Raw genomic sequence first — 72,089 nt, forward strand, 5'->3', positions numbered from 1 at the left:
ATATGCTACCAACAGTTAAAGCCTCTTCTACAATAATTTATTTCAAAAGTGTACTTATCCCATTCAAGAATGATCTTTGCAGTACCTCTTTTTGTTTTTTTTTTTTTTAATTTATTGATTTGGCTGTGCCTGGTCTTAGTTGCAACATTTAATATCTTTAGTTGCAGCATGTGGAATCTAGTTCCTTGACCAGGGATTGAACCTCGGCCCCCTGTATTGGGAGTGTAGAGTCTTATCCACTGGATCATCAGGGAAGTCCCTGCAGGGTCTGTTAATAAATGCTTTACAATAGGTCCACAGCACATTATTAGAACCTGGTTCAAACATGGAGATGGGAAACAAGAAAAATTACGGCACCTATGAATCTTAGAATCTGTGTTCTCATTATTCAAGTTTCTTAAATCATTCATACATGTTACCTCAATTTAAAACACATCTTCCATGTCTCATTCAGATTTGCCCTCAAGTAGGACTATAACAAATGTGCAACACTTAACCCAGAGTGAGCAGCAGGCATAGAACTGTTAGGTGCAGTGGTAACAAAAGTCCTAGAGCATTACATATCACTAAAGCCTAGAATGATCTGGTATTAATTATAGACAGATTTTAAGTATGAGATATATTGTGACCAAGTTTCTGACAGGTATTTTTCTGCTCCATCTTTCAAATTAATGTAGTGATACTAAAACTTGCTTGGAAATGAATGTCACTTGTCATCAGAGATGTAGAAAATTCCAACCACATGTGGCATTTTCCTCCTCTCTAGATGAAAATTTCATCTAAATTCTGCCACTGCAGATCCTTAAACCATAAGGACCACTTCCAGAAACTGTGATGAGGAGAGACATGACCCCTGATCTCTCCTGGGGGTAAGGAGTCATGCAGTTCATGCTAACTTGGGTGCTGTGCGGGGATTTGTTAGAGGTTTGTTCCATCATAGCCACTGGTCACAAATTAGTCCACTGGGTTGCAAAGAGTCCCACACAATTGAAGCAACTTAGGACATGTGAGCATGCACTAAGATTTTTATATATATCATTTCACCAGGCACAGGTACCCAAATACACTAGGGGCTCAGATGACCCACCACACCCTTTTACCTAGTTTGTTTATGAGGGGAAGATGGATTTTGTGTTTTCCAGGCTCCCAAGGATTACCTTCTCTATCCCTCTGTGGAGATCCTGAGCTGTATGTGGATGGTGCCTGGGTACCTGGAGAGATTCCTGGATCCCTGTTTTAAAACTTAAAAGGTGAGAGATTTGCATACATGAATCAGAGACCTTTATTGATGCATCAATTAATAACTTTAATGTCAATACAGGTGAAGCTTTACCTGCTCACTCACTCTCTGCTGTGCTGATCCATTCCTAACAGGCCACAGAACCTCTCTCACCCCAAGTCTCAGAGATTCTCTCCTGCATTTTCTTGGGAACTTTCATAGTTTATTTGCTTTATATATACTCAGTTAATTTTTCTGTCCTAAAAGAAATGAGGTAAGTTTTTCATTTTTATTTTTTACAGATGTATTAATATGTTGATTGTTCCAACAAAATTTGTTGAAAAGAATATCTTTCCTTATTGAATGGCCTTTCATCTGTCAGAGTTTAATTGGCCATAGAGATATGGGCTCATTTCAGTTCTACTCATCTATGTTTCAGGTACATTCATTTATGTGAAACTTTTTTCATTACCATACAGTTGTGAATACACTGATTTTATAGTAAGGTTCAAATTTGATGGTGTGAGTTTTCAAAGTGTTTTAAAGATTTTTGTTCAGATATTTACTTTCCTTGCCATTGTATATTAGGTTAAACATTAACTTGTCTAGTGTTTGGATTTTTATTCAAATTGTGCTGAATATACAGATTAGCTTTATGGAAAGCTGATACAACAACACTGACTATGAACATAGTATACCACTCCATCTATAACAGAAAACTCCATCACATTAAGAAACACTCTAGATGAGAATAAAAGAAACTGCAGCTGTGAGACGGAAGAGCTACTCTGGGAACAGCACACATGTCACCCTCCCCTGCCGAGCCTCTCCTACCTATACTGGGCATAAGGCTCCATGCCATTTGACCACCTTTCATCTCCCCAAATGTACACTCCAAAGACAGTGAATGAGGTAAAGAAAATTGCAGACCTGTACAGAAGGGAAACATCAGGACACAGCTACCTCCAAGGGGAAAACATCTGCCTTCCTATGTCTGAAATGACATCTTTATCTTGGCAACAGTGAGGGCCCTTAGCCTACCTGAATTCTCCATGCCGTGTATTCCCCAAAGGAGAAGGTCACTGAATAATTGACACACTCTGCTCTTCTACACACAGGAAACTATGTCTCTTCTCCCTCCTACCTTTCATCTGCATTTTTTAGGGACAGTGGCTAAATTCATTCATGTGTATCATATTCGGATGAAACAGGGAAATACATTTTATGCACAGATCTTCCTCAATTTGTCATGGGGTTCCATCCTGATAAATCCTTCATGAATTGAAAATACCCTAAATAAAAAATGTATGTTAACTACCTGAGTATCAAAACGAGCATCATAGCTTAGTGTAGGCTTCCTTAAATACAATCAGAACACCCACGTAGCCTACAGTTGGGGAAAATATTCTAACACAAGGCCTGTTTATACAAAAGTGTTAAATATCTCATGGTATTTACTGAACACTAAACTGAAAGTGAAAAGCAGAATGCTTGTGCAGGGACAGCGTGCTTGAAGCGCATTGGTTGTTTACCTGCATGATCCTGTTGTAGGAAGGGGGGCCCCCTCCAGGGCCCGAAGAGTGGGCTCGTGTCTAACACTCAGAAAAGAATTGTCTGAGGAGACATGTGCTGACAAAGCAAGAGACGTTATTGGAAGAGGGCACCTGGGCAGAGAGCAGCAGGGTAAGGGAACCCAGGAGAACCACGCTGCCACATGGCTCACAGTCTCAGGCTTTATGTTGATGGGATTAGCTTCCGGGTTGTCTTTGGCCAATCGTTCTAACTCAGAGTCCTTCCTAGTGGCACACGCATCACTCAGCCAAGATGGACGCTAGCGAGAGGGATTCTCGGAGGTAGATGGACACGTGGTGTCTTCTTTTGACCTTTCCCGAACTCCTTTGGTTGGCTATGGCATATTAGTTCCATGTTCTTTATCAGGACCTCCTGTCATAAAACAACTCATGCAAATGGTTACTAGAGACCCTGGCCAGGGTGGGCAGTTTTGGTCAATGTGCTTCCCCTAACAATCCTGTGGTTGCCTGGAAGCCATGGGCCAGCATCACAATAGAGGACACAGGGCATATTGCTAGACTAGGACAAGATCCAAATTCAGAATTTCAAGTACAGTTTCTATAAAGACGAAGGGTTAATTTTGATTTCATGCTGAATCTGTTTCTATGACTTTAACGCTTGTTTTGGCCATTTGAGTAACTTTTCTCTGTATGTGCAGCAGTGTGATGGAAACTTTGGCCATCCTTTACTCTTGATTTCCCTTGCAGAAGACTGACGAACACAGTCACTGGAAAGCCATTTTCATCATCAAGACACAGCTGCATTTTCCTCTTGACTAGCAGCCTTGGTAGAAGTTTTTCAGCAGAAATAGATCATCCAGAAGCATGCAGACAAACATTATCTCTCCTGTGTTAGTTTATTAGAACAGAGAACACAGGTCACAGATCATCCATGTTGTGCTGGACAAACTTTCTGACATCCCAGGTGGACAAATGACCTGTGAAGCCATCCAATCCATTCTTTGTCTTCACCACTTACTCTCTGCTGTTTCCAATATAGAGCAAATCTAGCCATCCTGTTTCATTATTTACCATGCTACTTTTCCAAATCTGCCCAACCAAAGGCCCCTGGACAAGCAAGCAAGGAGCTGGGCAGGGGAGTAGCAGTGAATACCATTTTGTTAACTTCCCACTCCGCACCCCTCCTTCCTCTGTTGAATGTTAATCAAATTCAGAGGGAAATTGCTTTGTTTTCTCCTAGTTAGGATATTAGGGAAGAAGATTCTTTGGCCTAAGTTAATTCTGCTTATTTGTAAAACAAATAAGAGCTCAGGTTGGTTGGAAGGGAATATAACTTCCTGAGAATTCCCATGACAATTCAAGTTTAAATGGCTCCTTAGAAGTTTTGCAAGAGAACAGACCATATATGCAGACAGACACCAATATACTAGAGGAACAGACCAACCTACACTAAAATTAAACTCACACACTCCCAGCTGTTAGGTGAAGGGGAACAGAATATGCCACCCCAAGGTCTGCCTCTTGGGCATAAGGCTTATCTTGAGCTGAGCATATTTAAGGAACAGCAGACACAGGAGAATATCTGAAAACATTTGGTAAGACATGTACATTTACATTCATAAAGAAAATATCCATTTGCTATGTCTCCCTCTCTATAACAGGAATGGGAGGATGACTAAATTTCTGTAAACTCTTATGTATGGAGAAGGTACCAACTTAAAATATGCATGACAACCTTAGCTTTGTTTACTGTGCTTTTCCTGATCACCTCCCCTAAGTGTCTCCCCCACCTTCAACATCTTTTGTCTTCAGATGGCATTTAAGGTGGTGACATTAGCTATTTCAGGAAGTTACTTAGTTTTCCTGAGTATAAGAGGTTATACTCTTATATAAGAGTATATATATACCTGTATATAAGAGGTTACCACCCCAGAATATGTCTCTTTGGCATATTCATTACTTTAAGCTGTTCTTTATTTTCAGAAACGGCAAACAGGGGAGAAACTCTGAAAAACAAGAAGGATCTACCCTTATGTAGGAATACCAGACCACCTGACACACCTCTTGAGAAACCTATATGCAGGTCAGGAAGCAACAGTTAGAACTGGACATGGAACAACAGACTGGTTCCAAACAGGAAAAGGAGTACATCAAGGCTTTATATTGTCACCCTGCTTATTTAACTTATATGCAGAGTACATCATGAGAAACGCTGGGCTGGAAGAAGCACAAGCTAGAATCAAGATTCCCAGGAGAAATATCAAAAACCTCAGATATGCAGATGACACCACCCTTATGGCAGAAAGTGAAGAGGAACTAAAAAGCCTCTTGATGAAAGCGAAAGAGGAGAGTGAAAAAGTTGGCTTAAAGCTCAACATTCAGAAAACTAAGATCATGGCATCTGTTCCCATCACTTCATGGAAAATAGACGGGGAAACAGTGGAAGCAGTGTCAGACTTTATTTTTGGGGGCTCCAAAATCACTGCAGATGGTGACTGCAGCCATGAAATTAAAAGATGCTTACTCATTGGAAGGAAAGTTATGACCAACCTGGATAGCATATTAAAAAGCAGAGACATTACTTTGCCAACAAAGGTTCGTCTAGTCAAGGCTATGGTTTTTCCAGTGGTCATGTATGGATGTGAGAGCTGGACTGTGAGAAAGCTGAGTGCCAAAAAATTGATGCTTTTGAACTGTGGTGTTGGAGAAGATCTTGAAGTCCCTTGGACTGCAAGGGATCCAACCAGTAGCATCTCAAGGAGCTAGTCCTGGGTGTAATTGGAAGGATGATGCTGAAGCTTCAAACTCCAATATTTTGGCCACCTCATGTGAGAGTTGACTCATTGGAAAAGACCGTGATGCTGGGAGGGATTGGGGGCAGGAGGAGAAGGGGACGACAGAGGATGAGATGGCTGGATGGCATCACCAACTCGATGGACATGAGTTTGAGTAAACTCCAGGAGCTGGTGATGGACAGGGAAGCTTGGCGTGCTGCGATTTATGGGGTCGCAAAGAGTCGGACACGACTGAGCGACTGAACTGATTTGAACTGATGAAACATTGGACTTCCCTTATAGCTCAGTCGGTAAAAAAAATCTGCCTGCAATGCAGGAGACCTGCGTTTGATTCCTGGGTCAGGAAGATCCTCTGGAGAAAGAAATGGCAACCCACTCCAGGAATCTTGCCTAGAGAATCCCATGGACAGAGGTGCCTGGCGGGCTACAGTCTATAGGATCACAAGAGTCGGACAGGACTTAGTGACTAAACCATGAAACCATGAAACGTTTACATTAACAAAGGAAACCTCCATTTGTAAGGGTGTCTCCCTTGCTATATCAGGAAGAAGTTGACAGAATCTCTAGAAACTCTTATCAGTGGAAAAGCCAAGTGTTTAAATCTATACAACAACCTTAGCCTATTTACTGTGCTTTTCCTGGTCACCTCCCATAACTGACACTTGCTACTCTCAATGTCCTCTTTTGTCTTCAGGTGAGGATGGTATTGAGGTGAGGACTTGGGCCATTTGGGCAAGTGGGTCTCTCTCATGTCTACATGCTATTAAACTTAAATTTTTTTTTTCCTGTTAACCTGCTGCATGTCACTTTAATTCTTAGATCAATCAGAAGAAACTAGAAGGGGAGAAGGAAGTTTTATTACTTAATACTCTTTCTTTAAAAACAAATACACACACAATTCTTTGAGCTATGACAAGTATGAGTAACTTTATCTTAACGCTGCTCAGGATTTCTAATTTCCTGCAATGTAGTTATGTATCTCTCATAAATTTAAGAGTGCAAAAAATACATTTGGGAAATATTGAGAAAAATTTAGAGGGCTCCCCCGGTGGCTCAGTGGTAAAGAACACACCTGCCAATGTAGGAGACATGGGTTCGATCCCTGGTCTGGAAAGATCCCACAAGCCACAGAGCAACTAAGCCTATGTGCCACAATTGCTGAAGCCGGGGCACCCTGGAGCCCATGCTCTGCAACAAGAAAAGCCACTGCAATGAGAAGCCTACACACCAGAGCTAGAGAGCAGCCCCTGCTCGCTACAACTAGAGAAAAGCCTGCACAGCAATGAAGACCCAGCACAGCCAAAAATAAAAATAAATTAATTAAATTAAAAGAATTTTTAAAAAAGAAAAAAATGAGAGCATTAAATAAATGGATTTTACCCTAAATGACTAAATAACCTAACTTTTTTTCTATTGCCTTCACATGTAAAATATTAAATTCAGAATGAGATGATAATGTTCCCATCAAAATATTGCCTTTCTCATTATATCTACTATTTTATCAAAAATATATATATTTATCATATATATATATATATATATATATACACACTCACATATATATATATATATATCCCTACAACATACACTGGACAAAGCTTTCGTGAAACATACAAAATTATAAAACAATAAGAAGTTAAAATGACTTCTTAGAGATTTTTTTGTACATGTAGTTTCAGGAGAACATTTGAATATCTTGGGGTCAGAAATACCAGTGTTATAAATCTTAGACAATAACCCTGATATAATGCCTGAAGATCATTTCTAAGCAATTATACTTGAAATCTTGAGTCAAATTTTTGATTCTCTTAAGTTTAGCATCCCAAAGCCCATTGACATAGGCAGTAAAAGTGATTTCTTTCAGAATTAAGATTGGCTTCAACCCTCTGTAGGAAGATCAATATTCCACCAAGTATTTCTGCAAATTCCTGGTACGGAGGGCATTTCTTTTTTTTTTTTCAAAATTGAAAACATAATTTCTATATTTCGTGTTTCATGTATTATTGTAGGCACATATTTCCTTTACTTTTAGCTGGAAGCTACATGCCCCCAAGTGACTGAGTATGAAGTAGTCAACCATAGTTTCAAGTGTGATACAATTTTGAGGAAACCAAATCTCTGTTACATAATTCAACAGCCACCCCAAAGGGAAGTCAAATCACAGAATGGACCATAACACAACAAAATGTAATTAAGTACCTGAGATTTTGCTGCAAGAATCTTAAAATACCAGACTGTCCTCTTTAGGGCAAAATGCGCTTATATTAACATAATCCTTTCATGCCCTGTTCTTTATTTGCTGGGGCATACTTATTAGATGACTAAGATGTTCCAAAATGGCTAAATAATACAATTTTACTTTTTAAAAATCTACTATAGGTAGATATTTTATCACACTTGATTTAATTTAAATTGCTGACCTTTCAATTATTCAGTAGCTTTTAACCAAGGAAAAATTTTAAATGAAGTATCAAGTAATATTTGCAATTAAAGTTTTTCACTGTATGGAAAATTTAAGATAGTTATTATCTGTCATCTGAATAATCATATTCTAACGATTAGCATAATATATTTAACAGAAGAACCCAGATAATTTACCAAGCTCCTGGATAGCCATTTCATAGCTTAATAACTCAGTAGTCTATTTGTAGCATATCTGTATAATTCATAAAAGTGACTCATAAAATAATTTTAAATCATTTAAAAATCTGATCTGCTATCCAAAGATTCATTTTATAAATCCACATCTAAAAATAACCTATATTTCTCCTTTCTACGACATCAACTTATCTCACCCAGCAGATATCTAACATTTATCCACAATTAAGTGAAATGTGAAATAACTATTATTTGAAAATACTTAAATTCTAACAGTACTGATGTTTCTTGACTTTGCAGTGTTTCTCACTGACTGTATTTGAGGTTACTGGGATGATTATGCATTTAAATAGAGAAAATAAAAATTAAATGACATCAATGTTTACAATGCATGACACAATTAATTTTTAAAAACCCCATGGCAAAAGGAAAAGTTTTACACTTCTGGATGCCAAATCAATGGCTACTGCTGACGGGGGACCTTTTTCACAGGGAGAACCCACAGGATAATGTGTCTCAGCTGTACACAGTATGGTCTAAGTCAAATGTTAATGACTGATTTGTTTTAAATCTATTTTGGAGTTCCAATGGATAAAATTTTTTAAAGTTACATTCATTAAAACTTTTATAAATTACATTCAGTAAAATTTTCTCAAAGAGAGAAACATTGCATATTTTAGATGTGATTTGGACATACTTGTGCATTATAAGCCTATTGCTGAACTTAAGTAGCTTTAAATAGGACTCTGCATCTATTCTAGTTATCAAACTTTTAAAAACAGACACCTTTACTCACTAATACCACATTATTCTTGGCTTTTGTTGCACAAGTAACAAAAGAAAAGAAAGAAATGAAAAAAAGGGAAAGGAAAATAGAAAATGAAGGAAGGCAACAGGAAGGAAGGAAACAAAAATGGCGCACTTTCAATTTTTGTGTTGTGGGGTCGCCAAGAGTCAGACACGACTTAGCGACTGAACAACAATACCAGAAAAGAATATAAATGGGAAAAAAAGCATTTAGAGTTGTGCTTAAACATAGATTCACTTTGTTGTGCAGCTCTTGCTTTATAGTATTGTAGTATTTCAAGTTGCTAGGTAAGAATCCAGTGAACAAACAATATAGTCAGCCAACAGCAATGACTTCCATTTCTGGAGAAGTCAGACATCCATTACTATTTCAGTAACAAGGCCACAGCTTTGAAAACACAGCAGCATGAAACAATTAAAAGGTAGACACCTTGTTTTCATTTGTTCACCTTAAAAAAACAAAAAGAAATGCTTGAACAAGAAGGCACTTAAGACCGAAATTCTTTCTCGAGTTCGTGCAGAGACGGTCGGCTCACTCTGCCTCTCATCCTGCACAGAGGCGCCGTGCGGTCCCGGCTCTGGCCTTCCACGTCGGTGTCCAGTAAGGAGGGCACGTGGGGCTGAGTCCTCTTCTTGGGGCCGCGAGGACAGCTGTGGGCTGGTCCTGGACCACCCACTGCAGGGCCAGCCTGTGAGGGCTGAGGCTCTGTGCTCGGCAGGAAGGCCTGCAGGGCACCTCCTCGGCTTCTTAGAGGGGGAGGGCGAGGCAGTGGCACCATATGGACAGCTCTTTGCTTCTCAGGTGGGACCTCACTTGGCAGGTCACTGTGAGGTCCAGACAGGGAGGGGGGCATCCCCCAAACCCACTCAGGAGGCAGTTCAGAGGCTCCGGGGGCTGAGATGAGGGCTGCACCAGCTGGGGGCCGGGGAGCGCTTCCGTCAGACGTGGTCCTGCGGTGACGAGCCGCTCTCTCTCTGGAAGCAGCAGCGTGAGACGCTGCCGTCCCCCCACGTGTCAGCTCCGCGAAGGAGGCGGCAGGTTTCCCCACCCGTCACGGCTGGTCTCCAGTCCGGGCACAGGGGTGGACTTCCGACTCCTCCCTCCAGAGGCAGCGCAGGGGTCTGGGGTGGGCGCCCGAGGGGCACAAGAGATGTGCGTGCTGCTCTCGAAGGAGTCTTCGCCGGCGGCCTGCAGCAGGCACTTGGTGGAGAGGGAAGGCGCCGACAGGAGGTTTGCAGTGGTGAACGGTGGGAGTGAGGGGGTGCTGCCGGCTCCCTCGCCCGCGGCCAGCAGCCTTGCGGCAGGGCTGGCACTGCGGCGGGACTTCGGTGCCCGCTGGAAGATGCCTTCACGTTTCTTCCTGTCTTCCTTAGGCAACGGGTCTTCAGGAGCCTGTGCTTTCGTGAGCTCCCTTATGTCCAGGCCCAGGGCCACCGATGCCAGCAGCATGGTGCAGCCGTACAGAGAGGACTCCGTTTTCTTTCTCTGTGGGGATCTGCTCAGACTGTTTGGAGGGCTCCCCTGAGGAGTGTCGACAGCAGGGCTCACTGGGGTTCCCTCCTCCCAGCTTTCGGGTTCCACTGGGTTCTCTCTCTGGCCATCTTTCCAAAGAGGTAGATCGATGTAGGCCTGAGTTGGCGATTTTATCTGGTTTGGTTTTCTGTGTTCCAACCCGTCAGGGGCAAGTTTTGGCTCTTCACAAGCACCTGGCTGGTCCACAAATAATGAAGCCAATGGCATGGTTTTCTGATTTTTTATTAATATGGTTGACCAAGGACTGTTGCCATCTGAGAGAGGTCTTATTCTTTCTTTGCAATCAGTTCTTTCTTTCATTTGAATCAAATTTGGACCCCAGGTGCAACCCTTTTTCTTGAAATTCCTTTTTATATCTTCAAATTCTTCTTGTCGACAGACGGTGTTTCTGCCCCAAGTTTTATTGCTTTCATCTGAGGTCAGCTGTATCGCTCGGAGGCGGGGATCACCGTGGCTGCTGGGCGGGCTGGAGCTGCTGCTATGCAGACTTCTTCGTTTGTCCAAGTTGGGGGACGCCTGCACCATTATTTTGTGCTGGAAGTCTGAAGGTAAACTGATGCGGTGGCCGTCTCTGAGCTTCAGGCGGCTCCTCTTAAATTTGCCCTTCCTCTTCTTGACGTTGGGCTTCTCCTGATTCAGCTGGAAGACGAGGATGTTGAGCTCTCGCTCCAGCACGTCGATCTCCCACGCGGCGAGCTGCTGCTCCCGCCGCCGGAGCAGCTCCTCCTGCGACTTCTGCTGCAGGGCGGCCCGCGTCAGCTCCTCCTCCCGGGAGCGCAGCTCCTTTTCCTTTGTTCTCAACTCATCAAACATTTGTTGAATTTCCAGTTTCCAGTCATCTTGCATGGAATGAAAGGACTCTTGAGGCATTTCAGTCATAACTGCCTTTTCCGGAGGGCATTTCTAATGGCCAGTGATGCTTCTGATTTCCTCTCTCCACTGTATTCTTACCTTCTGGCCCGTGTCTCAAAATTGCTCCCTCATCTCCAACTTACTTGTGTACTTAAAATGGTACACAGTGCTCTTCTCTTTGGCCCAAAGCAAGCGCAAATACAGACATTAGGAATACTTCTGCTGAAAAACCTATCTAACTACGAAAATTAGATATATTTGTCTCTTATCACCTTGTCATGAGAGATTTTTCCCAAAGGGCTTCTTGACATTTTCCTGAGTCATGTCACTGTATTACACTGAATACAATGATGCTTCCCCATACCTATTTCCCCAAAATCTACTTACAGAGATATTCACCTCAACTGCAATAGCAACAACAAAATGCTATCGATACCTTTTCAGTGCCAAGAACTATGAAGACAAGTGCCAAGAACTATGAGGTCCTAGAAATAGGAGAAAGTTGTTCTTTGCAGATAAAGTAAAGGAATTTTTTGAGGCCATCTAAAGGTGAAATGGAAAGTTCTTACCTGAGGTAAGAACTCTGGGTGGTTGAGGGAATGAAAGGCCAGGAGTGAGAAGCAGAGAGAGGACATTAGCAGGATGATGCAGGGCAAGGAGTTTGTAGAGGAAGACAGAGGTCAGCTCCTGAAGGATGAGAGACAGTATTTTTAGTATAATGGGAAATCCATGAAGAGTTCTGGGGAGAAGGTGACATGATCCAGTTGACATTTTAAGGAGATCACTCGGTAGTTTAGGAAGAATAGATTGAAGAACAGCAATGAATGACAGTTATTTTCATAAATCTAGAAAAGGTTATGAAATTGGGGACATATTACACATATTAGATATAAGAAAATGGACCTGTTGCAGAAAGAGGTGTCAGAAAATAGATACAATTGTTCTAATGAGATAAGTGTCTATTAGGAGCATGAGAAATCTAGAATAAAATTCCTAGAAGATAATGCATACATGAACTTTTTCGTGTAAGCACAGGTATCACCTACCTGAAATACCTTTTTCCATGTCATCATCAAATGGAACATCTAATTCTAATAATCCCATGTATCACAGCCATGTAAGGTCACTCAGAGGCAAGTTCATGGGGGCAAAGCCCAAAACTGCAGGTCTAATCTACACCACCATTGCCTTCACACATCTCCACACAGCTGCTTGTGTGACTACCACGGTGAAGAATACGGTTTCTAAATTTGAAAATATTAATATATGACCCAGAACACTTATTACTAACATGTGTACTAGTCACTGTATAAATTACATAAATCTTCTGTGCAAGGACCACTGAGATAGTAGACAGACAATATGTGCTGCACTGGTGGCATATAAAACACTGTCACTACCAACCACTTGGTGAATATGATTAAATATATTATAGATTCAGGAGGTGCTTTTTAATCAAATTAACACATTTTAAGAAATAAGTGAATAGGTTATATAGCTTATAATAAGGAGGAAGTAATAGAGAAGTGCTGTTTAGTAAAATTCTTTTTATTCATGATAGCAAGTGAAAGTGAGTCACTCAGTTGTTTCCGACTCTTTGCGACCCCATGGACTGTACAGTCCATGGAATTCTCCAGGCCAGAATACTGGAGTGGGTAGCCATTTCCTTCTCCAGGGGATCTTCGCAACCCAAAGATCGCACCCAGGTCTCCTACATTGCAGGCGGATTCTTTACCAACTGAGTTATCCCCACTAATCTTTGATCACAAACATATATATGAATTTTCTTCTAAAGTTACTCAAGCTTAACCAAAGGAACAAGCGAAATTTTAGCTGAAGATTACAGTCTCCCTGAGTTGTGGGATGGATTAATATGGCTAACAGCAGACTATGATAATTTAAGGCCTCTTTATGTTGGGGACAATTAAACCATACTAAGAATAATCAGCCTAATTACACTAGGAAAGTGGGATGGGTGCTTTATGAATAAGGCCAATGTAAAATTTCCTTTAAAGGTAAGAGTTGGTACAGAAGAGACTAAATCAGATGACCTTAGCATACAGTGGGCCAAAGCTAATGGAAATTCTTGACTTAAATTGTTATGTATGATCTTACAACTCACTATATTACTTGTATTCTGTTTTTCAAGATCGTTGTTTCTTGTCTTACCAAATCGGTGACCAAACCAGTGATAAAAATTATAACTAGGTGACTTGAAGAGGTTGATCAGGTATATAGTCCTATTTGAGATCAATGATTGTAATAGTTTAACTCTGGATATGGGAAGAAGAAATAATTTTCTAGACCATGAGAGACAAGCCCAGAGACTTTTCGTTACTGTTAAGGTGACTCAGACTATAAAGAATCTGCTTGCAATGCAGAAGACCTGCATTGATCCCTGGGTTGGGATGATCCCCTGAAGAAGGGAATGGCTACCCACTCCAGTCTTCTTGCATGGAGAATTCCATGGACAGAGGAGCCTGGTGGGTCACAAAGAGTCAGACACCACTGAGTGACTAACACTTTCACTTTTTTCCCCAGTACAGGAATAGCCCATTGAATGGTCTATCAACAAAATCATCACTTCACCTGGGAATAAGCATTCCTAGAATCATGGGACAAAATGGTCATGAAATGCCTGCCAAACCATGGTCAAATTTATGATCATGAGAGTGACCTTCCAACCAAAAATCGTCACTTGCCATGTGGTTCTGTAAGGATTAGGTCATTCACTACTGTACTTGAGGACCTTCAACACGCCCTGAAAGGAGTTCAGGGCAGAGATCAGGAATGAGGCATTCTGTGCTCTGGGAAGAACTGGCAGAACAGGCCTCCAGAAAGTTAAGATATTTTCAGGAGAAAATTTTATAAGCCTAATATTTGGCATCTTCTCAAACCTGTGTGTGCCATTCCCACAGTGTCTCACACCTAGAAAAGCACTAAAATCTTTCATGAAGACATATGCCCCTATGATGAACAGCAATCTTCTGCCAAAATATGTGCCTGACTGCATGTCTTAATATTTCTCTTCACCAAAATAACAGTGATATGCACCCACCACCCCACACTCTCGCCAATCTCTTCAGAGCAGTTCCTCAGATCTCTGTGAGAGGCTGTCTTCTGGGCTATAGTCCTTATTTTGTCCCAAATAAAACTCAACTCACAATGTGTATGTTGTGCATTTTTCCAGTCAACACTCTGTATTGGAAATAGTAAGTGGTAAAGACAGAGAATAGATTAGACTGTATCTCAGGAAAGAAAATATATGGGCAGGAGGAGACAAGGTTAGGGAGTCTTAGAGCATTTGGGTAGAGGGAGGGGAAAGAATTTAATTCTGCCACCAAGCACGTGATACTGTGACTGAGAGAAAAGGACAAAGAGGGTTTTCAGTTGTGCTGACTGTTAAAAAGTATAAACAGCCACAGCTATTTCTTTAGAGACTCAACTTCAGAAAATTAAATTGCTCTGCAATTGGTTTTCAGAGATTACTTTTTTTTTTTTAATCTAATACTGCTCTAAGACTGGGCCACTTAGTGTTTCAGTTTTCCATAGGCTAATCATGTTGGAGCCAAATATTTAAATGAGCATTCCTGACTTTCTTCATCTCTGGGTAAAGGCAGGAAAGTACAGGTTCCAATGTAAGTTTCTACGTTACTATATCTAAGCACCTACTTATGTATCTATGTATGTATTCAGATAAAGGAATAAATAGATAGGAAGGCAGATATGTACATATAGATGTAATTAATAAAACAGCTTTCACTTACTGAGAACTTACTATGAGTTGGGCATTCTATATACAATATCTCTAATCCTGACAAAGGCTAATGTGGGTGTTCTGTGTGTATTTAAGGAAACATACACTAAGCTAGATGCTCATTTTGATAGTCAGGTGTATTATATACATTTTTTTGCTTAGCATATTTTCAACTCATGAAGGGTTTATTGGGATGGAATCCCATGATAAATCGAGGAAGATCTCTGTATAAATGTGTTTCCTAGTTTATCTGAATACGGTGCATGTTTATGAATTTAGCATCTGACCCTAAAAAAATTCAAATGAAAGGCAGGAGGGAGAAGTGGATCTACACTAAAAATACATTCTTCAAAATCCTTAAATCTAATTTGTGACTGGTGACTAAGAAGGAACCAACCTCTAAGGCATCCCCCTCCAATACACCATGCCCATCAACCCACGTGTGCCAGGACTGCATGACTCCTTACCCCTAGGAGTGATCAGGGATCACATCTCTCCTCATCACAGTTTCTGTGGTCGTTATGGTTTAAGGATCTGAAATGGCAGAATTTAGATGAAATTTCCATCTAGAGAGGAGAATAGTGCCACATGTGGTTGGAATTTTCTATGTCTCTGATGACAAGTGACATTCATTTCCAAGCAAGTTTTAGTATCAGCAAATTAATGTGAAAGGTGGACCAGAAAAATATCTGTCAGAAACTTGGTCATGCTACATCTCATACTTAAAATCTGTCTGATATTAACACCAGACCATTCTAGGCTTCAGTGACACGTAATGCTCTAGAACTTATTGTTACCACTGCACCTAACAGTTCTATGCCTGCTGCTCACTCCGGGTTAAGTGTTGCACATTCGTTCTAGTCCTACTGGAGGGCAAATCTCACTGAGAAACGGATATTGGGTTTTTAATTGAGGTAACATGTATGAATGATGAAAGAAACCTGAATAAGGAGAACACAGACTCTAAGTCAGTCATAGAAGACTTAATTTTGTTTACCTTCTCTATGCTTGAAACAGGTTCTAATAATGTGCTGTGGACCTGTTATAAGGCATTAATAAAAAGACACTGCAGAGATCAATCACCTGTCTCTTGAAAACAATCAAAACACTTTTTGTAATAACTTATTATAGAAAAGTCCTTAAATGTCAGCAGCATATTTATCACAGTTTCTTTACCTTAAAGTGGCAATAAAATGGCTATTTAATATTGAAAAAGATCAACCAAAATAAGAATTTTATTTTTTTCATGCCAGACTGAAACAGTAAATTTTCATCTCTTAAAAATTCTACTTACAAGTATTAATACAGATGGGAAGAACATATTTCAATTTTCTAAGACATCCAGCTGTTAGAATACAATAGAGCTCTGTGAGAATATAAGTCAGGTAGAGAAACATTAAAATGGATTTTGCAGGGTAATTTCAAAGAACTCACTACAATCTTTAATTAGGACAGTGACTAAACATTTATTCTCGCTCCTGTGGAGAATATTTATGCTATCATCTGGCAATGGTCCATTCAGTGGGGGAATATTCAATTAAACAGGCCATACTAGCATCGGATAATTTGGTATTTCCAAACAAACTCACTCATTGTCACTTTCCAGGTTGAAAGCAGTGCAGCAAGTGTGGAATGAGGCCAAAATAATGGCTTTGCTTAGTAACCAGAAATAGGATGATGTTATAACATCACTATTCTGACAGTCTTCCAGTCCCAATATGCCAGGATAGATGCTCAACATTTAAAAAGAAAAAAAAAGGCAACAAACCTGTAAACATTCTGCAACATAACAAGTGTTAAGGAAGGGATGGAACAGCACAAATTCTATTTCACACAGCACCGCAGAATTAGACATTGGAGAACACTTTGTTATGTCCTATAAAATGAAAGATAAAGAACATTACAGCATACTAACACATATATATGGAATTTAGAAAGATGGTAACGATAACCCTATATGCAGAACAGAAAAAGAGACACAGAAATACAGAACAGACTTCTGAACTCTGTGGGAGAATGTGAGGGTGGGATATTTCAAAAGAACAGCATGTATACTATCTATGGTGAAACAGATCACCAGCCCAGGTGGGATGCATGAGACAAGTGCTCGGGCCTGGTGCACTGGGAAGACCCAGAGGAATCGGGTGGAGAGGGAGATGGGAGGGGGGATCGGGATGGGGAATACGTGTAAATCTATGGCTGATTCATATCAATGTATGACAAAACCCACTGAAATGTTGTGAAGTAATTAGCCTCCAACTAATTAAAAAAAAAAAAAATGAAGAAGAGCCTAGTCGATGACCCACAGTTCCAGCGTTGAGCACATAACACTCATCCATAAGCATTAAGCAACGCTTACACAATTTCCTGAGCAGCAACCCTCCTAATGGCATAAACTGGAATCAGCCCAAATGACCTTCCATTGGAGAAATGCCTAATTTACTCACTGGAGGAAGATGCACAGGGATATTATACAACAGAAGAATGAAAGTACAGCAGCTGCATTGATGTATATATGCATATTCAGTTCTTTCAGTCATGTCCGACTGTTTGCACCTCATGGACAGTAGCCTGGCAGGCTCCTCTCTCCATGGGATTTCCCAGGCAAGAATACTGGAGTGGTTTGCCATTTAGGAGACTATATAGGAGAGAAACAAACAGACAGCAAGAGAAAAAGAATTTTTAAAATAAGAAAGAGTAATTTTGTCTACTTTATTTTTAAATGCCTTTTTTTCTGTTCTTTTCCTTTCCCTCTCTCTTGTCCTTCCCTTCTCCTTTCCTCCCTCCTTCTCTATTTCACAGAGGGGCTTAGGAGTAAATATTGAATAAATGAGATTAGGAAAAGTAACAAACTTAAAATATATCATAAATGAATATGGGATTAGGAAACATGGAATAACAAAATATTTTATAAAGTATTTTAAAGGAAATGTTTTACCTATTTATTTGCTATTGCAATATTTCAAATTGAACTCAGAAACTTGAACAGTAAATGAAAACCAAACTTGGTTTTTCTGTATGTGCATTTTGCTTATTTCTCTTAAAATGAAGCCTGTCTGTGGCATTAAAAAATAATAATAATAATTCCAGGACACTCACTAGTATTAATTAATCAATTCAGTTTACGGAAGACAATGTGGACCCCTAGGGGCCACATTCAAAATCTTAAAACATATGGCCAAATCAGTGTTCCAAGACTGAAACAAAAGTTACAGTGAATTGATAAAAACGTTCAAACCAATAAAAAATTTATTTCAGTAGGTACTGAGGAGAAGATTATATTGAGGGAAATATACATATCTGAATGTGTTCATGATTTACTTCATTTTCGTTTCTTTTCTAAAATTTGTGACATCATGTCAAAAAAAGATACTGAGTTATAAGAAATTCTAGCCTTTTTTTGTTAAACTCGAAGTAATAGCTTAAAAAAAAGGACTCTGCTCTTCAACACTCTGCTTCTGTGCCAGCCATGAAAAAAGGCTATTGCCTTGTCTTTAACTGTCAAATCTAACAATCAATAAAGTTTATTCCTCTTTTATTTTTCACATGAAGTACCAAGTTGTCATATAAATCAAGTCTTTATAAATTTAATCTATAATAAACTTTGCTTTTCATCTTAATATGAAAGACAGGAGTTGCCATCAGCCACTGAGTCCACTGGAACAGTTCTTTTGCAAGACAGAACTGCTAACGCCTAAGGACTATCTCTAGTTAGAATGCAATGGCTGAGTAATATTTCATTGTGTACTCAGCCATTAAAAAGAACACATTTAAATCAGTTCTAATGAGGTGGATAAAATTGGAGTCTATTATACAGAGTGAAGTAAGCCAGAAAGAAAAACACCAATACAGCTACTAACGCATATATATGGAATTTAGAAAGATGGTAATGATAACCCTATATGCGAGACAGCAAAAGAGACACAGATGTATAGTACAGTCTTTTGGACTCTGGGAGAAGGTGAGAGTGGGATGATCTTAGAGAACACCATTTAAACATGTATATTATCATATGTGAAACAGATCGCCAGTCCAGGTTCCATGCATGAGACAGGGTGCTCAGGGCTGGTGCACTGGGATGACCCAGAGGGATGGGATGGGGAGAGAGTTGGGAGGGGGGTTCAGGATGGGGAACACATGTACACCCGTGGCTGTTTCATGTCAATGTATGGCAAAAACCACTACAATATTGTAAAGTAATGAGCCTCCAATTAAAAAAAAAAAAAAGAACGCCATGGGTTTCCATCAGTCTTGTCTAGTTTTCATAGATTTTCTTAAATAAATGCTTTTCACTTTGTTGGATGCCCACCAACGGATCTTTATCCATCAAAGACTTTGAATGACAATTTCACCAGTTCAAGAGATGCATCTCCAGAGATAAGATTTCCCCAAACTCCTCACACCACCATTCTGGAAGTGCAGCCTCCCTTAGAATCTTAAAGGTAGGTGGGTGTTTCAGTTGTTCTTGGAAAGACATTATTTTTTATCTTCATCCACCTCTTAGCACATCATAAGAAGCATGAGATGCTGGGAAAATCAAAGATCTTGGAAGTACAAGCATAAAAAAATAAGGTGCTTGAGAACAACTGAGTCTAGAATACACTGATGCCAGCTAAAACAACTAAGCTCTCTCGCCATAGTAATATGGACCTAGATCTGTGTCAAATAGAACTTGCTGATAAGTTGACATGAAATAAACACCTTTGTACTGGTCACTCCAGGTGGTGGTAGTGGTAAAGAACCTGTATGCCAATGCAGGAGACACAAGAGGTGCGGGTTCAATTCCTGGATCAGGACCACATGCACACTGTTCACCAGCTAATGTGCTGAAAAATAGGGTACAAAATGGTGAATTTTTATTCTCTTACCAGCTGCTGTAGTATGGTTACTTTTAGTAGAAGTTGAGCCTGGAGAGACCTGAGAAGATTTTGCAGATCAGTGCTTCTCAAACTTAACTTGTACATGAATCACTAGGGATCCAATTAAAGTATAGCTGCTGATACAGTTGGACTGAGGTCTGGCTCGGAACCCGCATTTCTAACAAACTACCAAATGATAACAATATTTTTGGTGTCTGGGGACCTTACTTTCAGTAGCAAAGATTTAGAGCCCTATGGATGGAATCCACTGAATGAACAGATGGAGAGAGGAGGAAAGGATGGGACTGACCAAGAGTGAAGAGAGGATAAACATGGATTCTGATGAGACAAGCCAGATATAGACTTTTCTCTTTATTATGTATAACCCCTTCCTCATAACTTCACAAAAGTCATTAAGATTAGTAATGAACTATATAATTCAAAATTATATAGTTCTAGGAAACAATAATCTTTTCAACAAATGATGCAGGGAAAACTGAATATTCACATGCAAAACAATGGAGATGGACCAATAACCTACATCACATAAAAAATTAACTGAAAATGATTCTAAGACCTAAATGCAAAAGCCAAATCTGTAAGAATCAGAAGAAAACATAGGGGGAAGTTTCATGACAAACATGGCAATAATTTCTTGAATACAATACCAAAAGCTCTAGGAACAAATGGAAAAGTCGATAAATTGTAGTTCATCAAAATTAAAAGCCTTTGCACATCAAAAGACAGTATCCAAAGAGTGAAAAGGCAAACTACTGAATGTGATAAATATTTCCAAATCATGTATCTAATAAGCTACTAATATCGAGAACATATACAGAACACCTAAACTCAACAACAACAAATATACCCAAGTTAAAAATGGGAAAAGAACCTGAATAGTCATTTCACCAAAGAAACACAAACGGCCCATAAGAACATTAAAAAAAATGCTCAACATCACTAATCATAACAGATATAGATGAAACTACCAGGTACCACACCTCATCCATTAGGATGGTTAGGATACAGAAACAAAATAGGGACTTCCTCAGTGGTCCAGTGGTTAAGACTCAGCCTTCCAATGCAGGGGTTTGGGGTTTGATCCCTAGCCCAGGAACTAAGATCCCATATGCCTTGGGGTGTGGTCAAAAATTAAAATGATAAGTGTAGGTGAGGATATGGAGAAATAGGATCATTGTACATTGCTGGTGTGAAAGAAAAAATGATGTAGTTGCTGCGGCAATGTATCAATCATAAATCTTCAAAATATTAAAAATGGAATTATCACATGATGGAACGATTACACTCTAGCTATATACCCAAAACAGGTAAAATCAAGAATTTTATCAGATATTTCTATACCACTGTTCAAAGCAGCAAGATTCTCAAGAGCTAAAAGGTGGAAACAACTCAAATGTACACTGAACAGGTGAAAAGGTTTAACAAATGTGACATAAATGTATCACACATGCAATGGGATACTTCGGCCACCTGATGCGAAGAACTGACTCATTGGAAAAGACCCTGATGCTGGGAAAGATTGAAGGCGGGAAGAGAAGGGGATGACAGAGGATGAGATGGTTGCATGGCATCACCGATGCGATGGACATGAGTCTGAGTAAACTCTGCGAGTTGGTGATGGACAGGGAGGCCTGGAGTGCTGCAGTCCATGGGGTCGGAAAGAGTCGGACACGACTGTGTGATTTAACTAAACTGAAAAACACCAAATCAGTATCTTGTACACCTGAAACTTACATAGTGTATGTCAAGGATACTTAATAAAACAGAAAATTTCACTTATATCAAACCATCATCTACTAGATAATTCTTTGTAGTCTCACATAAATATCTTTTGACTAATATACGATGTTGAAATAAATGACCATTTTTATTTTTGAAGAAAGTGATAGACAGACAATCCCAGGAGCAAGAAAGCTAACTTGTTCATGATTTCACATATAACAGAAAGAAGAAAAAGAAAGTTGAATTTTAACAAGGTTGAATTTCCCTTTTAGGAAGGCAGTATATAAAGTCCAATTTGTAAAGTTTAAATAGCGAAAGCTATTCACTAAAATGTGAAACTTCAGGATGAGCAAATGTAAAAAGTGTGCTTAGGCTCTGTGAGTATAACACATTAGCTTCTCACGTGGGGTTGTTCTCTAGTATATTTTGGCGGTGGCAAAATTCTGCCCCCACCCCTTCACTTCATCATTACATAATCAGCCCTTTTCCATGTAGCTGCATATGGTTAAACATAATTTTTGGATATTTCTGTATTCAAGGTGTTAAAATCCATTACTGTCATCACACTTTTTTGAGGTCTGAATTGCCCCAAGTTTGGCCATGTGGAGTCCCTTCAAACTAGCTCTTGGTTTTAATTTCTTTAAATTTTGAAATAATTTCTAAATAAAGTTTAGACTTACAGAAAAGCTATAAAAATTAATACAGATAGTTTGTGTATAACTTCCATTGAACATGTCCTAATGGAAACACCTTATATAACTATGACGTAAATGATCAAAATCAGAACATTAACAATGATACAACTAACTAAACTGCAGATCTTAGTGGAATTTTGCTAATCTTTGCACTAATGCCAGTTTTTTTTTAGTCCCCTAGCCAACACAGGTGCCCACATTATGTTCAGGTGTTATGTCTTATTATTTTATGACAGTCCCTCAGTTGTTCTTTTTAATGTATTTATTTGGCTGTATGGGGTCTTAGTTGCAGCATGCAGGGTCTCCTTTGTTGCGTCAAACGGGATCTTTCGTTGTGGCACACAGACTGTCTAGTTGTAGCACGTGGGCTTAGCTGCTTCATGGGATGTGGGATCTTAGTTCTCTGACCAGGGATTGAACCCACGTCCCCTGCATCGCAAGGCAGATTCTTAACCATTGGACCACCAGGAAAGTCCCTAATCAGTTGTTCTTTGTACTTCATGATACACACACTTTTAAACAGTACTCATCTGATATCTTGTAGAATGCTCCCCAATTTGGATGTTTTGTGTTTCCCCGCAATTAGAGTGAGCTCATGCATCTTTAATTAGCTCTCAGTACATCATATCATGGATTGATGATGCTAAAGTGTCTTGTTAGAGATGGTGTTAAACTTGATCACTTGTTTGTGTGGTGCAGGGGTTCAGAATAGGCTTCCTGAAAATATGCCACTTTGGCATGCAAATTATTTTGAGCCACAGGCAATCTAGATGCTATGGGCCCAAGATAAATTTTTACCTTTTCCTTAAATAATTTAAATTGAGGGCAGTGCCGAAATAACATATAATACTGGAAATAACTTTTTATGCCTATTTCTATGGCAGGACAAACATCTAATTACTAAAAATATGTCCTTCTTATTGTGCTGTGACTTACCTTCCCATCCTCTCTGAAATTCCATTCCTTAATCCCATTCCTTAAATCAGGATGGCATGTATATCTCATTACACCTTTCTGACTCAGAACCATTCATGTAAGTTGGGTTTCTGGATGTGTGACATTAAATTAGATTTTCTTCTATTAATCTATCTCATGTCAATTTAATTCTTAGACAAGCCAGAAGAATCTAGAAGGGTAGAGGAAAGTTTTCTTCCTCGTTGACAGTGGTCTCTGCTGAATTTCATCAACATAAAGTTAATGCTTTTCCTTTTGTAATTAACAAATGTCTTATGGGACTTCCCTGGTGGCTCAGATGGTAAAGCGTCTGGCTGCAATGCAGGAGACCCGGGTTTGATCCCTGGGTCAGGAAGATCCCCTGGAGAAGGAAATGGCAGCCCATTCCAGTACTCTTGTCTGGAAAATTCCTTGGACGGAGGAACCTAGTAGGCTACAGTCCATGGGGTTGCAAAGAGTCAGACACGACTGAGCAACTTCACTTTCACTTTCACCTATGGGCACAGCTTTTGAGATGATGCAAATATCTCATTGCTTTCCATACTTTCATCCACTAGTTTTACCATCAACCAACAGTTCTTTATGCACCAGTTTTTTCTGGGATGTTTGCTCCAAATTATTTTTCTATTACCTTCATTCCTTCTTCACTTATTAGAATTGCTCTCTAAATTAAAGAAGCGGTAAACTTTCACCCCAATTTATTTGTTAATTCAATTACTTAGTTGAATTATTTCACTATTACAATTCAATTATATTCACATGAACTCTTTTAATCTTGGAGCATCTTGTGAGTCTAGCGTCCTGGAACACAAACTTTGTGAAATAACACTATAAATATGTTAACATCCACCAGGAATGGGCTGACAGTGTAACCGGAGACAAACATTCTAACCACATTTAAGCCTTTACTAACCATCATGACTGTTTTATTCTTAAAGTACATGGGCATAAATACATAATCTTCATTATTCTGCATGATCTACATGGCTTTGCAATGTAAGTCATTAAAAATGCTGCTTAAAGGGAGTAATTGAGGACCTCCCTGGTGGCCCCCTGGCTAAGACTTTGCGCTCCCAATACAGGGCATATGGGTTCAATCCCTGATGAGGGAACAAGATCCTGTATGCTGCAACTAAGAACCAGTACAAGCAAATAAATGAATAAATAAATAAATAAAATTCTTTTAAAAAAGAAAGCAATTAATTCCAGTTCTTCTGTTTGGTATCACATATGCTACAGACAATTATTTATAAATTTTTCATAATTGGTATGTGATAGTATTCCTGATAAACAGAAACAAAAATAGCATACTTTCTTAATATAATGCTTTCATGATGACAAAATTTTTTTCCCAGGTAATTTCTAGGTGCTGATATTTATAATTTCAATTAATTTGGGATTTGAAGTGAAGATTATGTAGTCCAACTCACAATGCAGCTATTGTTTCAAGCCATCCCTGCTGAATTCCCCTATTAGCAGTTAATAATATTTTAAATGCAAAGAGTGTGGGGCAATAAAATGGTTTGATGAATACATATATCTCCATTTTTCTTTCTATCATCTATCTTTAAGAGTTTCTCTAATAATTGTGATTTTTTAAGGAAAGTTTAAGAATCTTTCTATTTAAGAAATAATGCATGAATTTGTCTGATACTCCAATACATGATTTTGCCTGATTGTGTTCCAAATTTCTCATGTTCCCAAACTGTGTTACATTGGTTTATTTATTGTATTTCTTCCATAAACCTAGTATGGTTTAAACTTTCCTTCTTTTCATAGTCTTTAGGTATAAGCCAGTGAGGATGAAATTTAGACATGTAGCCTAAGATTAGATACTATATAAATTAATTGCAGCTTCTAACCTGAAAGAATTTTAAGTATACCAGTAATCACTGAAATAGGGAGTCTGTGATAAATGTCAGCCAAAGGTTACAGTTGAGGTATTATGGTTTAATGGAAAGAGAAATGCTTTGTGGAAATAGAGGGTTTTGATAGGATTAAAGAAGGAAAAAACCTTAGATGTATGGATATGGGGAGAAGTAGGGCATGCCAGTACGTGGATAATGGAAGCAATAGATTGGTGGGGTATGAATGGAGGTAACAGCAGCCCATTGCTGAGGCGGAATCAAGATCATATTTATATAGACACTGAGTGGCAGAGAGATCCACACTAATAACGGGAGCAAAGAGAAACTGGTGACTGGACAATCACTTCCAGAGAAACAAGAGATAATGATAACTTGAACTAAAAGCGATGGAAACTGAAACGAAGAATGATTGGGCCAGACTTGGAACTCCTAGAAGTCTCATATCCTAATCATTGCTTGCAGTTGAGGGATGAGGATAGAGAAAAGGCAGACGTAAAAGATGAATGATACTGGTGACTTGTGCAGGCGAGACAGGGACAGGACACTGGCAGTATCATTCAAAGAAAGAGGAAACCCAGAGAAAAAGCCCTTGGAGGGGCATGTTCTGGTGTGAAAGAACCCAGTATCAGCTCCTGACAGAACCCTAGGACTTCATAATGCAACAGTCTACACTCAGATTTTAAGACGATACACTAAGCTGAAGGCTAGAGAGAGGATTAGAACTGAGTAATGCAATGAAACTATTAATTTGATTATGCATAAAAACATCACTGTTATTGCATTATTAATAAAGGAGGTATATCTTGTTGACTCATGCATGGAAATACATACCTAAATACATATTAGCTTTAAAAAGGCAAGTCACTTTTTTTTATGTACACGTCTCTGTTTATTCATACTTAGATGTAGGTTAGTTTTGTTTTTGTGTACAGATTTGCTTAACAATCACTCAACTTCTGGGTAACTGAAGAGCCTTTATAAGTAGTTTATATTGTCTAGACCCAAGGTATGCAGCAAACCCAGTCTGGAACAAAATGGGAAATAACATCTTTCTAAAGACAGGCTTAGAAGTCCTAATCCAGTAAATTAAGATGTTTCCTTTCTCTGGTAGCAGGGCTGAATTATACCTAGCTGCTAGGCCACCATTCACAGGGATGGCCAAGAAAACAAGATACAGGCCACCGAAAACAAGACCAACCAATCCACCTTGTGTAATGGTACAGGTTTCACAATGCAGATCACCTGTATTCAAAGGTAAACTTACAAAACCTTTGTAAGACACGTTTGCTGTCAAAAATGGGAAAACCGCCATTGGTAAGCCAGCAGCTATAGGAGCCTGTGTCACATGTAAGATGCACCGAAAAAGACTGTTTGCTATTAGGCCACAGAGAGCAGCATTAAGTCCAATATATTGATCCATTTTCAAGCAGATTCCTTTCTGCTTCTGGGAGTTGGTTAATTTTTCTGGCTATGATATCAATTAAGTTCTCCTTGATAGGACCATCTGGTTCATGATTTTCCATCTTGAGCCTTACACTCTTCTCCCAGCGGTCGCTGCCTCCTCCGGTCTTCTTCAGCCAAGTGAGGGCTCACCCCAACCTTTGCTCAAGTCGCCCATAAGAAGCCATTTTGGCTGCCACAAGGCAAGTCATTTATATGTTCTTGTTTTATTATATTCACAGTCTTTATCATCTAGAATTGTGAAGAAAAAATGACAGAGACTGAAGGTCTGTCAGAAAACTTTCCAGTGTAGGTCAAAAAACTTGTGAGCTCAAGGGTGGGTCTAGAGAATTGCGCTGAGTGAAATAGAGAAAGACAAATTATGTATGATATCACTTACATGAGGAATCTAAAAAAAATACAACAAAGGAATATATATAGCAAAAGAGAAACTGATTCACAGATACAGAAAACAAATTAGTGGTTACCAGTGGGGAGAAGGAAGGAGGAAAGGGCATGATATGGGTAGAGGATTAAGAGAAACAAAATACTATGTATAAAATAAAAAGCAAGGATATATTGTTCAGCACAAGCAATTATAGCCATTATTTTGCAATAACTTTTAATGTAGTATAATCTACACAAATACTGAATCACTCTGCCATACACCTTAAACTAATACAAGATTATAAATCAACTATATGTCAATAAAAAAGAAATTAGTTATTCATGGAATGTCTATGAACATTAATTCTATCTGGCACCAAAACAGTTATGGTGAAGATATAAGGAAATATAAGTTGATCTTTCTCTCCAGTGACTTATAATCTTGATGAGCTCAAACAGCATTCTCATCTGAATCTTGATTAGAGTATTATATTTTCATTTGTTATATCACCATAGATTATGTCTCATACTGGGCCATAAGCTCATTGAACTAAAATGTCTTCTACTTCATTTTAGCCCAAACAGACATAGTTGACTATTTGTTCAAACTATTAATCATTCACAGTGAGTCAACATATTCCTGTTCTGAAAATCATAATTGTCAGAGAGAATTTATAAATATTAATAATAGGAGCTTGAAATATATTACACAGACCCTTTATAAAAACAGGAAAAAATACTATCATGTAGGAACTAACATAAACAATAACTTAAACTTAATTGCTAATAGTCTATCTCTGCTCTTTAGGGGGGAACTTTGTCAGAAATGGATTGACTTTAGTTCAATAACCGACATCCACACAAGTGGATCCTTTTGTTTCAGGACTTACCATATACTGACAGTTACTTTCTAGAATGAGGTGGAAAATAAGGCATAAACATCAACAATTAGTTACTAATTTCAGGACTTCAACAATCTCATATAATGTGCTAAAATTCATTAACAGGGCCATGTTAAAGGAGAGGTAGGGACAGAGAAAAAAAACAGTGGCCCCAAAATCAAGAAGGCAGGTGCAATAGGTTTCTAACCAATGAAAATATCATGACTATCTTGAGTATCTGCTATGTAAAATACACTATGTGAGGTGCCAGATAACAAGAAATATAAGATGGAATGTTCCCTGCCTTCAAAGAACTTATACCCAAACAGGAAGCAAAACACCCCCTGCATGTAAGAACACCACAAAACTCATTCAGAGAGTGAAAAAGAATCCTCTTATAAGTTTTTTTAAAACAAGTTATACAAAGCGTAAGGCAAAGTCCTCAACAAGCAATTGCCTGAAATAAGAAATCAAAATAACTATAGTTTATATCTATTGAAGGCTAGCAACCTGAAAGGTAGGCAGATGAGGAAACTGAGGCACAGACAGATGAAGTAATTTGTCCAAAGCCACACAGCTGGAATCAATGGGACTCCAAACCAGGTCAAACGGATTCCAACGTCCAAGATGTTCCACTTGACATGCTGCTTTCTTGCTACGGACTGAACTGTGTCCCTACCAAATTGGTATGTTGAAGCCCCATCCCCAATATGACTATGTGTAGAGACAGGGCCTTTAAGGAGAGAACTAAGGATAAATGAGGTCGTGAGCATGGGGTCCTAATCCAGTAGGCATGGAACCCTCATGAGAAGGGGAGTGGACACCAGAATTCCCTCCCTCTCTGTACACACATCCAGGGGGAAAACCGTGTGAAGACACAGTGAGAAGGCAGCCATTTATAAGCCAGGTAGATAGGCCTCACCAGAAACAAACCCTGATGGCACCTTGATCTTGGACCGTCATCTGCCAGAATTATGAGAAAATAAACTTATGTTGTTTAAGCCACCCAGTCTGTGATATTTTATCATAGCAGCCCTAGCAGACTAATACACTACCTGTAAAAGAAAAGACAAGAATCTTGCCTTGCATTAACAATGGGATAATACTCACCACTTTTTTTTTTTCCTCCAACTTTTGGGCTCCTCTTTTTTTTTTCCCCAATTATTTTTATTAGTTGGAGGCTAATTACTTTACAATACTGTAGTGGTTTTTGCCATACATTGACATGAATCAGCCATGGATTTACATGTGCATTGACATGAATCAGCCATGGATTTACATGTGTTCCCCATCCTGAACCCCCCTCCCACCTCCCTCCCCATCCCATCCCTCTGGGTCTTCCCAGTGCACCAGCCCCGAGCACTTGTCTCATGCATCCAACCTGGACTGGCCATCTGTTTCACACTTGATAATATACATGTTTCAATGCTATTCTCTCAGATCATCCCACCCTCGCCTTCTCCCATAGAGTCCAAAAGTCTGTTCTATACATCTGTGTCTCTTTTTTACCCACCGCTTTTAAATAGTTTAGAACCCTTTACTGTATTCCTAAGTTCCCCACCTGCACGCATGTGCTCACACACACCTTTCAATCAGTAGTGATATTTAATTAACTATGTAAGTATCTTCCAATGGCTAATTGTGAATTACCTCACTAAACCCACTGGTGCTTCACACTTGCACAGTACAGGCTCTTTTTTTTGTGGGGGAGGGGGTAGATAAAAGAAGAACAAAAAGAGTCTGGAAAGTACTGAAGTATTCATTAAAATACTTAATGAATGTTCATTTGGAAATCCCTTATTTTAAGTCTTACACATACTATCAGTTTTTCAGCTAACTGCTGAGGGCAACATTAATGCTTTAATAAACTAGGTAATAATTGATGTATTGTGTAGTGTCATGTAGGATAATGCTATTATAAACCATAGTTAACAGTTTAGAAAATCAATAACATATTAAACTGAGGTTAGTGCTTCTGGGAGAGTTCTTGGCAAACAGTTGTTTTCTGACAGATTGTGACTGCTGCTTCTGCATCTTGGAAGGTAGAACATATTCTGATGCCTTAGTGGCTATGGAAAGTGTGTGTCTCTGGAAAAATCACACACACACACACACACACACACCCCCAGTGAACCACGGAACCACATCTCAACTTCCCTCAGCGGAGCTGCTTGCTTACAGGTCTGCAGGTTGGGGAGGAGGCAGGGCAAGGGAAGGCGGCTAAAGTCAGGGCCTGGGGCTTGTTGCCTTTGCTGTCTCCACACACGAACCCATGTGCGGGTGTTGGGTAACTAAAGAAAAGCTGGAGCAGGGTGACCCTTTGGCAGTTTTCCTTAAAAGCGAGTTTGCTGTCCCCAGCGGTCAGGAGTCATGGTAACTTGATGGGAGAACTCTCCACTCTGTGGCTATTCACTTCACATTGCTGCTTCTAAACATCATCGTGAAGTTGCCAGAGAGACAGAAATGCAGATTCTCGGCAGACTTCCAGGCAACGGTTCCTAGGGGAGGACCATCTGTGTTCTGTCAGAGGACAGCCCCTACCTGAGCTTCCAGAGAGTCAGCTTAGAGAATAACCAGGAAGTCTTTGTGAGGACAATAGACAGCAAGCATCACACTGACTCATCATTCTGGAAAGAATGAGTTCATGGCCTATATGTGTGAATCCCCCACGACACACGCCCAGGCCCTTCATTAAACATTCCTCTATAGGTTTTTCTCCTTTATGAGTAAAATCTCATTTTATGTTTACTTTTTGCTGTTTGCTGTTCTACAACAAAATGTTACTAATATGAACACATTAACAGACCACAGGGGCAAAGCTATGGTATATCATTTGTAAAAAGATAAAGGAGGCAGTGTAATGTAGAATGAAAAGCATTGCACTGGGAGCCAGGAAACCTGTGTTCCTCTTCTGAGCTTGTGATTAAACTCCTGGGTGATCACAAGGAAGTGACAACATCCCAGGACCTCAGCTTTCTCCTATGTCCCAGGGAACTGGCTGAGACCTAATCCAGGTCACGTCCACGGCAACAGTATTCTAGGGACGATTACACGGTTTCTATGTAGAAGTCACTAGGTTGAGCATTTTCCCATCCCTTTGATCTTCACAACACCCTGTGAAGTAGGTGTCACCATCCCATTTCATGACTGGAGGGCCAGGGCTTTCAGAGAATAAGGAATGCACCAGAGACACAGCCCAAGTGGCTTGGCCAGAACTGTGTATTCTAATGACAACGCTGTGCTCTATACATGGACCAAACGGCTACGACCGGACTAAGCTACTTCTTGTCATCAAAGCTCTTCCTTGAGGATCTTGGACTTTGAGGGACCAAGAGAGGGGCAAACTATATCACTATACTGAGCTTTTAGAGTGCCAGCTGATTATCAGCCACTTCCCTAAGCCCCCAGACCTCCTCTTTGTCACTGCCCTAGACATCCCCCCTTGCTACCATATGATCCATTCAGGAACTAAGGCAGCATGCCTGGGCCTGCCTTCCAGGATTCTTTCCAGCATCAGGGACTGTCTCCCTAAACAGAGTCACGGAGTCATGTTCCAGTATGGTGACAGACGTGTATATGGAGGGCATTCACCCACATGGCAAGCTGACGAGAGATGCAGCCTGAATGCAAACAGACCTTTCAGAGACTCACTGCCAATGAAAGGAGTGGAGGGGCACACGAGGGGTGTGGACCACAGCGTATCCTGACTTGAAGGCCTGCAGGGCAAGCTCTTTAGGAAGACCTTGAGATCTGGTGATTTCAGCTAAGACCCTGAGGTTAGACACATCCTGATGATGTTGAGTTCCTGGGAACAATCAGTCTGGTGGGGGCGGGGGCGGGGGTGCGGGCACTAAGGTCCCTGACCTAACCCTTCAAAGAGTGACACAAGATTACCAAATGGTCAGCAGGCAAATGACCAAATGTTCTCAGATAGGCTTCCTCTAACAGCCTGTAAAACTGTTGCTCCAAAAGCAAATGTTTCCTTAACATGTAACCTGTGGCCTTCCTCCCACTGCCTGGTGCCCGCTGCCCACCTTCACAGAGCTCACTCACACATACCAGCAACACGGGTTAGAGGAAGACTGACTTCCCTAAAAGCCCGCCTCCAAACTAAAGTGCTCCACTCCCTCATTCGCGTTAGATCAGCATTGCAGTTTGGTGGCCTTTGAATAAAAGTCAGTTGCTTTGGGGGTCTTTTCTGAGGCAGAAGCAGGCTGACAGCTTCCTGGCGAACACGCGGAGGCTGCCGCAGCTCTGGGTGGATGGAGACCCACAGGCTCGTCGCCACGGGCAGCCGGGAGTGGCTGGATCCGCGGAGCCCGCGGTGCCCACCTCGGCCTGCAGGCGTGCTCTCTCCAGGAGCGGCCGGCAGAGCTCCGAGAGCTGCGCCCATGTCCTGGGGCAGGGGCTTGACGGAGAGGACTGTGTCTTCCACGTAACCGATCTGTTTCCAGAGAGCACCTTGCAGATGATCTCACCCACTCTCGCTCAGAGAACTGGCAGGACTTCCTGAGGGTAAATCCTGAGAGCGAGTGGGCTGTCTGCAGCCTGCATTTCTTCTCCAGGCTCTAGACGGGAAAGCGGACTTCCCCGAACCTGGGGCTTCCTTCTCCACTGTGCAGACGGCTTCTCTAAGTCGCTTCAGGGTCCTCAGCTCAGACGGAAAGCGCTGCCTGAGTGCTGGGCACTCTGTGGAGTTACCGGTTGGAGGGACCCGGCGTCTCACACAGGCTGTGGAAGCCGCGCTCTGAGAGGCAGGGTTTCAAAGTTTTCGCCGGCTGCTTCTGGGTGAAGCACAGCTCAGGGAAGATCCGTTCTCTCTCTCAGAGCTGACTCTGCCAGTTCTGAGTCAAGTGATTCCCTGAAAAATTAGCATTGAGTAAATCCTCATTTTTGTGGGAGCTGTTTTATTGGAGGGCTGTTGAAAATCTCCTGGCAATGATGTAATGCGTCCAGCACTGACAACTCAGCAAAGGCTGTAGCTATGCTCTGGAATTCGGCGGTCAGAAAGACTCTGTCCCAGCCCGTTGCACAGACCCTCCCGGAGTCTTGTGAGACCACCTCATCCTCAGTTTGTTTAATAAAAGAAAATTCTGTACCACAGACTGTGGTCAAGATGTATAAATCAAGATGAAAACAGACACCGAAGCCAACGTTGTGATGACAGTCTAAGGCAATTTATTTACTCCTTCTTCATCAAGCCCCTTCATTTGAGCCCTTTGAGGAAGGGTGAGGAGTATTAATTACAGGTTAAGATAGCAGCATCTTTTACACATTTCCTTTCTTGCCAAAACAGACACCACATCTCAGAGGTAAGCATTCTCATCTATAATTGATGGTTCTCATTAATAATATCATAAATCTGTAACTTTCTACAAAGCATCCCAACATGCATTATCTCACTTGATCCTAACAACAACATTACGAGCAATAAAGTCTATGGGAATTTAATTTTGTTTGGTGGCTTCAGTTCCAGGAAGCCTTGAAAAAGAAGGTGGACTTTGACCTTGTGGGAGGAGGCATGGAAGCTGCATGAGCGCTTTTCCGAGGAAGACTGCATTTCTCTACATCTAAGGGGTACAGCCTTCAACACTGCTGCTGACCCCATGCAGGTGCTCAGACCATCCCTCTCCTCCTGCCCCTTCATCCTTTCTCATAACAGATGCTCCAGACCTTACCTCTTGCTACTATTACCCTGCTCCCGAGTCTCTTTCCATATGGAAATAGGGCAGAGGGGTGTAGGGTAGTGCCTAGACGGGGGTCCAGAGACAAATTCTAACCCTAATTTAACAACGGTTGATGATGTTTGACTAATTTCTCTGTTAAAAACCAAGGAAAGTGGTTGACACAATGATCTCTTGGGACGCTTCTTTTAGTGTAGGGCTATTTACAGAGTGAGACGAGGTCAGGGAAGCCCAGGGGCTGCTGAGGCGCCCAGGGACCTGCAGAAACAGAAGCCTTTACCACACCTGAAGCAGAAGGCGTTCTGACAGCTGGTTGAAGGCTGGAGCTTTGCGGGAAGGGGCCCTGGGCAGAGCCGTAGCTGGGGAGGAGCACCATCACTGCCCCAGTCAGGAAGAGGTGAGAGAAATACACTCATGACCTCATTGTCCTCTGCCCTCCAAGCGCCTGCTGACACCTCCCGGCAGAGGCGGCGTGCAGAGGAGCCCGGAGATGCCCACTGCAGGGTGCAGACCCCTGGGGCCCGGGGAAGGGCAGAGAGTGGCTCTCAGGAGATCTAGGGGCGGACAGCACATACCCGCCCCCGTCCCCCAGACCCCAAAACAGGATTTGGCTCTTTTTTTCACAGAGGGACAGGTTCTAGTTGCCATTTATATGTGTGATATTTAAACAGCTGTTATTTCTGTCTCCGCTTGCACCTGTTCTCTGGTAAATCCACCAACAGAGTATCCACTTTGCACATCAGCCGGTATCTTTACAATAACTGAAAAACACTGGTTTTCTTGGATGACTAGCTGAAATTTACAAACACTGGTTTAGAAGCTAGTATCATATTTTCTTGTAGAAAATAAAGTTTTATGAGTGACATAGATTTGGTAGTCCACCTAAAGTAGATGATAATAGAAGAATTACAACCTGGATAACACATGTTTAATGTTGATGAACTTATAATGGGGATACACTGAAGCGTTTGGATCTTTACAACTAGCATTAGTTTAGCAAATGAAAGCATGGGGAGTAGAAATCCTGAATTTTATTCTTTATAAGAGTCAATATATTTTTATACACTGGTGTGTGTGTGTGTGTGTGTGTGTGTGTATCTGTCTCCTGACTAATGGCTCTTTCTTTTTCTTCCAAACAATAGACAAAACATGATCAAATGCTTATGAAGCAAAATACCACATTCTACAGTCTCATAGGGTTTACTTCTTTGTTTTGGGCCTAATGGATCTGCTTGAACAGCATGTTGGAGGATTTTCTGTATCTAAATTATGTCACCACTCACTCTGATTTTCCACTTTGTTACGAACCCAATAATCTGTTGCCATGCCCAGCTTGCTAAAATTCCCAGCAGAGGGCAGAAGGGTACAATGAGTCTGAAGTACCACATCAGATCGAACCCGAGGACTGATGTTAAATAAATCTGAGAATAAATATTAAGTGAGGAAAGATTTACCTTCAAACTCCAGGTTTTAGGATCTGTGCCCTTTAATTTCATCCCATTGACTTCTGAAGTACAAATTTGCTTTGTAACGCTAGAACACTTTTTATCAAGCATCAAGATGCATGTATCCTTAGCTTGTGCTTTAAAAAATCTGACATGATACAAGGTGACTCCTGAGGGATCTGCATGGTATCACAGGACTAGCAGCTCTCTCTGTAGCAGGAGATGAGGACACAGTCGACATTCAGATTTCACGTGATTTCCCCCAAGGAGTGCCATGCTCTGAAGAGCCGCAGAGCGGCCAAACTGAGAGGTGAGGAATCAACACAAGCACACAGCCCACAAATGTGAACTTGGGGAAGCGAAGAAAAACAAACGACACTTCGAGGCAGACACAATCTCCGGTGAGCAGGGAGAACAGGAGACCTGAGGCTCCTACGGCTACTCCTTCTCCGCTGTGTCTGCCTCAAGATGCTTTCACTGCAGACCTTGCGAGAGGCACATGGGGGAGCCCAGGGGATACCGAGTCAGTGAGAACAGAGGAAGAGGGGCTGCTCTGTTCAAGTCCTGAGTGCTCACCATGCAGTGGGCTGCTGAGATCTGAGTTAATCCCACAGGAGTCAGGATGCTAAGCAGGGGCTTAGGAGGTGTCATCTGGGTGATTCTAGAGTACATGTCCGCGTTCCCAGATCCCCTTAGACACAGAAACTGTCCCTCAATCCCACCCCTCAATACCCTCCCTTCTGCCTCTATAAAGTCCCATATTTTTGTGCCCCCATCCAGGGGAAGAGCACCTGAAGGTCGCTATCACATGGCAAGGTGTCAGCCCACACGGGACCACAGATCAGCAACCCTTCAAATCTGGAGCGTGAACGATTTCATCGATGGTGAGACACAGCTAGTGAGGCTGGGAGGGAAGAGGGCAGAAGGCGGGGAGGCCGCCGGCAGAACGGGGAGGCAGGGTGTTTCACCTCGGCCTCGGAGCAGTGGGACAAGGCAGCTGACTCTCGAGGGAGATGGGGTGTGCAGATGAAGGACCCAGGGGAGCTTTCACAGGATGAGCCCCAAACTCCAAGGGGTACAGCTCTCCTGTGGGGGTATAACGCCCAGAAGGACAGTCCAGCAATGGGGTCTCTCTGGGGCAGAGCCAGGGCGAGGCACACATACCAAGTTCAACCTCACCTCTGAGTCAATCTCCTGTCAGGGGTCTTAGCCCTGTGCTCCTCAATGTCCCTTGATTCCTCTTCACTCCTTCACTCATGTTCTTCTGTGATGTCTTCCCTCTCCTTTCAGGATAAACAAACAGGAACTCTGTGAGGGTCTCCCAAGCTCACATGATTCACTGATATTGTGTGTGGCTTGTGTAAAACGACCATGTGGGGCTTGAGCAGCTCGCCTCTGAAATGGTCTCTGCTTGTTTAGGATTCAACCCTGAGTCGGAGTCAGGAGGCAAAGGAGGAGAGGGCAATGTGCTTATGTGTGTGTGTGTGTGTGTGTCTGTGCACTTGTCTAGGATTCGAACCTGAGGCAGGGTCAGGAGGCAAAGGAGGAGACAGAAGTGTCCTTACATGGGATCACGTGTGTATATGTGTGTGAATGGAAAAGGAAGATCTTTGAACTTCATGTATGTTAACTAGACAGTCTCTTTTCAGGTTAGGATTTGCCATATACCTATTTGGGGGATCCTTTTTTGATACAGCAAAAAAGTATTTTACTGTCAATATCATATTTTTAAAAACAATCAACCTATTAAAATTAACAGGTAGTGAAGTGAAAGTCACTCAGTCATGTCCAGCTCTTTGGGACCCGATGGACTATACAGTCCATGGAATTCTCCAGGCCAGAATACTGGAGTGGGTAGCCGTTCCCTACTCCAGGGGATCCTCCCAACCCAGGGATCGAACCCAGGTCTCCCACAGTGCAGGCAGATTCTTTACCAGCTGAGCCATAAGGAAAGCCCAAGAATACTGGAATGGGTAGCCGATCCCTTCTCCAGCGAATCTTCCCGACTAGGGATTGAAACTGGGTCTCCCGCATTGCAGGCAAATTCTTTACCAACTGAGCTATCAGGGAAGCCCAAAATTAACAGGTAAGAACTAGGTAATTATTTCACTGAAGTTGCTCTGTTGTTGGCATTTTGCTTCTACACATTCCTGACACAGTCTTTTGAAATGCAGAGCACAGAACTGGTTGAGCTGGCATTGCCAATCTTTTCATGTTCAGCTTGGATTTCTAAATGTTGACCTTCACCTGATTTTAAATGCATTTTCTTTTTTTTTTTTTTTTGCTTATTTATATATGTAATTCTTGGAGTAACATAAATCAAAAGCCACAAATTTCTAATTTAGTGTCTGGTTTTACAGATCCCCGACTCTTCATTAACTTCTTGATTTATAAGCAATGGACCAAAAGTCACAGCTGCTGGATGCAAAAACTTGCACAGGATTTAGGAACTCTAAGAGCCCTGCTGTAAATCAGTGTCCCATTTACAAATGTTTCCATTACTGAGTGCTTTGGCTGTCTGATTTGAAAACACCTCTATCTTCACTATTAAATTCTGCTTTGTCTTTTTAATATACAGCTCTTTCAGACCATTTGTTACTACCAAGTGCTGATTTATGAAGGCAGAGTAATAAATTTTATAACATAAATTTTAAAGGCTTTGAATTAGGTACACCGGAGTTTTGAAAGCTTTATGGCTAAAAAACAATTCTCAGAAGCAAGAAGTAAATTTTACGTCCTATGAAACAAAACAGAGTGCTGGCCATAGGACTGTTTGTCTTTTCTTTCCATATTATCTCCCCACCTCCTGCATTAAGACGTTCCTTCTTTAACAAGTACCTACAGTTGTTGGCTGGATCTAAGAAGACGTCAAAGGGCAGAGAAATGTTAGTATTTGACCTGAGAAGACTGATATGATCAGTGTATACTAAGCTTCTTGCTGAATTTCGGGGGGCCTTCATGGTTTTATCTTGGCTCCCTCTTTCGTCTGTGCTTTTCATCTGCTGGGGACACACTGAGGGCACACTGGGACTTAATTTCCTGATTTTGCTCAGGATTCTTGCTGGAAGGCCTGGTAACTACAGATTTCTTGAAGTCATTTATTGTTTCCCTGGCAAAGGGCTGAGGGACTCATGTTTATCAGTTTTATTCACCTCGCCTACTGGTACCTGAAATACTGCCCACTGTCAGAGAGACTTGCTCCTATAGGGGATAAGGAAAAGCCTGAGGACACTGAGTAAGAATTAGCATTTTAGAATGACTGTATTCTGGAAGGTGTTATTCACAATAAAGGAAATGGATAATTTTCCTCTTGATTCTATAAAATCCAGCAAATCCGTGTCACTGACTTTGTTTCGTAGGTTCATGTGCTTTACTCTGTGTACTTTTTTCCCTGCCAGGGTGGTGCATTGTCACATGGTAACTTTCACTACAAAGGTTTCTATATTGCTGAATTTCCAAGAGCTGGAAGCTATTTAAATGGGCAATTAAAGGCACAGATGTTCTTTTGGATGAAGTGACAAAAAAAAACAGGAGACGGAAACTGTTACCCTATCATCTCTACATAGCCCTGAGATTTGTAGGAACCTGAGAAATGGTAGGTGACCAATTTGGTGTACAGCAGTTAGGACTGACCCATAAAATAATTTCTTTCCCTGAAATAATTTTTAACAACAAAATATTTAGAATAAAGTAGCCCACATGTTTCTTATAGACCTCTTTTGGGACTATCCTTAAGCCCTGGGGTTGGGGTTGGTCACAGAAAGAAACTAACACAATCTTCTGGAAGTTCCATACATGGTCTGTGTCTGCAAAGTAGCAAAGTGAAAATAAAAGTGAAAATGTTAGTCGCTCAGGGTGCAAGGAAGGATTCAAATGCAAAGTAGTTAATAAACAACACTAGATTCCTATGGGGAACTGTGAGGTTTAAACTAGGTTTCCCTGCTAAGTATTGTCCAAACCACTGCAAGTCACATCAGTTTTTTGGCATCTTAGTTCCTCTATCTTAAATATAAAAGACTTAACTGACAAGTACTCAATGAACACCTATTATGTGCCAGCACTGTCAAAGCTACTGGGGAATGGGTGATCACTGAAGCCACAGTACTTTACAGAATTAAAAGGACAGAATTGAGAGGGAAACATTTTCATAACTACCAAGATTCAGATACATTGTAGACAAATTTGAACAAATATTGTATAAGAGGAAGAAAATTCTTCAAGGTCCCTTTCACCTGCATAGTACTAGTGAGGCCACAGGTTGGAATTGCCCCTTAAGGACAGGAGAGTTCAGGATAAAAATAACGGCAAAAACAGAGAGGAGCTGCGCCCTGATTGGGTAAAAAGAGAAGGCGGCTACGTATTTCTCACTCTTGAGGTCAAGGAGATCTCCCAAACTACACATGCACAGAAACGTTCCTCGGGGTCCAGAGGAGGCAGAGGGTGCTAGCCCATATGTCCTGGCAGCCACATAGACCCTCAGGAGCTGGACTCCATCTTGGCTAAAAGATGCACACGCACATCTGGAAGGGCCCTGAGTCAGACCAAATATGGACACAGAGCCAAAGAGAGCAAGATGACTGGCCAAAGGGAGCCTGGAAACCTGTCCTCATATAAATGATTTCAACTACCGCAAAAGTGCTCAACTCCCTCTGAGCGCATCCATGTGTCTCTCCACATGTACTTTGCTCCTACTAAATGTTCTATCCACTTTACAAATTTCCATCACTTTGCTAAAATTCTTTCTTCAAAGAAGACAAGGGCCAGGGCTCTGCTTCTAGCCTCTAGTCCCTGGTGGTTAGGATATAGTACTCTCATCATCACAGCCCAGGTTTGATTCCCAGTCAAAGAGTTGAGATCCTACCTCAACTTGCTGCACACCATGGACAACAGATCACTAGTGGTTCTCAGTGTTGGTTGCAGATGCCAGAGAAAGAAAGTTAAGTCGCTTAGTCATGTCTGACTCATTGCGACCCCATGGACTGTAGCCTGCCAGGCTCCTCTGTCCATGGGATTTTCCAGGCAAGAGTACTGGAGTGGGTTGCCATTTCCTTCTCCAGGGGATCTTCCTAACCCAGGGATCGAACCAGGATCTCCTGCATAGCAAGCAGACACTTTACCATCTGAACCACCAGGGAAGTCAGATGCCAGGGAGGGCAGATGCCAGAGGGGGCCATACAAAATTTATTTGCAAAAAATTCAAATTTTGTCCTGACAATGGCTCTCTGAAGGGTTAGTTCAAGGCCTTGATTTTGTTTTTCCCTCCATGAATTTTTATCACAGCTGGACTGGCCTCCCAGTAGGCAGATATCAAAGCATTTAATACAAATATTCTAGACCAGGCAACCTGAGACAAGGGATATAACAGATTAGAAAACACTCTGAGATAAAAAATGAACACCAACTTACTAAAAGTAATGGGATATACTGAAAGTAGGGTTCAGAGTGCAATGTATAGTTTCTACATTAAAAAAGGATAAAGATCTCAAAACAATAATGTAACTTGCCACCTTAAGAAACTAAAAAAAAAAAGAAAAGACCAAACTAAGCCCAAAAGAAGTATAAGAAAGGATGACAAAAATTAAGGTGGAGATAAATGAAATAAGGAATATAAAATAATACAGATAACCAACAAAATCAAAAGTTGGTCCTTTGAACAAATGAAAAAAAAAAAAAAAAAAAAGACAAACCTTAGAAAAACAGAAAACTGTACTTCTAATACCAGGAGTTAAAAGTCCGATATTACTCCCAACATTACAGAAATTAAAAAAAACTGAAGCAGAATATTATGAGGTATTATATGTTAACACGATTATATCACCTAATGGTGAACAATGAAAAAAAAAAAAAAAAAAAAAGAAAAACCTTAGAAAAACAGAAAACTGTACTTCTAATACCAGGAGTTAAAAGTCCGATATTACTCCCAACATTACAGAAATTAAAAAAAACTGAAGCAGAATATTATGAGGTATTATATGTTAACAGATTATATAACCTAAATGGAAAGGACAAGTTCTTATAAATACAAACTACCAAACCTGACTTACGGAGCAACAGAAAATTTGAAAAGATCTGTAACAAGTAAAGAGGTTTAAACTCGAGGTTACAAGGTTTACAATGACAAGAAAAACCCAGTACCATATGGCTTTACTGATGAATTCTACCAGACACTGAAGATTTTAAACTAATGGCTCTCAAACTCTTCCAAAAAACAGAAGAGAAGGGAACACTTCTTAACTAATTCTATAAGGCCAGTGTTACTTGACACCAAACCCAGACAAAGATATCACAAGGAAACGATAGAACCCTTATGTCTACAGAGGTAAAAACACAACAAAATATAAGTAAGCTGAAGCCAGCAACATATTGAAAGGACTCTACACCCTGTTCAAATGAGATTTATCCCAGGAGAGTAAGAGTAGTTCTATCTATGAAAATCTATTAATATTATACATCGCACTAATAGAAAAAAGAAATAAATGCCCACATGATTACCTCAATGCATACATAAAAGCATTTAACAAAATCCACCACTCTTTAATGATAAAACACTCCAGAAATATGATGGAGAAGGGAACCTCCTCAACCTGACAAAGGGTATTTGAAAAATATACAACTAACATCACACTTGTGAACAACAAAAAGATGTCTTCTATTGCCAATTCTATTTAACATTATAATAAAAGCTCTATTCAAGTAATTGGGTACTAATAAGAAGTAAAATGCATCCAGATTTGAAAGGAAGAAGCAAAACTTCAGATGACACTATCTTATATATAGAAGCCTTAAATAATCCACAAAACAATATTACAGCTAATAAATGAGTTCGCATAGAATTCAAGGTCAATATATAAATATCTGCTGTATTTCTATATACTGGCAATGAATAATAAAAATAAAAATAAGAATATAATTCCATTTTTAAAGGCAACAAGTAAAAAAAAAACACTTAGGAATAAATTTAACCAAGAAAATTTAAGATGTGTACACTGAAATTTACAAAGAATTGTTAAAAGAAAATAAGGAAGACCCAGACAAATGGAAAGGCATCCTGTGTTCATGTACTGGAAAATTTAATTTTATTATGATGGCAGTACTGCCTAAATTGATCTACAGATTCAATGCAATCACTATCATAATGCCAACTGTGTTTTGTGCAGAAATGGACAAACTGATCTGAAAATTCATATCAAAATGCAATAGCCAAACCAATCTTGAAGAAGAAAAACAAAACTGGAGGAGTCACACTTCCAATTCCAAAGCGTACTACAAAATGACTGTAATCAGAATAGTGTGGTACTGGCATAAGGATATTCATATACTGATAGATTAATGGAACACAAGTGGGGATCTAGAAAAAAGAATCTTACGTCTATGGTTAACTGGTTTTTGACAGAAGTGTCAAGGCCAGTCATTGAGACAAGAATAGTCCTTTAAACAAATGGTTCTAGTACAACTTTATATCAACATATAAAATAATAAATCTGAACTATCTCACATGGTATAACAAGTTATTGCAAAATGGTCAAAGACATAAATGTGTGTCTATATATACATATATATATATATATATGTACATTTAGCTGCATATTAAAAAGCAGAGACACTACTTTGCCAACAAAGGTCTGTCTAGTGAAAGCTATGGTTTTTGCATTAGTCATGTATGGATGTGATAGTTGAGTTATAAAGAAGGCTAAGTGCTGAAAAATTGATGCTTTTGAACTGTTGTGTTGGAGAAGGCTCTTAAGAGTCCCTTGGGCTGCAAGGAGATCCAACCAGTCCATCCTAAAGGAAATCAGTCCTGATTATTCATTGGAAGGACTGATGCTGAAGCTGAATCTCCAATACTTTGGCCACCTGATGCAAAGAACTGACTCATTTGAAAAGACCCTGATGCTGGGAAAGATTGAAGGTAGGAGAAGGGGACGACAGAGGCTAAGATGGTTGCATGCCATCACTGACTCAATGGACATGAGTTTGAATAAACTCCAGGAGTTGGTGATGGACAGGGAAGCTTGGCGTGTTGCAATCCATGGGGTCGCAAAGAGTCAGACACAACTGAGTGACTGAAATGAACTGAACTGAACTGACATTTAGCTGCAACTGTAAAACTCTTAGAAAGAAATACAGGTATAAATGTGTGCAGTCTTATATTGAAGAGGAAAAGTTAAAATTTTACATAACCTTGCTTCAGAAGCTTGCTTCAGAAGATTATTTCTTACATTACTAACTGTGTGACTGAGCCTGTGATAAAATGCTGATATGCAGTTTCATATGAGATCAGTAATTGTAATAGTGTAACTCTAGATATGGGAAGAAGCAATAAGAGAAAATATTTTCCTGGACCAAGAGGCTAGTAAGGCAGGTATGGTCCAGAGACTTTTGCTACTTACAAGGTCTGGTCTAGTGACAACACACTGAATGGCCTGTCAATAGAATCTTTGTTAGACCTGGGAATGAGCCTTCCCAGCACCGTGGGACACAATGACCATGAAATGCCCCCAAAACATGGTCAAATATGACTATGAAGGGGCCCTGCTGACTGTAGGTTGGCCCTTGACAACTGCCTCTACAAAGATTAAATCACGACCACTATAAGATGCTGATCTTCAACACCCCCTTGAAAGGAATTCAGGGTGGAGACAAAAAATAAGGCATTCTATGCTCTGGGAAAACCCAGAAAATCAGGCCTTCAGATAGGCAGATGTTTTCAGATAAAGATTTTTATGAGTCCAAATTCTTGCATCTTCTCATATCTAGAGAAACACCAATGTCACGAAACAATGTGTGGACCTGGTTCTCCTGGCTAGCACCTCAGCAGCTTTCCTACTCCTATTAATTTTGGGGCCATACATCTTTAACTTTCTTGTTAAGTTTGTTTATCCAAAGAGTAGTACGACAGGAATATCCCCCAGGCAACACCCAGACAGTGCTGGAACAAGCTGCCTTATCATTCTGTGGACTCTCATCTCCCTCCATAAATGCACTGCGAGGTCCTCGGGCTATTCTCCCTTTGAGATCTTATACGGAGAGCACCCCCAGTAATTAAAAAAAGCTCAAGGGAGACCACCAACAGCTAGTTGACCTGGAGATGTCCCAACACCTCCAGGCCCTGGGAAAAGTCTTCTGCCACAGGGCCCGAGAAACCTGAGAATGGACAGCCATTCCACTGGGCAATTGGGTTCATCCCTATCAGCCAGGAGATGAGGTAGGGGTTAAAGATTGGAAAAAGGAACCACTTCAGCCAGTTTGGACAGGCCCTCACACGTTCGTCCTGGCAACCCCTACTGCTGATAAAGTTATAGGTGTCATCCCTTGGATCCACCACACCAGAGTCAAGAAGACTTCCTGTGATGAGGACACCTGGAAAGCAGTTTGGAACCCCAAAAACCTCCTCAAGGTCTGGTTCCAAAAATAACAACCCTCACCCACAAAGGACGCTGAGCCCTGCTCTAGTCATTCTGGAAGCTGACTAGACAATGCACAGCAGAAGCTTGAGGATTCTTCAGCCTTGCTCCCAGACACACTCTGCCGGCTGGCTGGTCAATGCACAGCAGAAGCTTGAGGATCCCGCTATCAAAATTTCAATGGATTTTCATTGTCAACCTTGACCTCTATCCCTGACTGGTATTATTGCTGTGCTTGTTGCTATAGGACTAGCTTCAGTCACACCCCAGGACTGGGATTTGGGTCAGAAGTTGCAGTTAACTATCTGTTATCTCACTGTAGTGGGAAGCCTCATTCTTATTACATGTCTCTTATGATCAATTCTCCCTACTAACTAAACTGCTCACAGTATAGCTGACCCCCCTTCATGATAGGCTCAGTTGCTATAGCCGTGACAACCCAAAGATGGGGAGAAAACCTATTGCTCATGTTCAGTTACCTCTTATGTGCAGGCTGCTTTGCAGCCTTTTGGTGTCCCTTGCTGTAACAGATGGTGCCGCCCCCATCAGGGCCTTTTCTTTGTTTGTGGGACACATGCTTACTTATGTCTACCAGTCAATTAGATGGGTAATTGCACCTTAGCTTTCCTCACTCCCCAGATGAATATTGTCCCTAACCACCAGACTCTCACCATACCTCTGGTCAAAAAGAGCCATCCAGTTTATAACCTTACTAGTTGGTCTGGCAATCATGGGTGAGATAGGTATGGGAATAGGAGGAATTGCCTCATCAACCACTTTTATCATACACTATCTGAAGACTTCACAGATGACATTGAGAGAGTAGCCAAATCTTTAGTGGCCTTCCAGGACCAACTAGATTCCCAGGCTGAGGTGGTTTTACAGAATAGGAGAGGGCTAGACCTACTGACAGCTGAAAAGGGAAGTCTCTGGCACTTCTTGAATGAAGAATACTGCTCTTATGTAAACCAATCAGAAATAGCCAGGGACATGGCCCAACGGCTAAGAGAACAAATCATAAAAAGGAGAGAAAAACTAGCTAATTCCTGGGGTAAATGGAGCAATATCTGGAGCTGGGCATCGTGACTTCTCCCTTTAACAGATCCTCTCTTCATGTTCTTTGCAGAGCTCTTGTTTGGCCCTTGTATTCTCAATACAATTACCCAGTTCGTAACCTCTCAGATTGAATCCATAAAGTTACAAATGGTAGTAGTTCAATACAGCCCCCTAAACGATGGGGAGCTCTGAACATCCTACCAAAAAAATGAGCTGATGCTTTCTACAAGGAGTAATAGAAGTATCAAGAGGGGGGAATGAAGAAGTTAAAATTTTACATAACCTCCTTTTCCTTCTGCCTCTGTAACTCAGCTTGCCCCTTGCAAAGTCTAGATCACGAAGGTCAAGAAGTCTCAGAAAGTGGGGACTTGCAATACTAGGAACTGGAGTTTATTTCACTCACCCTTGTTCTGCTCTTAGCAATCGCCCAGCCCCTGAAAACCTGCTTAATCATGCCTGTCCAGGCCAGGTATCCCCCTCCCCATCTTGACCACTGTTCCCACGCATGCAAAACCCCTTACTTTAAACCAGCCTATTAACAGCTAGTGTTGCCCACTCCAGTCTGTCTATATACTCTGTAACCCCTTTGTTTGGGGCTCAGAGCTTGGAGTGTTACCTCCTCTGGGCCTGCCAGCGTAATGAACCTGAGTTCTCCAACTCTCCAAGTGTGGTGCTTGGTTTCTCGAGTACTGGTTTCTGCAACAATATTAGATTGTTAGTTGCTCAGTTGTGTCCGACTCTTTGTGACCCCATGGGCTGTAGCCTCGCCAGGACCCTCTTCCATGGAATTCTCTAGGTAAGAATACTGGAGTGGGTTGCCATTGCTTTCTACAGGGATCTTTCCAACTGAGGGATCAAACCCAGGCATATTCTTTACTATCTGAGTCACCAGGGAGATTACAGTTCCTTAAATATAATAAAAGCAAAAATGACTAAAGAAAAAAGTCATATTGCACTTCATCTAAATGAAATATTTTATTCACCAAAAGGCTAAAAAAAGTCAAAAGACGGCCCACATGGTGGGTAAAAATATTTGCAAGTTATATATCTGATAAGCACCTAGAATCTAGGATATATAAAGACCTCCTACCACTCAAGGACAAAAAGATAAAAAACTCAATTGAAAAAAAATGGGCAAAAGGCATGAATACATTAAAGAAGATACACAAATGGCTAATAAACACAAGCAAAGATGCCTGGTATCATTAATCATTGGGGAAATATAAGTCAAAACCACAATGAGGTACCACCTCACACCTATGACTGCAATTTTAAAAAAACAGATAAGAAGTGTTGATGAGGAGGTAGAGAAATTGGACTACTCATACGTCGTAAGGGTAAAGCCCCTATAGGAAATATTTTGTCAGTTCCTTAAAATAATTTAGATACAGTTTTACCATATTACCTAGTAATTTCACTTCTAAGTATATAGACAGGAAACTATAAGCATATGTTCACATAAAAACTTGAACATAAATGTTAACAGCAACATTATTCATAATAGCCCCAATTTGGAAACAGCCTAAATTTCCACCAACTGAAGAATGGGAAAACAAAATGCGTTGTGTACACACACACACACACACACACACACAGGAATATTATTAAGCCATAAAAACAATGAAGTACTAATACATTCTACAACATGGATCAACGTTGTAAGTGTTATACTAAGTAAAAACCCAGATGCAAAAGGCCACATATTACATAACCCTATTCATGTGGAAGGTCCATGAGACATCCATTGAGGTAGAACATAAGTTAGTGGTTGCTGGGAACAGGATAATGGAGTGACTGCTTAATGGGTACACCATTTCCTTCCAACATGAGGAAAACGTTCTTGAATTATTTATTGGTGATGGTTTCATAGCCTTGTGAATACCATCAAAACCACTGAATTGTACATTTTTAAGTGGTTAAAATTTCGTATTATGTGAACATTACCTCAATTAAAAAAAACATAACTGCCAAAATTACAAAAATACAATTCAGCAGGTATATGACCCCTTTGAAAAAGGGAACAATATTAGCCAATAAAGCTGGTCAAGTGAATTTGAAACATTTACTACTTTCTGCAAATCTAAGAACAGAAAAGCCATTTTAAATTATTCATTACACTGATGCTCAAGGGAAAAAAAAAAGACATTTCATTTTATAAGAATTTCATTCAATTTATACATGGTCCTTTTCTACTAATGTTCCCATGAGGCCAGTTTAAATATAGATCTGAGCGAAAAGGGGCTGATTTACCCCTTCTGTTTACATTTTTTCCTGCCACAGTCATGTCATATATGACATACTTTGGGTAGTAACCTCAGACATAGATAGAATGAAGTCCACCTTCAGAAAAGATCATGATGGTACAGGTATGTGCCATCATTTTAATAAGTTAGTTGGATGAATTCACAAAAAGGATCTATGTTTGTTAAAACGAATAGATGATGCAGAAGTGGAAGAAACAGCTAATATGATAGATGACAGAATCAACTGTCAAGATCTTGACAAGTGGATACGTAAGCTAAAATTATTAAGGTGATGTGTTTATATCCTGTAAGAATACATATGAATTTCCTTACTCAAGATTTTTTAAAAATCCATTGCATATATAAACAGGTTAGAAAACCATAAATAAGTGGTCATTTATGTTAAAATTACAACAGTAGCAGCAAACAAACACAAACTCTGGAGTTTTATTTGACTTCAAGTTCAATATAAGTCCCTGGTTGCAAGTCCACTGCCATGAAACTCATTTGGAAAATGTGATGAAGCTATATAGCAAAGTTGCCTTTAGGGGATGAAATACATTCTAGAAATGCTTCAGTAGGAAGTCCTTGCATTCCTTTTGATGTATGACCTCCTGACTCCACATATCTTATTTGTGTCAGGGGAAGCCAGCACATTACACACAAAAATATACCAAATAACACCAGAAAGTCTGATTATATCTCTCTTTTCTATAGGTTCCTCATTTAATTGAAATGTCTCACTTTATTTATCGAAAAAAAATGAAATGAGGTCATTCTTTAACACCATATACAAAAATAAGTTCAAAATTGATCTAAAGACCTAAATGTGAGACTGGACACTATAAAATTCCTAGAAGAAAACATAAGCACAACACTCTCTGACATAAATAAATAGATGACTCAGAGAACAAACTTATGGTCAGCAGGGGAAAGGATGGGGGAACAGGATAGATACAGAGTTTGAGATTGACATGTACACACTGCTATACTTAAAATGGATAACCACAAGGACCTATTGTGTAACACAGGGAACTCTGCTCAATGATACTTGGCAGCCTGGATGGGAGGAAAGCTTGGGGGAGAAAGCATACATGTTTATGTATGGCTGAGTCCTTCCGTGGTCCACCTGAACCTATCACAACATTATTAATCTGCAATACTCCAATATAAAATAAAGTCAAATCACTTATCAGGGAACTATATTCAATATCCTGTAATAAATCATAACAATAAATACATAAAATTAGAACTTTTAATAACAAAAGCCAGCTTCTAGCATTTGTATCGGTTGAAATTTGACATGGGCTGAGCAGGTGGCGCAGTGGAAAAGAATCTACCTCCGACGCAGGAGACAGAAGAGGTGTGAGCTTGATCCCTGGATCAGGAAGATCCCCTGCGGGAGAGCACGGCAACCCACTCTAGTATTCTTGTCTGGAGAATCCCACGGACAGAGGAACCTGACAGGCTACAAGTCCACAGAGTTGCAAAGAGTAGGAAACAATTAAAGCAACTGAGCACACAGGCGTGCACAGGATAATATAGAATGTTCTCTTTCTAGGGGAAAGGTTGGAGATATTTTTCGGCTGTCCTTTTTAAAACACTGTGATGTCCTAAAGTCAGGATACCTCAAGCATTCAACTCTACCTGTTGCTGTTTATGTGTAGGCAGAGGGAACAGCAATCAACTTTTTCTTTTGAGGCAATAAAGGGTAAATCTTGCAATACCAGCCGCTTCATGAACAATTATTACATTGCCTTTACCTGTATACATCTAGAGGACAGAAGTGAAAGCAATCCTAGTGAAAACTTTAGAAGGAAAACAGAGGAAAAATTTTGATCAATAAAAGGACAAATTCTGAAATGTTATAACAAATAAGTAGCCAGATTCTCCATTAATAAATCACTACTGATCTTTATGAAAGAGCCAAATTTCCCTTTCCTCATTATTCCTTCTTCAAAAAACAGTTATACTAAGGGCAAATTTAAAAAAAGTGTGCACCCAATGTATCAGTACAAGGGTCCTCACCTGATGGATCAATTACTGATTGAATTTAGTGTTCTGAGTGCATAAAAGGTCTTCTCATATGATCTGATCTTTCTTTCCTTTACCTGTGTTCTCTGTTACTCCTTACTTATATGTGGCTGGGTCCCATTGAGAACCTCTATCCTTTTTTTCCATTCACATGTCTGTTCTTGTTCACAGAAGTAGGGTCTAAGGGCCAGGATTTACCATGAAAACTGGGTGCTGCCTTTTGCCTAACTGAAATAGTAAACAAAAATTTTGATTTTGGGGCTATGAAATCCAGGACAATAAAGGACAGAAACAACAAGGACCTAACAGAAGCAGAAAACCTTAACCAGGAATGGCAAGAATACACAGAAGAACTCTACAAACAAAGGTCTTAATGACCTGGATAACCACGATGGTGTGGTCACTCACCTAGAGCCAGACATCCTGGAGTGTGAAGCCAAGTGCGAGTTCGGAAGCATTAGTACAAACAAAGCCAGTGGAGGTGATAGAATTGCAGCAGAGCTATTTCAAATCTTGAAAGATGATGCTGTTAAAGTGCCACACTCAATATGTCAACAAATTTGGAAAACAGCACTGGCCACAGGACTGGAAAAGGTCAGTCTTCATTCCAATCCCAAAGAACTGCAATGCCAAAGAATGTTCAAACTACCGTACAACTGCATTCATTTCACATGCTAGCAAGGTAATGCACAAAATCCTTCAAGCTAAGCTTTAGCAGTGCATGAACTGAGAACTTCCAGATGTACAAGCTGGATTTAAAAAAGGCAGAGGAATCAGAGATCAAACTGCCAACATCTGCTGCATCACAGAGAAAGAAAGGGAATTAAAAAACTTCTATTTCTGTTTCAATGTTGTTTCATTGTGTCATTTCACAACAAACTGTGGAAAACTCTTAAAGAGGTAGGAATACCAGACCACCTTACCGGTCTCCTGAGAAATCTGTATGCAGGACAAGAAGCAATAGAACCAGGCATGGAACAATGGACTGGTTCAAAATTGGAAAAGGATTATGCCAAGGCTGTATATTGTCACCCTGCTTATTTAACGTATATGCAGAGTACATTATGCAAAATGCCGGGCTGGATAAATCAGCTGGAATCAAGATTTCTAGGAGAAATGTCAACAGCCTCAGATATGCAGATACCTCTCTAATGGCAGAAAGTAAAGAGGAACTAAACAGTCTCTTAATGAGAGTGAAAGAGAAGAATGAAAAAGCTGGCTTAAAAGTCAACATTGACAAAACAAAGATCATGGCATGTGGTCCCAGTGAAGAGGAAAAGTTAACATTTTACATAACCTCCTCCTCCTTCTGCCTCTGTAACTCAGCTTGCCCCTTGTGAAGTCTAGATCACGTAGGTCACGTAGTCTCAGAAAGTGGGGATTTGTAATACTAGGAACTGGAGTTTATTTCACTCACCTTTGTCCTGTTCTTTGCAATCACCCAGCCCCTGAAAGCCTGCTTAATCATGCCTGTCCAGGCCAGTCATACCCCTCCCCATCTTGACACTGTTCCCACTCATTCGAAACCCCTTAGTTTAAACCAGCCTATTAACAGCTAGTGTTGCCCACTACAGTCTGTCTATAAAAGCTCTATAATCCCTTTGTTCGGGGCTCAGAGCTTGGAGTGTTAACTCCTCTGGGCCCGCCGCCGTAATAAACCTGAGTTCTCCAACTCTCCGAGTGCGGTGCTTGGTTTCTCGAGTTCTAGTTTCTGCAACACCATCACTTCACAGCAAATAGATAGGAAAAGAGTGGCAATAGTGACAGATTTTACTTTCTTGGGCTCCAAAATCACTGCGGAAGGTGAATGTAGCCATGAAATTAAAAGGCACTTGCTCCTTGGAAGAAAAGCTGTGATGAACCTAGACAGTGTATTAAAAAGCAGAGACATTACTTTGCCAACAAAGGTCCATATAGTCAAAGCTATGGTTTTTCCAGTGGTCATGTACGAATGTGACAGTTGGACCATAATGAAGTCTGAGCACCAAAGAATTGATGCTTTCGGAATGATTTGTTGGAGAAGACTCTTGAGAGTCCCTTGGACTGCAAAGAGATCCAACCAGCCCATCCTAAAGGAACTCAGTCCTGAATCTTCACTGGAAGGACTGTTGCTGAAGTTGAAGTTCTGATACTCTGACCACCTGATGCAAAGAGCTGACTCATTGGAAAAGACCCCGATGCTCGGAAAGACTGAAGGCAGGAGGAGAAGGGGCGACAGAGGATGAGAAGGGCAGATGGCATCATTGACTCAAGAGGCATGAATTTGATCAAACTCATTTTTTTTTCCAGTTTGACAGGACCTCTTTATTTCTGTATCTCTTATGTACGTTTCTTGGGAAGATGGGCGAAGTGGGACTGAAGTAATTCTGGATCCCTGGCCCAGCTCCAAAGTAACACCACTCCCTAACAGGACCCCAATCATTTGATTCCCAAGACAGTTGATTGAAATCTCCCCTTCTTGGTCAGGCAAAATAATGACCACTTGCCTGAGTTGTCCCACAACAGTGGGTCCTGATAAAGCATGTAGAAAACTAACCAGGAGAATGGGTGAGGAGCCAAAAGGAGGGAAGAGACACCAGTCCACAATTTGTCTTGTAACACTAAGCTGGAAGAATTTTAGAGGGGCCAAAAGGAAGAATGAGGAGATGATATGTCCTGCTGACCTCCCAGAAACCCTCACATTAGAATCCAGCAAGATGACTGGCCAGAGACAACCCGGAAAGCTAACACCATTACCGTAAAACCTGAGACTGTGAGCCAGCTGGCAGAGCAGTTCTGGGTTCCCTCACCCTGCGGCTCTCAGCCTGGGCGCCTTTCCCAGTAGTCTCTTGCTTTGTTAGCACTTGTGTCGTTCATACCCGATGTTAGACAACAGCCCAATTCATTTTGCCCCAAATAAAAGTTAACTCTCAAGTTGTACATCGTTTCTTAGTCGACACTGTCTCCTGGGTGATAGACCTCAGTTCAGTTCAGTTCAGTTGCTCCGTCATGTCTGACACTTTGCAACCCCATGGACTGCAGCACGCCATGCCTCCCTGACCCTCTGCAACTCCTGGAGTTTACTCAAACTCATGTCCATTGAGTCGGTGATTCCATCCAACCCTCTCATCCTCTGCTGTCTACTCCTCCTGCCTTCAGAGACCTCATTAGGCCCCAATTAAAACTTAACTCACAACTCTCACATTCTGCTTTTCTTTTTTCAGTTGAAGTATTGACAGGAATATTGATGAAGACTATCTTCCATTGCACCAGAGAAGTTAGAGCAGAGGCCCTGACAAAATTTCTATAAGATACTCTATGTATATAAAGGTTTTTTGTATTATCTTCACAAATCACAGATATTAGTGATACTAAGATTGTAAAACGAAAGGAAGAAGAAAAACTTAAATGATTATCAGCAAAAGCAACGCCTCTTAAAATGTATTTTGCTATGTCTCAATACTTTACAAACCAAATACAAATGAATTCTAGAAATCAGGGAAGCCTGAGAAGATAAGTATCAGACAAATCTCAAGTATGTTTCACAATCATTTTGTGGCAAGCATAAGAGCCTAATGTCCAGAGCAGCAAATGCTACATTAATTCATCTCCTTCCTGAAATTTTCCATTCTTCCTTCTTCACATGTCAAAGGCAGCCATAATGTCTGCATATTTCTTATACAAATTTTATTGGCATTTTCTAACCTTTACCATTGCATCTTTATCTTCCTTTTGGGCCTGTTTCCATTTTATAAAGACATCATGCTATCAAAATCTCCAGACAGGAAAGATGGGGGCTAGCCAGTTCTCAGGCAAAGCTAATAGGATTTCAATACCTTTTGTTAACCCTTTGGAAATGCCAAGCAATGATTTACAACTCCTCACCCCTGCAGGGCCTTTGTAAAGGGATCACTGAGATGGTGTGAAACACCTGGAACCATGCAGAATGAAAGGCTCTGGGCAGTAGGAATGCTTTGCAGGCACTGGGCCCGAAGGCCAAGGTGTGGACCATCCATGAAGAAAGGGATAAAGGGAAAAATAGCGGAGCTTTAACCGGAAGCCTGTATCCTAGACTCACTGAGGGTGAAACTATGCAAAGCCTGTATTTATGGAAAGTCATGTTTTATTGGAACTGAATAAATACCACAACATGTACAGAAACTAGAAATAGGCCTATAGATATACACGGACATATAAATACATATATTGCACATATTAAACAGAATACATGAATGTGTTCTTTTTTCTTGGGTTGTTTTCCAAAATCCAAAATATTTTAGAACATATGCATGCCAAAGAATTTCTAGTCGTTAAGTTGGGTGTCCAAATGTTTGGGACCCTACAGACTGTAGCCCACTAGGCTCCTCTGTCCATAGGATTCTCCAGTTAAGAATACTGGAATATTGTAAAGTAATTAGCCTCCAACTAATAAAAATAAATGAAAAAATAAAAATAAAAACGATAGAAAAAAAAAAAAAAGAATACTGTAGTGGGTTTCCATTTCCTCCTCCAGGAGATATTCCTGACCTAGGGATCGAACCAGTGTCTCTGGCATCCTCCCGCATTGGCAGGTGGATTCTTTACTACTAAGCCACCGGGAAAGCTCATTATTTTAGAGCAAGGGGTCAACAATTTTTTATTTTTTCTGTAAAGGGCCAAATAATCAATATTTTAGGCTTTGTGTGCTGCATATAGCTTTGACCACTCAGCTCTTTTGTCACAGTTCTAAAGCAATCACACACAACATATAAACAAACAGGCATGGTCGTGTTTCCATGAAACTTTATCTATGGACACCAAAATGTTCATGTCACAAAATATTCTTTTTTTTTTTCCCCAACTATGCAAACACGTAAAAACCACTGTTAACTCATATGCTGTACAAAAAATAGGTGGCAAGCGGAATTTGGCCCATAGGCCATGGTTTACTGACCTTTGTTTTAGAGGATCAAGAGCCGTAGGATGAAATAAAATTTGATGCTATTTGAAAACTGGAACTATTTTAGATTTATGGAACATCTAAGCAAAATTGGCCCCTCCTACTGGATATATCTGCTTTGAAGCACTCCAATAATCACTAGGTGGCTCTGTACTGTCTCCTCTGTATTTGCGCTTCTCACCCATGCTCTGCAGGGCACTCAGCACTAGATGGCGCCAAAACCTGAAAATGTGCCTTCTCTTTTTCTTTTTTTAATCTTCCCAAGTTAATACACTAAATATAGAAATCATTTATTTTCTGGGTATAGCAAGATATATCTAATCGATCTCTGTTTTTACTCCCAGAATGTTAGTTTAAAAATTAAAAATTAGAATTAAACTAATTAAAAATTAGTTTAATGTCAGCTTACAAAAGAAAGTCAAAGTGTAGTCACTCAGCGCAGGCTGACTCTCTGCAACCCCAGGGACTGTAGCTGGCCAGGCTCCACTGTCCATGGAATTCTCTCGGCAAGAAAGCTGGAGTGGATGGCCATTCCCTTCTGCAGGGGATCTTTCTAACTCAGGGATTGGACCTGGGTCTCCTGTGTTGAAGGCAGATCCTTTACCATCTGAGCCACAAGGGAAGGCTCAGCTTACAAAGTGGGCCTCATTTAAATATCCTATTAAAAGGAACACTTTCGAATGATGATTGATTAAAATAATGCATTTGGTCATATGAACTTAGTTAGGAGCTACAGAGAATTAACCTGACACATTTAAGTAGTTCCCAAGTATCTACTTCTAAATATTACTTTGTAAATTACTTTGTATTTACCTTGCAAATATTACTTTGTAAAATATGTAGAGATGAAATAATTTAGTAATTCAAAACAAAAGTTGACCTCACTACTTTTATGTTTATAGTGAAATAATTAAGCTATTATTTCTGAAATCTCAAGAAATGATATATTAATGTACCCTCACTGATGGATTAATGCTCAAAATTCTCCAAGCCAGGCTTCAACAGTACGTGAACCATGAACTTCCAGATGTTCAAGCTGGATTTAGAAAAAGGCAGAGGAAACGGAGTACAAATTGCCAATGTCCACTAGATCATTAAAAAAGCAAGAGAGTTCCAGAAAAGCATCTACTTCTGTTTTATTGACTAGGCCAAAGCCTTTGACTGTGTGGATCACAACAAAATGTGGACAATTCTTCAAGAGATGGGAATAGCAGACCACCTGGCCTGCCTCCTGAGAAATCTGTATGCAGGTAAAGAAGCAACAGCTAAAATTGGACATGGAACAACCAACTGGTTCCAAATTGGGAAAGGAGTATGTCAAGGCTGTATATTGTCACCCTGCTTATTTAACTTATATGCAGAGTATATCATGCAAAATGCTGGGCTGGATGAATCACAAGATGGAATCAAGATTGCCGGGAGAAACATCAATAACCTCAGATATGCAGATGACTAATATGCATCCCTGATAGCTCAGTTTGTAAAGAATCTGCCCCCAGTGCAGGAGACCTGGGTTTGATTCCTAGGTTGGGAAGATCCCCTGGAGGAGGGAAAGGCTACTCACTCCAGGATTCTGGCAGGGAGAATTCCATGGACTGTATAGTCCCTGGGATCTCAAAGAGTCTGACAGGACTGAGCGACTTTCACTTTCACTATTCATGCAGATGACACCACCCTTATGGCCGAAAGTGAAGAAGAACTTAAGAACCTCTTGATGAAACTGAAAGAGGAGAGTGAACAAGTTGGCTGAAAACTCAACATTCAGAAAACTAAAATCATGGCATCTGGTCCCATCACTTCATGGCAAATAGATAGGGAAACAATGAAAACAGTGACAGACTTTATTCTTTTGGGTTCCAAAATCACTGCAGATGGTGACTACAGCCATGCAATTAAAACACGCTTGCTCCTTGGAAGAAAAGCTATGACCAATCTAGACAGCATATTAAAAAGCAGAGACATTACTTTGCCAACAAAGGTCCGTCTAGTCAAAGCTATGATTTTCTCAGTAGTCATTTATGGATGTGAGAATTGGACTATAAAGAAACTTAAGTGCCAAAGAACTGATGCTTTTGAACTGTGGTGTTGGAGAAGACTCTTGAGAGTCCCTTGGGCTGCAAGGATATTCAACAAGTCAATCCTAAAGGAAATCAGTCCTGAATATTCATTGGAAGGACCACTGCTGAAGCTAAAACTCTAATACTTTGGCTACCTGATGCAAAGAACTGACTCACTGGAAAAGACCCTGATGGCGGGAGGAGAAGGGGACAACAGAGGATGAGATGGTTGGATGGTTTCACTGACATGAGTTTGAGTAACCTCCAGGAATTGGTGATGGACAGGGGAGTCTGGTGTGCTGCGGTCCATGGGGTCGCAAAGAGTCGGACACGACTGAACGACTAAGCTGACTGACTGACACTTAAGTAGGATCACTCCTATAGGTCACTGCTTGACTTTGAGGATTACAATTGCTTTCAAAATCTGATTATTAGCACTGCTGCATTGAAGACTTCTAGTCTATTAAGGCAGTGGTCTCCAAACTTTTTGGCACCAGTGACTGGTTTCATGGAAGGTAATGTTTCCACAGACTGGGGGAGCAGGGGGATGGTTTCACGATGATTCAAGTGCATTACATTTATTGTGCATTTTACTTCTATTATTATTACATTAATACACCTCAGATCATTTGCATTAGATCCCAGAGGCTGGGGACTCTTGTATTGAGGAAGAGACAGGATTACACTTTTGGTTAACAGCTCACTAGCTTTCAAAAGGCAAAGTTAGAAATTTTGAGTAGGCCACTTTGAGTAGACTTGATTACCCAAAATTGAAAGAGATTAGATCACTATTGATAACTGGTCACAAAGGCAAATTTTTAAAAATTACAAGTTAAAGAAAAGTGCGGGAATAATATATAAATTAAAAAAATCATTGGCACATTTAAAAATGAAATGTTTTTCAAATAGATGGCTTTATTTATGATTGGCTCATTTTACCTTCTTTACCACCTTCTTAATTTAGATCTCCCTCAAGCTGGGAAAGAATAGATGAGGGAATCCAATTATGTTATTTCATTTTACTGCTAAATCCATACTCTAATTTCTTTTCCACATGCTGTTTTCCAAATGTCACAAGATTAGAAAGCTGTTTGTTTTTATTCAACTTTAAGTGGCTTTGTGTATGACAAATGAATTGCTTTCTGTGTGTGCATACCCCGTGCATCTCCAAGAGAAAGAATATTAAAAATAGCTCATCAATCAATAGGTTTAAAATCTAATAAAAATGTTTTCAATGAGGTACAATTCATTGCAGCAGGGTTGAGCAAACCATATATAGTTATCTCTGCTTGTTCATTCCTTTTCATTTCCGTATGAAAAATGAGTTTTGCTTTGGTCTCTTTTTATTCATGTGTATATTAAATCAAGAAACTACATGATACATTTTGGAACTGATAGAATGCTATTAACAACTCAAAACAATGTCTATGTGTTATAACTATGTGTGAACAGGGAAATAAAGGTTACACATTATTCTTGATGTAGCATCTCTAATGATGCTAGCTTTTTTGGGGCCATACCACTTGGCTTGAAAGATCTTAGTTCCTTGTGCCCCGTGCAGTGGAAGCCCAGAATCTTAACCACTGGCCTGTAGGTAAGTCCAAATGCTAGCCTTGCTTTGCATTGAACATAGTTTCATCTCTCCTTATCATCCTTTAACTAAACTATATTCCTCTGAATAAAAGATCTGAAACACATTATTTTGATTAGTCAGAATACTTCATTCCACTAAGGAAACTAACCTTGCTTTTTCTAAGAGATTTTCAACTGACTCTTTGAGAGGAGTATATTAAAAGCAAATCAAGGATGGATGTCTATGCATTTAAACTTTACTTTCTTGTGAAAATCACATGTAAGCTACATCTACATAGCATAGAGTTGGAAATGGAGTTGACAGTGATCTAGTAGGTTCAGGTTTAAACATTAAGTCTAAAAATAAAATTCAGATCTCAATGACTTTCTCAACTATCTTCAAATAAGTTCCCATAATATCATTAAACTTCGTTTTTTAATCACATGCAACTGACAAACCAATCGTATAAGCCAATTCAACAAGTTTCCATCTCCATTCTTACACGTGGTGTACTAAGTACAATGGCACTCAGTTCAGTCGCTCAGCTGTGTCTGACTCTGCGACCCCATGAATCGCAGCACGCCAGGCCTCAATGGCAGTAAAAGAGCATAATTCTATGGATAGTGGTCAGTGTAAATTCACGTTCCATGGTGAATGTTTCCTTCAGTTCTAATAGTTTAGTCAGTTATCCTGAACTGTTTCATAAATGATATTATCTGTATTTGTTTGCTTTCATGCCACTTCATTTTTACAAAAGCCCTACATTATTAACATGACTTTTTTTTTGCAAACTGAAGGAATTCTGAAAGGATATTTGCTTTTAGGAAAAAAGGTGAATGGTGAAAATAGTGTTCTGCATCTGTTTCACAGTGAGCTGTTAAAGGGGCAGGACTCACCCCAAAAAAAGAAAGTATCCTCTCCAAGAGCTCCTTCCCTGGGAATGACACTCAGCTTCTCAGAATTAAGCCATGCTGGCTTTGAATGGTGTCTGTGAGCATTTCTGCTTTATCCCAGTTTATTTTGTGCATCTGTCAGCAAGAAATGTCCTGAGGTAATTGCTTCTTGACTTTATGCCATTTTGGTTTACAAAATATTTCATAGAAACGCTCTACTTTCAGATAGAGAGGGAAATCTGTTGTATTGTTTTTATAAATTGTTTCTAACTTTTACATTTATGATGGGTATTTTCTCTCTTGTTTTACTGTAATGGGTAGGATTTTGAGCACAATATTGTTTTTGTAAGAGGTGTTTTTTTTTTCCCTGCCATGAAGTTAAGTATTCTAGAACTTTGCATCTTATCGTGTGCATATATATTTTTGTTATAGGTGTCTGGTAGACAGCTATATGAAAGTTGACTTTGCCAAAAACAGTTATCATTAGTTGCTACTACATTTTATTTCAATAATATGACATTACTGTTAATGAAACATTTTTCTCATTTCTTTTACAGAATTACTTTAATAAATTATCACATATATTACAACTCTACAATGTGGAAATTAGCCCTTCATTATCATGTAATTTTAATAACAAACTGCTGATTGTGGTTTGCTGATAATTTATTCAGCTCTTAGTGCTGTCTTTTCTACTGTTTTGTGTGCGCTCAGTTGCTCAGTCGTGCCCAACTCTTTATGACTCCTTGGATGGCATCCCGCCAGGCTCCTCTGTCCATGGGATTCTCCAGGCAAGAATACTTGTTGAGTGGGTTGCCATGCCCTCCTCCAGGGGATCTTCCCGACCCAGGTTTCTGACATTGCAGGAGGATTCTTTACTATCTGAGCCACCGGGGAAGCCCTTCTATTGCTTTGCTGGTCTCTATTTATTTCTTCTCCAATCTTTGTTATTTGCCTCCTTCTGCTAACTGTGGGATTAGTTTCAAAGTTCTCTTTCAAGTTCCTTGAAGTATAAAGTTAGGTTGTTTGAGATTTTTACTTTATCTTCAAGTAGTCCTTTACTGCCATCAAATTCCCTCTTTAAACTGCTTTGTGGACTTCCCTAGTGGTCCAGTGGCTCAGATGCCATATTCCTGGCAGGAGACTATGGGTTCTATCCCTGGTCAGGGAACTAGATCCCATACGTCTCAACTAAAGATCCTGCATGCTGCAATAAGATCTGGGGCAGCAAAATAAATGAATAAATAAATAAAACATTTTTAAAAACTCTTTTTGCTACATCCTATACATTTTGGTAGCCGTGTTTTGATTTTTCATTTGTTTCAAAAGTTTTGTTTTTAATTTTCTTCTGATTTCTCTTTAGATTCGCTCATTTCTCAGAACTGTGTTTATTTTCACATATCCGTGAAATTTCCAGCTTTCCTCCCACTTCCTGGAGCTGTTCACAGGTCTATAGCTAGGAACATGGTCACCCAGTCAGCTGCCTGGGTGTGGGGCTATCTTCTCAAAATGGCTCTCCTTATTCTTGGACTGCATTAGCTTTACATCACCTCCTACCTGGATCCTGAAGCTCCACAAAGGCACCTTTGTCTATGGATGCGTGGAAAATTACAGCTGCTGAGGGAGAGAAATTCAACCACCTTGCTAATATCGCTTCCCTTCATCCTAAATCTTATGCCCTGGCAGATTTTTCTTACTTTTCACACTCGCACTATCACCTTTCTCACCAAATCGGGGAATGTTTTTTCTACTTAACTCCTCATTAATACTGAATAAAGTTCTGAATATATATTATACCTTATTCTGATCTTAGACATTTGAAATTTAAAAGCCAAATTCTGATTATTTTTACGTCCTCCTCTCTTCATTTCTGCTTAGCCATGCACAATGGCTATTTGACTGAAAAAGTAATAGAAAGAAATACCCAGAAGAAGGGAAATTTATTTGAATGTGTTAGTTGCTCAGTCGTTTTCTACTCTTCATGACCCCATGGACTAGAGTCCGCCAGGCTCCTCTGTCCATGGAATTCTCCAGGCAAGAATACTGGAGTGGGGGGCCATTTCCTTCTCCAGGGGATCTTCCCAACCCAGGGATCGAACCCAGGTCTCCTGCATTGCAGGCAGATTCTTACCATCTGAGCCACCAGGGAACTCACATAGATTTATTTAATTCTTCTTAAATAGCATCCTGGTGTGTTCCAGGTGCTGACTGAACTCCTGTTTTTTTTTTTTTTTCTTGACCTGATCTCCAATTATTCCTTCCTTCTGCCACACCCTGCAAAATCAGGCACTTTCAAGAATGAAAACACTTTTTGGTTTTTATTAAGATATAAAACAAGTACCACTTCATTACTGGACAAAAGAAACTGCAAAGATAAAACTTTCATTATTTTAAAGCTATACAGCATACAGTTGGCACAAATAACTTTATATGATTTTGTAAAGATCTACAGAAAAATAATGACCCTGGAGAATGTGAACTGACACCCATGAGACAAAAAAATGCAAGAATAACTTGTCACTATATAGTTAATTGGGGCTTCCCAGGTAGCATTAGTGGTAAAGAACCCGCCTGCCATTGCAGGAGACACAGGAGACCTGGGTTCAATCCCTGGGTCGGGGAGATCCCCTGAAGAAGGAAATGGCAACCCACTCCAGGATTCTTATCTGGGAAATCCCATGGACAGAGGAGCCTGGCAGGCTACAGTCCATGGGGTCGCAAAGAGTCAGACACTACTGGACTTTTTTTAATTGCCCTTGACGGAAAATGAGTCTCATATTTGGTACTGAGTAAAATTTAATAAAGATTCAAATATATTATTATCCAAACAAGTTACCTAGGCTAATTTAAAATCATATAACATCTACATTCTGAATTCTTTTCGCTGTCCTAAGACAACCACTATCCTTACTTAGAGCAAAAGGAATGGAAAGTGGTTAGATAAAATAAAGCATATCTCCCATCAATATTTTTAGTAGCTTATTTTCATACTTCACTTTGAAATTTCATATTTATAGTCAAGTAGAATAAAAAGCATAATTTAAGTTGCTTTACTAATATTATACAATTTATTGTAGCTTTTGTTGGAAAAGATTATACTTTACTCTCTATAAAAATATTACTATTGTAGAAACTATTATGTCTCTAAATATTCATTACTTTTCAAATAATGCCAGACTGAACAAATTCCAAATGTGCTATTGTTTGCAAAGAGCGAAACAGTTATTTAAACAAACACGCACACACACACACAGATTGTCAGTGTTATGATTACTTTGGAAAAACAAATTTTGAATTCTTATACATTAACAAAGTATTGGCTTTTAGATTTTGAAAGTGTTTACAATTAAATATTTTGAGAACAATTATTTATATATATTTTTATTATATTTAAACAACATAATTATCTATGCGAGCATGCTGGCATGTTCAGTAGTTAAGCCATGTCCGACTCTTTGTGACCACATGGACTGTAGCCCGCCAGGCTCCTCTGTCCATGGGATTTCCAGGCAGGAATACTGGAGTGAGTTGCCATTTCCTTCTCCAGGACAACTTCCCAACCCAGGGATTTAACCCACACGCATCTCTGGTATCTGCTGCATTGTCTGGCGGATTCTTTACCACTGAGCCACCTAAGAAGCTCCAATAATTTATAAATAAAAATGTGGTTGTAGGTTATGCAAAATTCCTTAAATAATAATGTATACAGATGGGGATAGTAAAAAATTGTAGGCCCATTTTACTCATAAGAATTATGATTTTGGATGCCCCTCTTGGTCCACTGGTTAAGAATTCGCTTGCCAATTAAGGGGACACAGTTTGTTTCCTGGTCCGGGAGGATCCCACAGGTCTCAGAGCTACAACTACTGACGTCCATGTGCTCTAGAGCTCATGCTCGGCAACAGAAGCCACTGCTGTCCATGCACCGCAAATAGAGAGGAGCCCCTGCTCCCTGTAACTACAGAAAAGCCACCTGCAACGACGACCCCGCACAGCCAAAAATAAATAAATAAATAGAACCATCCTTTAAAAACATTTTTTTTAAATCTACAATTTTGTTTAAATGAAAAAACATGGCATTTATATTTGTGTTTTATTCTGCTGGAAGATATAATTATTTATTTTTCATTTTAAACTGTGTACACTATTAATCCTCAGGATGGACTATAATTTTTAAATATTCAAACATGTAAATTTAGCTCATACTTAAGCTGTAATCAGAAAATGTGGGCATCAGAAAAAAACAGATTTTGATGGTTCCTGCACTGTATTTAACGGCACTGAGGTATTCAGACACTGGAATTTCACCAAAGCATACTGGTGAAGTGAAAGTCTTCGTCACTCAGTCAGTCATGTCCAACTCTTTTTGACCCCATGGACTATAGCCCGCCAGGCTCCTCTGTCATGGGATTATCCAGGCAAGAATACTGGAGTGGGTTGCGATTTCCTTCTCCAGGGGATCTTCCCAATCCAGGGATCGAACCCCAGTCTCCTGCATTATAGGTGGATTCTTTACCATCTGAGCCAATAGGGAAGGTAGCAGACAAGAATTAGAAACATGTTAACTTAATAATTCAGTAGTCCTATTGTTCATATAAATATTATTTTCAACCTAGACATGAAATACAAAGACCATAGACGCTTCTGAAGCAAAATATTATGAGCACATAAACAGCTGTTCTTTTTGACACTGGTATCAAAAATAGCAATTTCCAGGTCAACAAAGTAAGAAATAACTAAATGAAGGAGTTATGTGTCCTCTGCAGACAGATAAATAAACATTCTGCAGAAATACACACTTTGTTCTGCCATCCCACTTCTCCCATGCCTCCATCACTTCCTCCAGTGAGTTTAGATATAGACTCAACTGGTAACAATATTTCAAGGCCTCTGACACCACTAGTTCAGTGCAGTTTGAATACATTTCCAGGAGAAAATGCCGACCCAACCACAGCTAACTCAGGTTCCTGGTATCTACATTTGTGTTATTTACAACCCTGTGAAACCACTACGTTTTCTATATGTGTTTTCACGTGGCTTAGAGCTAAGAGAATTACTGTTTTAAGGAATGATTAACTATTTTTTTCCAAGGGCATTATGTCCTAAGAGCCTGTTCAGACATCCTTTAGAGAATGAAAACGATAACAGATATAAAAAGAAACACACTGGCTCATATAAAAATAAAATTGAACCAAGATCCTCTGTATAAGGGGAAATGGAAAGAGAAAACTTTTAGGGGTTATAAGCTAAGAGATGATCACTGTTTCATATGAGAGAAAGCAGAAGTATTTTCTCACACCCAAGACATAAACCAGGGAGTCACCTGCCATGATTGGCAATGTTTTGTGGTGAAAATAGAGAACTCTAAAGGCACATAGGAACTGTGAATTATTAGAACTGCATCTCAGCTATTTATAAATACATTTCCATTTAGAATCGTTGCAGTGATGACTCTCAGAATATAAGCCAAAAAACATCTGGCAATGTTTAATACCACATACCATCTGCCTCCATTGCGGGCTGTATTAAAGGAAGCAGTGTCCAGGTCACAGGAAGGAAGAGTCCCACTTTACTAATCAGAAACCACTTCCCTGAATTCATCCTCGGTACACCCAAATGTCAAGTAATAGATAATATTGATGTAAAGAATTCTTTGACAATATTCTTTAATTTCAGTTTTTAGTCAAGTGTAAAGAAGATTTCAGTAACACCAGTTACATTCTTCTAAAGACTCTTGGAACTCATGGAAAAAATAATTTGAGGTAAATTGTTTTGTTTTACCAGAAATTAAAAATCATTTTAACAACTCAATAACAAAAAAGCAAACAACCCAATCAAAATATATGCAGAAGAGCTAAATAGACATTTCTTCAAAGAAGACATAAAGATGGCCTACAGGCACATGAAAAGATGCTCAACAGTACTAATTATTAGAGAAATGCAAATGAGAACTACAATGAGGTATCACCTCACACTGTCAGAATGACCATCATCAAAAAATTTTCAAGAAATAAATGCTGGAGAATGTATGCAGAAAAGGGAACCCTCCTACACTGCTGGTGGGAATATAAACTGGTGCAGCCACTATGGAGAACAGTAGGTTCCTCAGAAAACCAAAAATAGAGGTGCCATATGATTCTGCAATCCCACTCCTGGGCATACATCTGGACAAAACTATAATTCAAAATGATACAAGCCCCCTGTGGAACCCTATACCAAGGGCACAGATGCAGCGCGCTGTACCAAGGTCATCTAGCAAGCCCCATAGCAACCATTGCCAATGAGCCAATCCCTCCTCCCCACCGCTCCAATCTAAATCGGCCAGCTCCTTGACCTCACATTAGGTAAAAATATCCCACCCAATTACCCACCCTATACCACGCTAACCAATCACTGGATGCTATCCTTCCGGGAGGAATTTTCTTTGTCTTGAGGCTATAAAACTTGGCTACTAGCCCACAAAGGGATTCCCTGGTAGCTCAGACAGTAAAGCAATGCAGCAGACCCGGGGTTCAATCCCTGGTTTGGGACAATTCCCTGGAGAAAGGAGAGGCAACTCTCTCCAATATGCTTGCCTAGAGAATCCAATGGACAGAGGAGCCTGGTGGGCTACATTCCACAGGATCGCAAAGAGTTGGACATGACGGAGCGACTAACACAGCCTTGGCTCACCTCTGAGCCAGCCCAGTGCTCGAACAATCAGGATTCCCTGGTCTGTCAGGAGGTGGGCCCTCTGAGCTTGCAGCACCCTCATTATTTCTGTTCTTTGTTCTTAATAAATTAACTCCTATCTGAAACACTCTGTGCCTGGACCATGACACACCTCAACGTTCATTGCAGAACTACTTACAATAGCGAAAATATGGAAACACCCTAAATATCCATTGACAGCTGAACTGATAAAGATATGGTATGTACACACACACACAATGGGTTTCCCTGGTGGTTCGGCACTAAAGAATCCTCCTGCCAATACAGGAGACATGGGTTTGATCTCTGCATCTGATAGATCACCTGGAGAAGGAAATGGCAACCCACTCCACTGTTCTTGCCTGGGAAATCCCATGGACAGAGGAGCCTGGCAGGCTACAGTCCGTGGGGTTGCAAAGACTTGGGCAAAACTTAGCAACTAAACAACAGTAACATATATACAATGTTACTCAGCCATATTACTCATGGCTGAGTAACATGAGTTACTGAATATTAACTCAATATGGCTGGATATTACTCAGCCATAAAACAGAATGAAATAATGCCATTGGCAGAAACACGGATGGACCTAGAGATTATTATAACAAGTGAAACAAGTCAGGCAGAGAAAGACAAATAGCATGTGATATCACTTACATGTGAAATCTAAAATATGACACAAATGAATCTATCAATCAAACAGAAGGAGACTCACAGACAGAGAACAGGCTGGTGGTTGCCACGGAGGAGGGGAGGTGGGGGAAGGATGGAATAGGAGTTTGGCATTAGTGGATGCAACTATTATATACAAGATGGATAAACAACAAGGTCCTACTGTGTAGCACAAGGAACTATATTCAATATCCTGTGATAAACCACAATGGAAAAGAATATGAAAAAGAAAGTGCATATATGTATAAGTGAATCACTTCGCTATACAGTAAAAATGAACAGTGTAAAGCAACTAGACTTGAATAATTAAAAAAAAATATTAGCTTACTAGATGTATGAGCCAGTGACACACATACTTCCTATCTATGTTACTAACTCTGGGATAGCATGGTAGATCATCAAGGCCCAATTTACCCAAGGATTTCTGAGTAAAATTTATGGGTGATTTTTAAAGTCTCCAGATACTAGAAATACAATGTAGAATGAAAGAGGGAAATGACATAAAGCCTTTCTTCTATCAAGAAACAATGCTCCTCTTCCCAACATAAAGCAGGGAAAGGAAAACAGGTGTGTAGGACAGAGAACCACCATTCTGAGGAGCTGGTCAGCCAACTTCCTGAGAATTTCATTCATTCATTATTTTAGCATCAACAAACAGGAAGACAATGAAGATGAAAAACAGGAAGATAATGGGCTAGAAACTCTGAGTACAAAGACTATGAAGTGCTTACTAGAGGTGAAACTTCTGGAATAATGGAGTGTGGGGCATGGAAAATCCCCTGCCTAGCAAACCTATTTATCTAGTAAAAATTACAGAATAAAAAAAAATATATTAAAATCTCTGGAAATTTTCCTAAAACCATACAGCATAGGACAGATGTTTATTAAAGAAAATCTATTGCATCATGGTAAGAACTGTGTGAGTCTATGGCATCTGAGCTGCAGCCTGGTCCATTAGCCACCCCGTTCCCAGTTCTGTCTACCAGGCATGTAAAGCAAAGACTGTGGCGGGTCTCTCTCACTCCAGCTCCAAGTCTGGGGTTATATTTTCACCCCAGGAGGGTCAGACTGCTGGTTTTTCTCACTAATCTCATTCCCAAAGTGCAAAACCTCTATTCTGAATGGGCAGAAGAGAGGAATGGTCTCTGTTCTCACATCCAGTCTTCCCTCATAAGATGGAAACTCTATCTCAGGTGCTAGAAACCCGGAAGCCAAGCCCAAGAACAGTGATGGAGTGGAGGTCTGGAGGGACAAGCAGAGAAGACCAGAGCTGATGCTTCCATCTCCCAGTGCCCAATGTTATAAGAAGGTTGTTGCTTTGGAAAAGTGGGGCCGCACCCTCAGTTCTAGTGCAATGGCAACAGGTATTCTTCCAGGAATAAAGGTGAGATTTACTGGATGAAATCCCCTCAGCTCTGCCTGAGAGGACAGATGGACATTATTTGAATCAGTGAGTGGAGAACTCATGCCACAGAGTGTTGTTGACAACAACAGGGATCTTACTGGACTAGAGACATAGTTCAGATATAAATTGTCACAGTCAGAAGTTTAATAGTGAGGACCAGGGAAGCAGAGCATGATGAAAAGCCCTCCAAGGATCACAGCCAGTCCTAGAGTTTGTAAAGGCTGTGCATATGCATTATGTTGCATCCACAAAAGCAATTAGAGCAGAACATGAAACTGAGCGACACAGACCCATTAATATAGTCAGAAGTCTTACCAGCACAGCTTCAACAAACCTGTGACAAAACACGCACTACCTAACGAGCTACTTCAACTAGGTGTGACTCCAAAGAAAGGCTTAAAAATAATATCATAATCATTTGAGTAGTCTGGAAGACTGTATACATGCCTAAGGTTGCACTCTAGACTGTCTAGAGTTATCAGAGGAGAACTTCAAACCCACTAGGACCCAGCTGAATGTGGGACAAAAATGAAAACTCCCTGAACTTTGATAGTAGCCTTCAAACCAAACAAACATCCCATGGTAAAGATAAAAAGCTAACTGGCTAAGGTCCCTGCCTGGAGAATTCCACGGAATGAGAAGCCTGGTGGGCTACAGTCCAGAGAGTTGCAAAGAGTCAGACTTTGCAACTTAGCATGCATGCACACAAGGGTTCTTAAACATAGCCTTTGACCAGTAAGTGCTTTATGACAGCATAAGGTAACTCTGAGTAGCCAATAATTTAAAATAAAAAAATAAAGGGAAAAATAACTTGGAGGCTCTAACACTGAGGGGGAAATATACTTTGCAGAAATAGCTGAGTCAAGCCACTAAACAAGCAAGTGAAAAACAACCATAGTCACCTCTGAAGTGAGGTCAAAATCCAGAGTTGATACAATAAACTATTTAAATGTCTAGCTCAAAAAAAAAAAATTTATGAAACATACAAAGAAACAGCAAAGTATGACATATGCAGGGGAAATAAGCTACCAATAGAAACTGTCTATAAAGGGTCTGTGATGATGGATTTATTAGATAAAAATTGCAAAGCAGCTTATAAGTATATTTAAAAAATAAAGGAACCCATACGTAAAGAATTAAAGAAACGTATGATGATGCTGTTTCATTCAAAAAGAATATAACTAAAGATCCAGACTTTTTCAAAAGAACAAACGGAACATCTGAAGTTGAAACATATAATAATTGAAATTAAGAATTCATTAGAGGGTCCAACAGTAGGTTGAACTGGCAGAAGAAAGAATCAATGAAGTAAAATACAGGTTGATAGAGATAATGCAATCTAAAGAAAGAGGGAAAAAAAGAAGAAGAAAAAAACAGAGCCAGGGAAATATAGGAAACCATTAATCACACTAAGATACACATAATGGGAGACCTTGAAGAAAAGCAAGAGAAAATGACAAAAAAAAAAAAGAAAGAAAGAAACGTAAGAGATGGGAAAAAAAATAGTAATTTACAAATCCAAGAAGTTCAATAAACTTCAGGAGCTATAGAAGAGTACATCATAGTCAAAATGCTGAACACCAAAGAGAGAATTCTGAACGTAGCAAGAAAAAAAAATAACTCATTTGAGGGAACCCCATAAGGTTAACGGATGACATTATAAGTAACAGAGGTCAGTGATGTTCGCAAGATAGCAGACTCAGAGGGCTCAATGCCCATCTCAACCCACCAAAACAATAAAAACAATGACTAAACAACTGATAAAACTAGCTCTGGGAGACTTCCAGAGTAAAAGAAGAAAGCTGCAAAAAACTTGTAGAAGACAAAAAAACAGGATCCATTGCATTAAAAGGCACAGGAAGCTTTTTTTTTTCCTTTCATCAGCTAATCCTCCATTCCATCAAAACTCAGCATCAAGAGGAATCTCCTTAGCTGCAACCACGCATGGGTAGAAGAGAACAAGAGGACTCCAGGGACTCTAGTCACCACTGCAGACACCTGCAGTTTTTGTCACTGAGGACCCCTGCAGGTGAAGGTTGACGGTGCAGTTTAGACTTGATACTACCCTCCTCCATCAAAATGACACCCCAGATTAAAACGAAAGAAAACAAACAAACAAACAAACAAACACGTGATCCCTACCCTAGATACAGAAAAGGCATTTGATAAAGTTCAACATGCATGCATGATTAAAACTCTTAACAAAACAGAAATAGAAGGAACTTACCTCAACACAATAAAGTCCCTATATGAAAAGCACACAGCCAATATCATATAAGCAATGAGGGAAAACTCAAAACCTTTCCCTCTAATATATAGTAGAAGACAAAGATGTCCACTCTGACCACTTTTATTCAACAAAGTAGTGGAAATTCTAGCAAGAGTAATTACACAGGAAGAAATAAAAGGCATCTAAATTAGAAAGGAAAAAGTAAAGTGACCTGTTTGCTGATGACATGATCATACATGCAGAAAACCCTAAGGAATCAATAAAAAATGTTTTAAAATGAATGAATTCAATGAAGTTACAGGAAAGAGAAATCAATCACGCTTGTGTACAGTAATAATGGACTATCTAAAAAGAAAATTGAGAAAACAATCCCATTCACAAGAGCAACAAAAAGGCTAAATAAAAGACAGAAAAATAACCAAAAATGTAAAAGTTTTGAACACTGAAAATTATAAAACTTTGCTGAAGGAAATTTAAGAAGATACGGATAAACAGGATGATATCCTGTGTTCATAGACTGAAACATGTGATCTTGTTACCATGTACATACCACCCAAAGTGATTTGGGCACATGAACTTGTGTTTGGTAACAAAATGAGTTAATTATATCTACAGTAAATGGTGCTGAACCTGGGCCTGAGCAATCCTTAGCAAATGACACTTTTCTAACTATTTAGAAAAGCCTGAAAATCAAACTGCATAACCAAATAGTTTATAATCAAGAGTTTTATAGTCATGCAATCTATTTTGGGCTACCTCCTTTCTCCTGGAAATCCTGTGCAGATGTGTAGAAAAATGGAGATTATAAAAAACAAAAAACTTGGTACTTTCAGTGAAACTAGGAGACAGAAAACTCACAGGCTCAGTTGCATATAGACTACATCAAAGGCGAAGCCGCACAAGAAGGAGGTGACTATGAGAGAACTGAGGGGGTGGAGAGAGGGCTTCAGAGAGCTCTGGGATCTCCAACATCTCCAGCCTACAGCTGCTTCTCAACCGAGGGCCTCCTAGCTGAGCGGGAACTACGGGAGTATCACTGAGACTGAGAACCTCCAGAGCACTGGGGAAGGACAGACAAGTTCAGAAAGAGTTTGGGAGCCCAGAGGAGGCGGAGAGCAGAACAGGCCACCAAGAAACAATGTCTGAGAGTGCGTGATGGTGGAATAAAGGGCCGAGGAGGGAACTAAGAAATCCACGGCTCGCAGGAGAAGTTCACTTGACTCAGGCTGGGCTCAGAGAGTCAGAGCGGGGCTGGCCACAGAGTTGGTCATATTGTAAGATGCGTACTGTAGTGACAGAGGAGGAGGGTGTGAGCTGTGAGCTGGAAATGATATCCTGGAACATCCTTGTATTCCTCACACCATGTCCCTACTAGAAGTCCAGGAAAATCCACTGCATTTAAATGAAAGCAACAGGAAAGGAGTAAGCTCTGCCCACACAGAACGGTACTACAGAATAAAGCAGGAATGACAGTAACATTAATTCCTATAGGTGATAGGAAAGCTCATTTAAAAATGGTTATGATGAAGTAGATAAAATTGGACTCCTCTGTCCACGGAATTCTCTAGCCAAGAATACTAGAGTGGGTAGCCATTCCCTTCTCCAGGGATCTTCCTGACTCAGGGATCGAATCTTGGTCTCCTATATTGCAGCCAGATTCTTTACCATCTGAGACACCAGAGAAGCCCATCATTTGACATTACAACAACAAAAAAGTTTTTAGAGAAAAGAAAATAGAAAACAAAAACAAATGCTTCAGAAAGCAACTACAGTTATGCAGGAATATCACAGAAATACAAATGTAAGAACTTAAAAGGTGGTCAGGAAACAGGAAGTGATGGCCAAAAAATAGGATGATATGAAA

The 72,089-nt window shown here is 40.2% G+C and overlaps 1 protein-coding gene and 1 pseudogene across 1 annotated transcript; both read right to left on the reverse strand.

The window, feature by feature from the left end:
• Positions 1–9,439: 9,439 nt before the first annotated feature.
• LOC122435585 (mitogen-activated protein kinase kinase kinase 21-like) lies at positions 9,440–12,441 on the reverse strand. Its single transcript, XM_043459760.1, is given in 4 exon segments — positions 9,440–9,984; positions 9,987–11,370; positions 11,774–11,790; positions 12,384–12,441. Coding segments are annotated over 4 exon segments (2,004 nt in total).
• Positions 12,442–26,162: 13,721 nt separating this feature from the next.
• Positions 26,163–26,736, reverse strand: LOC122435586 (annotated as a pseudogene).
• Positions 26,737–72,089: the final 45,353 nt, after the last annotated feature.

Source organism: Cervus canadensis, chromosome X, assembly GCF_019320065.1.
Source record: "Cervus canadensis isolate Bull #8, Minnesota chromosome X, ASM1932006v1, whole genome shotgun sequence".
NCBI classification, from domain to species: domain Eukaryota; kingdom Metazoa; phylum Chordata; class Mammalia; order Artiodactyla; family Cervidae; genus Cervus; species Cervus canadensis.